General features: G+C 40.4%; 2 protein-coding genes across 2 annotated transcripts; both read left to right on the top strand.

The window, feature by feature from the left end:
* The first annotated feature begins 24,258 nt into the window (after window positions 1-24,258).
* On the top strand, window positions 24,259-33,979 carry LOC137277079 (chitin synthase chs-2-like). The gene is made up of 13 exons (XM_067808741.1): window positions 24,259-24,651; window positions 24,799-24,884; window positions 25,245-25,422; window positions 26,053-26,196; window positions 26,662-27,632; window positions 27,929-28,156; window positions 28,722-28,801; window positions 29,127-29,229; window positions 29,728-29,881; window positions 30,605-30,811; window positions 31,044-31,179; window positions 31,383-31,583; window positions 32,031-33,979. The coding sequence occupies exons 1-13, from the start codon at window positions 24,259-24,261 to the stop codon at window positions 33,977-33,979; spliced, it is 4,830 nt and encodes a 1,609-aa protein (XP_067664842.1).
* A 3,018-nt stretch (window positions 33,980-36,997) lies between these two features.
* LOC137278451 (shiftless antiviral inhibitor of ribosomal frameshifting protein homolog) lies at window positions 36,998-50,402 on the top strand. Its single transcript, XM_067810780.1, has 7 exons — window positions 36,998-37,132; window positions 39,859-39,970; window positions 40,463-40,506; window positions 41,876-42,013; window positions 43,128-43,228; window positions 44,713-44,903; window positions 49,685-50,402. The coding sequence occupies exons 1-7, from the start codon at window positions 37,076-37,078 to the stop codon at window positions 49,933-49,935; spliced, it is 894 nt and encodes a 297-aa protein (XP_067666881.1). The 5' UTR covers window positions 36,998-37,075; the 3' UTR covers window positions 49,936-50,402.
* Window positions 50,403-72,089: the final 21,687 nt, after the last annotated feature.

The raw sequence follows: 72,089 nt of genomic DNA, 5'->3' as shown, positions 1-72,089 counted from the left end.
GCGCTGTTTTTCACAAACGTTGTAATGAGGGATTATTTGGGGAGTTGAGTTGGTAGTGTGTCCTCGTGACTAGAAAAACAACCATCCTCGTGAGTGAGTACTTTCAGGAACGGTCATTTAAAGGAAATTTGTAACGTTTCCATGATCTGTACATTTAAATCGTGTATGTTTACAAGGGGTATGATCAGTGCAGTTCGAATCAGGAGTTATCTCTAATTTGTGAGATCATTGTTGATAAGGCAGTGTTGCTTGCTACACATCCCATTAAGAGGGTTGACTAGTTGGTTTCTTGTTTAACGCCCTCATCAATAATCCATCAGTCTGTAAATAATCGAGTCGGGCCACCCATGAATTAACAGCATGAACATCCATCTGCGCTGTTGGGATACGATGGCGTGTGTCATAAAAAGGAAGTTGTAATATGCTGTTTTTTCTCATAGATATAATTTCTGCAAACAAGGTAAATACGATGCCAATTACCCATGTAGGATAGGGAGGTTACTCTGAACGTATTGTGTCAAAAATATAAATTTATGACATATACGGGACCTTGCCTGACATCACAGGGAATAGGACAGTGTAATAGTTTGTGATCACATAACGGAAATACTATCAACATACATAAACATTTTCTGACAACTAGAATTTATCACGTTGATTTCTTTCGCAAATTCGGCTATTCTTTGTAATGAAACATCCGTTCCTGTCCATAAATCGTAATGTTAATGGCTCATTTTGCTTGATTAAATTACTGAAAGGTATGTTATTCAGAGCCTTCTACGCTCAAGTCGCTGTACTTAAGGAGCGATGGAGAGGACGTGTAGTAGGTATAGGCGTTGTGGCTGTATAAACCGTACAGATCTGGGTGCGAATTAATCTCTGTTAGGAAACTAGATGTAGGGGGAACTTGCAGGTAGAACAGCCATGTAATCAACAAGCGTGTGTTGTGAAGATGGGGTCATCTCAAAAGCCGTTATCTGGTTATCACTTGAGATGTTTAGTGGGATTCAGTGTTTCCACTTTCAGAAGACGCTGTTGTCCGAATCGGTGTCGCTGTCGTTAGAGTCTACCCTGATGACGACTGGCTTGATGGTGGCATGGTCCAGTCCACTTTGTTCCCAAACATGTCTTTCTATTTCATTCTCAACTTTCTCCACGCATGTTTGCCACGTTTCCTGATGGTGTCTATTGACTGTTGAACAATCGTCTGTGCATCCCGAAGTTTGAATATTACATTTTGCCTGCCAACATCCGATTTCATGATACCCCAAGTGGATCCTATAGGTTTTACATTTTGCAATGATAGGGTGGCAATCGCAAAACTGAATGGCCATGTTCTGTAAGGTACTCATCAACCTTAAAGACAGATGTGGTTTTATTTGACTTTATGATGTCATACAGAACAGGTTTGGTTGCTTTTTCTGGATACGATATTGCCTTGTTTTGCAACCATTCTATCATGCCGCCCTTCTTACTGTTTGATGTTGGGGCCTTTGTATTAGGTACTTGAACGCCATGATATTGAGCGTTATCTATGACAATCAGACTTTTGGGGGGCAGTGCTGGTACCAATTGATTTTGTACCCATTCTAAGAAAAGCACCCCGTACCTTTCGGTATGATAGTCTCGGTTGTCTTTAGATTGTGCCATGAAGATTAGGGAGCAGTCATGTAGGAATCCCCGACAAGTGGTAAATTTCTGGCACAGGGCTCTGTAGAGGAGCTAGCGAACCATTGTGTCCTTGTGGTATGGAAGCATTTACCAATGTTTCGTCCAAATATACAAGCTCGTAACCCTCTGTACGTTTCTTTCGAATTGTGCGTAAGTATTGGTTTCTTAGTTGAACTGTATCAGACCTCTCGCACAGTGCACGTCTATTTTCTGAGTCTACTTTTTTTGTAACGGAAACCAAATTTGTGAAGCAACTTCCATAACTGATATTTTGAAATGAGCAAAGAATGATTTGTCTCCATATGCTTTTGCAGAATACGCAGAGAGACAAAGGTATTTTGTTTATATAGAGACTTAATGACGTTTCGAACTATCTGTTGTTGAAATGAATCGACTTTCTCACATCGTGTGGGTTTTGAGACGGTCCCCTCAGTTGTGTCCGTGCAGGTGGAATCGGTACAGTTTTTCAAGACAGTTTTTAACTTCCCTTCCGTCATCCCAACAGCACGTGCAGTTCGTAAACGATACTTAGCCAAAGCCTACTGATGCCTACCCCCTTTACCTTCGTTTTTAAAAAAGTTAAATACCTAGCAAATAATTGACTTAGTGTCGTGTGATAATCTCATTGTTTCAGGTACTGCAATCACGAATGTCTGGTTTGCCGAGCGAATCACACGTGTCAATTTCAGACGTACACCTTTGCCCACCTGGCTGTTCTACCAGCAAGAGGCCCCCTCATACAAAATAGCGAAATGTGACAAGAAAATAATGATCGTTTGTTAAACAACTTTTTTATCCGGGTTTCCCAAATTATAAGACACATCATCAGAGTTGGACTGTCGATTTCATGTGGCTGTGCAAAATTGGTTTTGTTGCAATTATTAGATTTTGTGTTAGTGAGCAATTCATCGGTCTCAAACGGAATCAAACGGACTGTAGTAGGTGTTTTTATTGTTTATGAAATGTGTTTCCTTTGATGTTAACGCAGCCACACAGAAGGTAGGATTAGATAAAACGAATGACTGAAATCATGAACATGGATCCAGCCTAGGTCAATCAGATCTCCAAGCTTAACAGTTTATCCACGTCAGTGGGTTGGGTATATTTTTAAGAGGGTTTCAGCGAGGGGAGCGTGTATAAATCATTCATTGTAAGGCAGGAGCGACAAGACAAAGACGTACAAATCATGTGCCAATATTGAATAGGTTAGTGCAAACACTAGCCATTGACATTGACATTGACATCTTTTAAAACAAATAATATGACTAGAAGAGTCACGATGAAATTTTGTTCTCAAGTTGTAATTCAAAAATCATTTCTTTTATGGAGGAAGTTTTGGATTTCTTAATTGAAGCATTTAACAAAGTGACGGATTTATATGCAGGCAAGTCGTAGCAATTCTCAAGTCATCAGCCATCTTGCTAAAAATAACTTGCAGCAATACTCCAATCATATGACGCAATATTTTAATAGGGAATCTCTGTTTTACAGTATCCCAGTTTTTGACAAGCTGTAGCAATACGTAAGCAACCTGCAGCCATGATTTAACACGCTGTAGCAATACTTGAAACATGTGCAAATAGGTGTATTCTCAGTAAGACATCGTTTTGCATGTCCTCAAACTTTCTTTGCAAATCTCTGCTTTTCTTTCTCTTTAGTGGGAGGCGCTGACCGGTGGAATATTGAAATAAGTTCCACCAGTGAGGGGTTGGCGTCAGTTCATACTTCACCTCGAAGAGATCGTATTTCCTCCTCACATGTGGACTGCAGAGGGCGAAGTGTGTCCTAGTCATAAAACTGTTCTATAACGCAGGCAACCTTCAACAATGGTCTACCAAACTGTAGCAATAATCAAGCCAGTGACAGCAATATGCCAGTGAACACATGCGTTTACTTTTTACTGAAGAAGGGGGTTGATTTTGAAAACCAGAAACACAGAAATAATAACAACCAGAGCCTTGTCGAGACTTAGCCCAAATAAAAAAAATCGTATTTCAGCGCATACACAACACAACAAGCTATTTCTCCTCGCATACCACTTATGTCACCGTTATTTTGAATAACGAGATAAAGTAATACCAAATACCTTCGTATTGTGGCGTTCATGCTGGGCATCCCCTTTTTGCCCAAAGTATCTCGTAATGCCTGGAACGCCCATTGATGACATGTCTCTTACCCATTACACATACACAGGCAGACTATAGTCAAAGGGGCCCCATACAAAAGCAATAATGTAACTTCTGTGATTGTTCCGAAGACGAGTGCCGTGAACTGATTGATAAAATTATTAATATCCTGGGGCAATGATCCCAGTATTACTGGGAATGATAATAATAAGCAACGCGCATAAATCATATGATAACTGGAAAATACACTGACGTTTCCAAGAACCCCGGGAAAAAGCCTCATTGTCCTCTTAGAGAAAAACGCGTTTTTGCAATATAATTAAAATGATATTTTAGTTTCGCTACCGCTGCACATCGGTCTGGGGACATCCAGTTACATGTCACACAAGAACGATATGTCATCATGTCATACCAGACCTATCGTTGAATGTCGTCAGATCTTTGTATTACGGTAGTGAACGAAAATTCTAATTTTAAGTGTTAGAGGCAAACGGGCTTGTATAACATGCATGTGTAGGAATATTAAAAGTGCAGTTTAATAATCAGTACATAACGCAAAATATACTTTTTAGCTTTTTCACAATTGTATAAAACATTTACAAAAACTAATTCCAGTACTAGCTTCACACTGTCTATCAAATTTGTCTTGTCATTATCGTGGGTGATAAATATATAGAAAGTTATTGTACAACAACATTTCATTATGAGGGTTGAGGCCCAAACATGTATTGTCTTCTGAACGTACCCCGACATCTATTATTTGCTCTTTTAAAACACTGTGTTATATGCAGGGAACGGTAAGTGGGAATATATATTGTGCGCATCTGTAATAATTTATAGAAAAAGTGAGATCAGATGTAGAAAATACGGATTGTTACAGTCTTGTATAAATGCTGTTCTGAAGCATATAGCCATTGTGTCAATAAAACAACAACCGATTGGCTAAGAAAATTAATAAAATGATATTTTACTGACGTAAAGTGTATTCATAATGTACTCTTGGTGTCCTTGTTAACACAGTTTTCAACAGTATTTGATGACCAGGTTTATTATGGTTCAGTAACTTGATGTGACAGTTTATAACAACGGTAATGATGGAGGCATCTGATACTGACTACAGTTGGTGTATACAACAAACGGTTTGGTGCTGAAAGAACTAGAAACGACATCAGGTAGAACAATGGATTCGAACGCTCAATTAAAGGCATTTTGACGTTTATAAATAATGTAACACACATACATTCTGGTGCCTTGGCCATGTCCGCCCCACCCCCTATCCAACTGCCCACCCCGTCTATCTCAGACCCACCTCACCCCCATCCCACTGTGATACAACCGTCTCTGTTGTATGGAGGTGAAGTACAGGTTTAGTGTTTCAGTATCACTGTATACTGCGGTATTATCTCCTATATTGACCGACCGGTGCAAGGGGTAACACAAATAAACTTTCTGTTTTCTGTAATACGAGGATGTGTTGTAAGTCTGTTGTGCAAACCAGTTTGTGTTACCATTTGTATATTTTATGCTCTCTATACCCTGTCGCGATCTTTGTACATAACAAGTGGCATGGTCTAGCCATAGAGGAGAGATTACTCAGAGAGAATTTAGATGAACTCACCTCAGCTGCCGGACAAGTACGCACTCACTTTTAATGGCTGCTGAAGGGAAACAAACGTGTAATGCTTTTTCCATGGCCATGCGTTTTAATAAAATATCACTTTTACCATTTGGGGTAGTTTAAATGTTCCTGTGGGTCTATTAAGCCTTTAGATAATTGTTTGATCACATACAATTTTGCCATATTACCCCACCGTGTGTGAAGTGTTTTTGGTCAGCACAACTTGAAGGTATGAACGTCCTTTCTCGACTTACTAAGATTTTTTCCTTTGCTGTAAACAAAACATATTGTTGTAGATCAGGCCGGTGTCAGTTTCTCCTCATGTTTAACTGTGCTTATAGCCGTGAATAATGTTGGTTCATCCTCAAATAGCGTGATAATTGCCATGTTATGTAACTTAGGTCTGTTTTCAATAACTGGATGTCACAAAACATCGCTCTGTTTTGGCGGACCAGCCTTTGCGCTTACAAACACGACATCCTGGTGAAGGTCATGATGAACTTATCGCAGTTAGACAAACTAACCATAAGAACATACGTAAGACGATACATAAGAAAGGTGTCGACGTCAACAGTCAGAGAACAAGCTGACTCACATATCTGCAGGAAACGATTCCAGACAAAACAAACAAAACAACGGGCAAAACTGATAATCAGCAATGACAGCAGTATCCGTATTCATATTTCGGGCGCAAGTAGCGTTATCGTAGCACCCGTTTCTTTTGCGAAAATTAAGTAGCAAGACATGAAATAGACATTAGTGTTTATTGCTTCAGTACAGCTGTACTTTTGCCACACGATGAAAGAAATGAACAGGCAAATAGTCAAGATGTGGCTCAAGAAATTCAAAGAACAAAGATACATATACTCCCTACATAAAGTACTCCCTGAATAAAATACACATCCTAAGCACATTTACAACTTGAACACATGTACACCCTGATCCCTGAACACATATGAACCCTGAACACATGTTCGCCCAGATCACATGCACACCATGATCACATGCACATCCTGAACACATATACATTCTGAACACATATGCACCATGAACGCATGTTCACCCGGAACCCATTAAAACACGATCACATGCGCACCCTAAACACATGTACATCCTGAACACATCAACGCACAGAACACAGTTACACCATGATCACATGCACATTCTGAACACATATGCACCCTGAATACATGCTCACACGGCACACGGTTACACCATGATTACATGTACACCCTGAACACATATACACCATGAACACATAACCTTAATGATCACATATATGTCCTGATCACATGTACAACCTGAACACGCATACACTCTGAACACATATACACCCTGAACACATGTACACGCTGAACACATGTACACCCCGAACACATGTACACCATGAACACATATACACCATGAACACATAACCGTAATGATGACATGTATATCCTGCACACATATACACCTTGAATACGTGTTCACACGGAACACGATTACACTATGATCACATGTGCATGCTGAACATATATACATCCTGAACACATATACACCCTAAACACATATACACCCTGGACACACATATACCCTGCACCCAGAACACACAGACATCTTGAACACATATGCACCCGGAACACATATACACCCTAAACACATGAACACCCTGAACACATATACACCCTGAACACATGTACACCATGAACACATATACACCATGAACACATAACCGTAATGATGACATGTATATCCTGCACACATATACACCTTGAATACGTGTTCACACGGAACACGATTACACTATGATCACATGTGCATGCTGAACATATATACATCCTGAACACATATACACCCTAAACACATGAACACCCTGAACACATATACACCCTGAACACATGAACACCCTGAACACATTTACACCCTAAACACATGAACACCCTGAACACATATACACCCTAAACACATGAACACCCTGAACACATATACACCCTAAACACATGAACACCCTGAACACATTTACACCCTAAACACATGAACAACATGATCCCACTCACACCTATTTATTTCTTGATGAATCACGGAAACGGCCTTCAGAAGTTTCCCTTCTGTTTCGCCCAGCTTGAGTACACTGACGAGAGAATTCCTCAAATCAACGAATTAGAGTATTACAGCATTGATGTAATCGAGATGATACATGTAACTTGTTACTTGTCATCATTGTGTGTGTTTATGACTATATATGTTTAAAATTTTATGTTACGTCATATATCGTATTATCATAATGTACTAACATTTGACAGAATAATGCCTGTTACACAAAACGTAACAGTAGGATTCTTCATACTCACAGTGAGTTTGTCATAATCAAAGGGTAACAAGAGATCTCCACTGTTCCCCGAATAGCAACATCGTAGGGAGTGTAAGGTGTGGAGATGCAAAGTGTGCATGGCGTGTTTGACGCCAACGTTTGATAAATGAAGCACGAAGATAATCCAGAATGCTCAATGGTCGTACTTGTTGGATCCGACGGAAGTCATTTCCGACAAAGGGACTTATTGTAGAACAATACATGTCGGAGATTCTCAAAAACAGACATTTTCCGGAGGTCATTCAAATTTCACGCCATGTCGCACTTCTGGGAGCCGAGAGGGACACGTGCAGGGGGTAGATTGGGGTGGGATCGGGTTGATGTTGGAGTGGGGTCAGGAGATGTTGTCTGATTACAAGGAGAAACCTCGCACCGTCTGAGGTATTCATGGCCCGGCAACTGTAAATGGAGACCAATCCTATATTTGATTCAGATTCCACATTTTGAGTAAATTACCTTGATTGTGACTCAAATTTTTAAAAAACGTTCATAAATACAGGTTTTCAAAAGAACACTGAAAAGGCACAATTACTAGTCTAGGAGTGACATATCTCATGCATGACATGCATCTGGTCGAATCCAGATGAATGCTTAGTCATGAACATAAAGCATGCACCCTAGGTATGTAGATCTTAAATAGTTTTCAAAATTGAAGTATGAAGTTTTGAAATTCAGGTTAGATTTACAACTGCAGGAGTCAGTCGTTATATAGACGACAGTCAAACGCTATTAAAGTCCGTAAACACATTGCACTTGGTCCTAGCATATATTTATTTAGATCCGCTTTTCCAGACATTTCTCGCCTATTTATTTTTTTCTTATTTACAGTCAACCAGCAAACAGCACGAGCAATACGCGGCACAAGCCAGCAAATAAACCATTCGCGTCTTATGAAAACTGTTTTCGAGGCGTGTGCTGCATTAAAGGAAACCGTGGCAGCCATTTTCGCAACTGTTGTCATGACTGTCGAGGATCCATTCATATATTTTTAGACGGGTTTAATGACTGTATTATCTGATCCATAAATCTTATTTTAGACCACGTGATATATGCATCAAGAGGCGCGTTAGACTTTTGGGCCCCATTTTGTGGCCTTCTAGTTGATACCTCTTTAAGTCCGTTTTCTCGGTTCCAAAATCCATTCATACTCATTTTACATATACGTATAAAAACCAACAAGAGCGAATAATCAGCAGTGGGTATATTCCTATCACCTATGATTTGTATAAACCGGATCAATGTACTACGAAAGAAGAGAGAAGAAAAAATAGTGATCAGTTTTGACAAAAGATACTTGCTTTTGCAAACAGAAATACACGACTGACACCGTGTCTGAGCTGGGCCCTTTCCGTTAATGTTCCGGAAAGACGCGATGCGTGACGACTGACGTTTTAGTGTGATATATCACTATTCTCCAAATCTTGAAGGCAAGATAATAGCGGGGATCAAGCATGAATGTCCGCTGGTTCTCATTTTACCCCGACAATGACTATCTCTTTATGCAACACTTCACTCGAATGTAGACGGGGATTTGTATGCTACCTTAACCAAGATGTACCGTGTAACAGAGTGCGACACAACGTCTGTGTATAGTGTTACACATGGAGTGTATACGTAGATTTAAAATAAGAATAAGAACCACATTTAAAATAAGAATTCCAGGCATAGATTTGAATTTTTTAATATTTGGTATTTAAAAAATCGTAGTTGAATTTAAATAACGATGACTTTGTTATCTAAGGGAACTAAGTGGTAAACAGTCAGTGCTTGTACAAAATATGTACGCTTCTGTGAATGCGTATATCATGGCAAAAAATAACAGACAGGCTGTTTTTCAACATACAGTGGAGTAAGAAAGGGCTGTATTTTAAGTCCTCTGCTGTTCATATTCTTCATAAATGAGCTTGCAACTGATGTACAATATAGTTGCTGTCAAGGGTATATTTTTCGTGAGAAATTATGGACATAATGCTACTTGTCTTTGATCTAACGTTTATTATTTTATAAATGGCGTGCAAAGACAGTTAAATTTATTGCCAACCCATTGCAGCAAATGGGGATTAGAAGTAATTCTTAACAAACCCAAAGCTATTTTTTGAAATCGTGGTGTTGTTGCAAAAACATGAAAAATGGTTCTTTGGTGCACCTGTAAGGGTAATCAAACATTGGATTAAGTTACTATGAATGTCGCCAGACAAGTCACATTAGTATTATAAATTGTAAAAGATACATGATGATAAAGACAAGAAAAATCGGGTTTCAGTTGTTAGGAATATTTGTTTGGTACCGGCTTGCCATGAACAACAAAAGAAACCCAACCCTTTGGCGTAGGAGAGATTTACACACATCCCTAGCTAATAATAACACTCTGATAATCCAGGTCTGATCGAGGCCCTTGAGGTATTTTCTTTTTCAAAAAATGTGTTTGCAATTAGAAATATGTAAACAGTCATCAAATTTCAATGTGTACATCACTTGGCAAATGTGCATTTCTTATCTGCATTTGTACCTTGAGCCTGAAGAACTGAAATAAACTGTATGTCATGATAATGAGACAACACCCGGTTAAGCTCGCACATACCTCTTTAAACGCAAATACCGTTCGTGTATATACGTATTATCCCTGTCCATCATGTTGTCCATCACTTGCTTGATAACGGTGATGTCAGACAATTGCATTATTTTAGATTTTCCTTCTTAGTTTACACAGCATAACTAGAACACCTAAAAGTGGTACCATGATACCACTCACCGGGATTCGAACAAGGTCTCACAACCGGGCCATCAATTCACTAACAATACACAGAACAGATACATTTAGGGTACAAAACCACTTGAATCGACATGACGACTGGGCAGTGGGGTATCCAAGTTGGTTAAGGCGTTCGCTCGTCACGCCGAGGACCCAGGTTCTATTCCCCACATGGGCACATTGTGTGAAGCCCATTTCTTGTGTTCCCCGATGTGATATTGCTGGAATATTGCAAAAAGTGGCATAACTCTAAACTCACTCACTCACTCACTACCAGGACGACTAGAAGTTCGGTGGGTACGGCCGTGGGTACTAATAATTGTGTTCTTGTTGTGTTGACAAGCTATCATTTAAGGTGTGTGAATAACTATTGGTTTCTTGGAACCCTCCCGGATGTCGTTCGGCATTTATTCAAACAGTATTGTTATACCCGTCAACACGTTTATGTAGATTTCATGGACTGTCACCGTTTTATTGTTATCGACAATTGGGTACTCACGCATGACAACAATGAGCTTCAGTGTCGCCTCGCTCTCGCTCAACGTCTGCAATGGTAGTTTTCATTGGTGGTTGCGGTCTTGCGCAGATATTTGTTGCTGTACACAAACTATTGCTAAACGTGTAAAGAAATGAAATTCACGGAAACTGTTTTCGTCACTCCAAACTTACACTAATTCTCATGACCAACATTCCTTCTTAAAAAAATAAAGTCAGACAATTTTATCTTCAATTGGTATAACGCTGTCATAAGTCAAACATGAATTATGTTTCTGTGTTTGAACAACATAAGTGTGTTGTTGATTTATGATATGAAGTCTACACTAAAAACTTCAGTTTCCTCATGTGGATGCTTCAACAGCTATGCACTCTTTGGTATTGTTTTTATACGTGACAAAGACGTCACTCAGCAGAAGACAGTCTGAGAAAGGATTAAACGATTTGTTGATAATGATATTGTTTATCTGTCCGACACGTGCGCCATGACTCACGTGTGTTCGAGGGTCATTTTAGGACGATTGGGTAGCTTATAGGGGGCAGCGTTCGCTCATCACGCTGAAGACCCGGGTTCGATCACAGACCCTCGTGTCCTCGCAAGGATTACATTTGAAAAAATGTTATTTTTTAAATGATCCCGAACTCGAAACGCTTCACAGTATAATACATAATGACATGGCCGGACACTTGGTGTACCCCATCCGCGTGCGTTGCTAATCGCTACACTACCATCGCATGCATTCGATTAAATCTTAATGTGAACATAACCATGAATGACTGACCTTTCCATCACCATTCATGATACCGACCAATTCTCTATTGTTATTTCTGCAGGTCGATCGACGCTTGTTATATTAGGGAGACATTTACCTCTTGTGCTTTCTTTGAGAAGCCATTGCTGGAAACACAATTCATACATTTCCATGTCAAGCATTCCATGAAAGTGAAAATTCCCGCAAATGTATAAAAACAATGTGCAGATTTACAAACGTTGACCAATCAGAGCGCTTGTTTCGACCACAGTCCGTTTGGTACTGATATGTCGCCAGCCATTTGTGCCAAGATAGTTAAGTTGAGGGCCCAAATCGTCCTTCAGTCAACGGAAGCCCATTTCTGGTGCCCCCTGCTGAGACGTTCTTAGAATATTGCTAGAAACTGCGTACTCCCTCACTCACTCAAGTGTCATTTCTGACGCATTCATTGAACTCAGAGATAGCACTTCATGTGGAACTAAACCGCTCCCCTCATGACAAATGGTAGCAAACAGTTCTTTGTGTGAAGTAAGGTGTTTATTTGGCACTTCAACAGGTTCATGTGAGCATGATTATTTGAATGTGAGTGAAAGTCAGTTTATGCTCTGCTTTCTTCCAGACATAAGAACCAGGATGTTGTTTGGTGTTCATTGGACCGGCTCCGGGCTATCCTTCTTTGTAAGAAGATGAATGTTTCAATCTGTGTTGACCCCAGAACATTTTATGATAGGTTTGGGTTGGCATAGACAGACATGAACGCATTAACCACAGCAGTAAACATGCAGTGACATTTTGTTAAGTCAACGTCAACAACCCTGATATCCGATATGGACAACGAGGTTAGTAGTCAGGTAGTGACGGCGCATCGTCGTCCCAAATATGTATGCTTTTCCCCTTTTGTACATGACAAAGAATGTCACTGCGAGGTTCGAAAATTTCTTCACCTCAGATTACTGATACATTGATCTTTTGATTGATCATATACCCCAGTATACGGCCATTTCCGACAAGCTCAAATATTTCGAGTCTACGCTCGAGGCTGGGTTTTCATGATTTACATTCATGGATGGTGTAAATGGGCGACTGTAACTCGGCATGAAAGTGATGTAATATGAGGAAGATTTTGACGTCACGTCTAGATGAATATGACGTTATTTCTGAATGTATTGACATCACTTCTAGATGAATATGACGTTATTTCTGAATGTACTGACGTCACTTCTAGATGAATAAGACGTTATTTCTGAATGTATTGACGTCACGTCTAGATGAATATAACGTTATTTCTGAATGTACTGACGTCATTTCTGCATGGATGTAACAATATTTCTGGATGAATTTGAAATTATCTCTGGAACATTGTCATGTATTCTCTGGCTCAAAGAGGCCATATTTCAGTGCCAGTGTGCCGTTACCTTTGGGCTTGGATCAGTGTGACGTTTTATTGGGATTAATATGGGATCGTTGTGGCGTAACGTCTCATGAAACATAACGTTATCACTGGATTAAAGAGGTCAATATTAACTTTCAGATTAATCGTGGTCACAATAAAACTAGATTAGTTTCCAAATGTGTGGCCTAACGATTTAAATCAAATTCGATGAATCTCAGTCAGTTTCATACTGTTTAACATTCTAGGTCTCACTTGTCTATACTATAGTGTTATAGCAGCTGACATTTAATGTCAGTGTGGGGGTGGGAGTTGTTTGACTTGGTCGTAATACCAGCAGTAATACTCAGTGATCTATGCTGTTCTGAAGACGATTACATGGTATATTTGCACAAGAGCCCCTGCATTGATATTGATGACGTTATCTGGGACTGTAACGTAAGGGTGAGTCATTTACAAAGACAGGAAAAAATACTCCGATAAACTGTCACTGACTTTCGAAAATACATAAAGAGTGTTTAATACTTCGGCAAACGCGTGTGTAAAATGTTTTGATGAGATCTTGTAAGATAACAAGCAGGATGTCCGGAGGGACACACTTCTTCCGGAGTGACTGTGGGTATGATAGTTATTTTTACCCAACAGATGGATGTACAGCCTTCCCAACCAGTGTGTAAGGAATACGAATGATAAGACATCTTCATTTCATACTTGATGTATTCCTGCTCTGTAACGCTATTGTGTTAGAGCATCCGAAGGTGAAATATTTCGCTCGAACTACCTTAATCATGAAGGCACTTGACATCTTTGTGACATTACGTGATTAATTATTTTAACACATGTTGACTACAAAATACATGTAACACTAGTGTCGTTGGTGTAATATTGATGATAACCTATCCTACAAATCTTCATCATTAAGGCGCCGCGACTATGCTTGTCATAAGAGGCGATTAACGGGATCGGGTGGTCATGCTCGCTGTCTTGATTGACAACTGTCATTGGTTCCCAATTGCGCAGATCGATGTTCATGTTGTTGAGCACTGGATTGTCTGGTCCAGACTCGATTATTTAGAGACCGCCGTCACATAGCTGGAATATTGCTAAGTGCGGAGTAAAATTAAACTTACTCACTCACTCATTAAGGCGTGTGTGACACTCCAACTCTCTGCAGGCATACCAAAGTTACAGGCACGACCTCACCCAGACAGATATCCGGGAGAACGTGACTAACGAAACATGACATCTATAATCTATAATTACAGACCAGTAACAGCAGTTTCATAGCTAGATATCCACCTCGTGTTGTAACAGGTATGTACTTCCTGACATGCCAACCACCTGCATGATAAGTGCACGTAAGTGTAAGTCCATGCACTGATAGTTGAGAGGCCAGTTGTTTCAGTTATTGCCCTTCGTACTTCGCAATGTGGTGCGAAACACAAGTTGTTGAAGTAGGGTACGCTGATATCGTGGCTGAAAATCTAGTCATCAAAATAAATAACGGTTTACATGCACAAGCACAAGCACTGTATTCGATACGACTCCACGCACGTCAGTCCGATACAACCCCAACCTGCACTGTTCGACAAGGCACTGCGCCTCTCATTTCGATACACGACCGATATGGCCCCACACTACACGACGCTATGGCACTGCACCAGTCAGTTTGCTACCGCTCATGATTTTCGGTTCGATTTGGCACCACGTCACCCTGTTCGATACAACCTCACGTTATTCAGTCCGATACAGGTCCAGTTTACTGGGTGTGACTTTGTCCAGTGGCATGCTTTTCAGGTCAAAACAGCCCTCACTACTCAGTTCGATATGGCTTCATAGCACTCAATTCGGTATGACCCCATGCTAGCCAGCACGATACTCTACTCATGATGATACAACTCCACGCTCCTGATTTCGATACAGCTCCACGATACTCAGTTCAATACGACCGCATGCTTCTTGGTTCGACTCAGTCCACGCTTTTCAGTTCGATACACCCACACGCACCTCAGTTCGACACAGCCGCACATTTTACTCAGTGAACGAACGAATATTGTGAAAAAGTCAGGAATTATCAGAACTGGGGGCAATTCTGATTTGAGCGAGTTTCCTTTAAGGCACTTTTACACACTCTTACAGTGACATCGCAACGATGGATGAATACCCAATGCGGGAGAAAAGCTCTCTGATTGACCTTATTGACTTTAACGCGGACGAAAGCTGCTGACAACCCAAGAATCAAATCTGAGATTAGAACTATCGATCATAGGATTCTTGCGCGTCTAAGGGACGCAACTCCGCATGGCTAACACCGGCTTGGAAGACGAGATGCCTGCCCTTAAATGACCTGGAACGTGTGTGTAAGAGATGCGAGCCAAGTAGTTAGCATTAGGTATTGAGGTGCGAGCCTTTGTTTAAAGACTATAGTCTATATCTACAATGCTTCATGATTTAAGACGTGTGTAAGTATGTGTGTGTTTGTTTGCAATATTCAAATTTGGTTTAAGCATATTTATTTCTGATATATTGCTAAGAAACCTGATCGACAAACAAACAAAAAGCTGATAATAATGTCTCTCTAGACAAAATAACATTTATGTGACTTGCACTTCATAACATGATTACAAACGTCCATGATATCATAAATTACATTAAGCATGCAATATTCAGGAATGTGAACATCCATACAACAAAAGTACTTTTAGTTCTGCGAAGAGGCAGATGAAAACCTTGAACTGATTAAATCTTCTTGAAGTAGTAATACAGTTATCTACTGATTTAATAATATAATGATTTATAGATCTGGATACTTCGAGGTTACCATTTATGTTAACTTATATCCATGTTTGAAATAAGAAAAGAAACAATCTTTCCTATAGCACTATATTTGGGACATTTAAACGAAGTACTGAAGGGTGTCCTCGGAGGCAGCACTCCAAGTACATGATGGGTTATCATGGGTTATCATGGGTTATCTTACTCTGAAAGGAGACACTACAAACAACTATGGTTACCCTGAATTAAAATTCCTTGGTATTTCCAAATAAATTAATATCTAAAGAGTTCCAGGTTTCCGCTTGTCAGTGCATGCTGTACGACGCGTTTGCAAGGTTTGGAAGGAGCGTGGTGTTGCAAAAAAGTGATTAGATGTATCAGTTAATTCTGACTAACATTTTCATATCCAGCTGAATGAGTTGGTCTCGTTTGGTGGATCGGTTGTTGTACTAAATAGCGCAATATGATGGAAGCCAGTCAGGAGGAAACGATACTGTTGAGCACTCATTTTTCTGGTGAGTAATCAATGGTTTAATGTTTTTAGCATTAGCAATGTATCGAAACTTGACCATTTGTAATTCAGATGTGATATTTATGTCAAAACGATAACCTGTAATTAAATCTCAAGAGATTATTAGTTTTCATTTCAAATTATTTCCTACATCAAAATACCTATTAAAACAGTTCACAGTTTATAAGTGGACTGCTTTCCCCAGTTGACCATAGTTCCATTAATCGGAACAGACCATGGTAACACATCCACAGTCCAGGCCCGTCCTTATCGTTTATAAAAACATTCAGATGTGGGGAAAGTGAGGTTAAATCGCTGAAGCAAAACTATGTCTCACCGGGACTAAATGTTATGAAAACACAGACCCCAGTCCGCCAAATCCAATTTATTATGTGGGAGACCAGTTTTGACAGAATCTGGCCATGTGAGAGGACACCTTATGCAGTATAGTGTGGCAATGTAGCATATATGGAGAAAGGATAGGTTACCTGATGCTAATATATATACTCCTTTCAATGAGATTAGATTTGCTGGTCATGTGTTATCAGTTTATTGAATTATATAACTTTCTGGGGTCATTATCGAAACATAATGTGTTATAAATGAGGTTATAACTATTCTATACAGAGACGTTTGTTAAAACAACTGGAGTGGCTATAGACAAAATAACTGTCAATTTATAAAGTTTCTGTTTCTGAGAATAATTAATTTTCTTTTCAGGTGTCCAGTGTTTAAAGCATCTGAAGACAGAACTCACAGACTTTGCACGGATTTGTAATCTTTTTGAATAAAGAAATAAGCAAATTAATCAAAATATTATATTGGACTACGGTTCTCACGAAGAATGTTATAAATGTTTATAAATAGCATGCAAAGAATAGTGTTGTCTGTTGTCTGTATCATTTCTGCAACATAGATATACTTATACGACCCCCCACTAATCCCATTGTTTACTTGTTTAACATGCCTGACAGTGGGAAGACCCCGGCCCCCATCAGGTTTACCCCGCTGATACGTATACAAATCCTACATGAATAACTTTGTCACAGTTCAGAAGAATGTACTGAGTGAATTTAGTTTTACACCGGTTTTAGCAACAGCCCAGCAATGCCATGGCGGGGGCATCAGAAATGATCTGCACACTGAGTACCGATGTGGGGAATGGAACCCGGGTCTTCGGTGTGACGAGCAAACGCGTTGACCACCAGCCTAGGCCTATAATTGGAGGTATCACGCAGCATGCCAGTCTGTTCCGCTTCAATATAATTCTTAAAAACAAATTGAGAAGGTGGAGAATATTGTCGTGTTGGATCTATGTCCCCTTCTTTTTCCACTGTAGCGAGTTTGTGAGTTTAGTTTAGTATCACGCTGGTGTGTGTGTGTGTGTGTGTGTGTGTGTGTGTGTGTGTGTGTGTGTGTGTGTGTGTGTGTGTGTGTGTGTGTGTGTGTGTGTGTGTGTGTGTGTGTGTGTGTGTGTGTGGCACAAGAAATAAACTTAAAACATTTCGGCGTGACGCGTACGAACGATCGCTTCAACCACTAGGCTACCATCTGGTGATAAAAACAAGGAGCAGTCTGCTCGGGGGCGTCGTGGATACTCATAAAAAAATGTTGTCTGTTGTCATTTTTATAGGAATATCGACATCAGTGCTAGAGGAAATAGTTACATTTCTGTTAATTTCTGTATAATACAGTACAAATAGGTGGACACCAGTGTTTTCTGCCGTCGTGTCTACAAAATGGAGAATCTGTGGATGATACCGTTTCATTTAGCGTCAAGTATAATGAACAGCAAGGAAGTGCAACTCTGTCTTTTTTAAATGTTTTAATTAGCAGACATAAACACATAAAGCTTTTCTTTATGAGATTTAATTTTACCGAAAATTGTTTCTTTTGTTGTTCAGTATAGATCGAAAACCGCTTCTCATCCAACCTAGCTGGTGCCTCGCTTATTTGATCTGCCAGCAAACTGAGGTATCTGCAAAATGAAGATATTTTATAGTAGCTGAAATGTGAACACAACTTTGGTGAATATGCTCTACTGCTTGACAAGCATTAGATGAGCCAACAATGAAAGCGTCTCTGACAACCAGGTGGGGCAAGTAATCTGGACGAATACACTTGGTTGCTACAGGTAGATTGGCAATTAAGCACGTGCAATACATGCTGACCGTGGCAGGAAATCAATACCGCTACCGTTTAAAACGTGTCTCGTAGAGCGGTTTTGATCAGCATGACACCATCACGACACGATGCGCACTTTTCAACGACAATCTGTTTCCCTTTTATTTCAAATGGAATGTTCTGGAGGGCGTTCCCATATATGCAAATTGGGGTCATTTGTCAGGTCGTGGTTCAATACTTGTCAAGCAGTAGACACATTACCTTGAAAGAAAGCTAAAGTACACAGTTTTTCGTGTTGGTTTATATTAGGTGACTGAAATTTAAAAGAACAATTGTTCTGCTGCTTTTTTCTTTCCAGTCATCATGTATTCCCACAAAAGAGTCTATACAGTTATTTTGACCAGTAAACACATTCGGAAATGGGAGAACAACCCCGGACAGACCCCGATAGAACAAGAATGGAAACCCATACATCATTATACTCTTACACATGCAAGTAACAAACTAGAAGGATTGTAGTACAGCATCACTCACGTAAGACTACCCATGGACGATATAATACATAAAATGAAACATGTGAACAATAATAAATATGACTTATGTAAAACTGACATTGAATCAATAGCACATCTTTTGTCAGTTACATTTAATGTTCCTGTGTAATGTATGTCATTGCACAGTCTAACTACAGTGGACTGTGTGTGTAGAGTGCTATGAATAGTGTGTTGTGGAGACAGAACCGAAATGACATTGTGGAGCATATACGGAAGCATGAATATATGTATGTGTATGAACTTGTGTATGAAATGTGTGTCATTTCCCAGTGGAAACTCTTTTTGCATGTATATATACATCTCAGTTTGCTTGCCTGTCAAAGCATCAGTGGTCGCCTTCGGTTTTGTGTCTAGGTGTGCATGTGGATGACTACATGCATGGTTGTGTAGGTAGATGTGTGTGTGTGTGTCACGGTGTGTGTATTGGCGGGGAAAGTAGAAGATTGGATTGGATTGAACGGAAAACAAGAATAAAACTTGATTTTACCATACAACAGGAGATACTGGTCAGTGTGTCATTGTCCAATGAACAATGCATCTCTGAAATGACCATGACTCTGAGCTACTGAACTGTATCACACAGTTTGACTAGATGCTGTGTCTATTGAACTGTGAACTTCCAACTTATTGTAAAACATGTACTGATGACAAGTACTAAAGTTTAAAAAGGGCAAATAAATGAATTTGCAATCACACGACAAGAAAAACCTGAACTGTTATTAAAATTAAAATTATTGACTATCAGAATGATATGTCAGGGGTATAGGGGACGTAGCGTAAAGTATTGCCGTCTTGATTTGTTTCACGGTTTATAATAAAGTGGCCAAGCCCATACTTTCTTGTACAAAACCTTCGAATTATTCAGAGTTTTAGAAGGGTTGGTTGAGTGTAATCGTTTTGAAAGAACTTACTTCATGTTAGTTTTCTAATGGGCGATCTTATGTTTTCAGGCAAACTGGCATTTTAAAGTTCCTGGTGACTTTGTGCATGAACAATTTCATGAAAACAAGTCTTTCTGTTACCTTGGTAACATTTACACATTTCTGAGTAATGTCCTGATACATAACTTTGATTAAGTTGTGAGAAATGGTCCAATCTCGAAGTTCAAAATAAAATTAAGTCGGAGCAAGTTTTTGTCAAAAACTGAAATGTCCTGAGGAAAACACTTTCAAAGTCAACTTTTTTAACTCTTTATAAATTCTCGGCGTGAAATGAAACAGAACTCATTGAATGCTTAGTCTTTTCAAACATACATGCATTTATCTTGCCTCACAGTTAAATGTTGTTTTCAGACTAGGCGAGTCAGTCAATGTACCCTTATGTTTACAAGCGAGCAACATTTTCTACCCGCTTGAAATGCCGAACTGTGAGAATTCGTTTGGTACGTCGTGTTAGTAGTGTTTGGGTTCTTGCCCAACTCCGGTACTCCTACTGTGATCTAATACCGGTGCTACAAGCAGTTTATCACTGAGGTGTTGGGTAAGATAAATACCTTTTTCACTGGTCCCTCGGGGCCATGGGTTGATGTCCCCTTCGTGACTAGTGAATAACTTATTGTATTCGTAAGACGTTTCATACCCCGAAACCAAACAACTGGTCCGCACAAACCAACTGTCTGCTTTAGTTGTTAACTTCAAATGCTCCCAGATCAATACAGGCTCAAAATCTAGCATTGACCATATTAAAGACATCAGATATTGAAAAATCCCTTGATCAAACTTTTGCTCTTGTACCTGTTTACCCAAAATCAAAACAAACAAAAATAATAAAATATATATTAAACGAGAAAGGACACTATTAGTTATCTATCAGGAAATCATTAACTCCTGAAACACTTATAAGAAACATTTATACTGGGTTTTTAAAAATCTTTGAAGAAATTTTAACGTTGAGTATATTCTTTCTTTTGGCGAGTTGCTGTAATTGGTCAAAACCTTAACGAGATTTTACCGATCCATCAGATTATCGGCCAATTTCACTTACGATCTGCGTTTAAAATACCAAGGAAGGCTTGATCAATAATCGAGTGTGGTGGACATAACATATATGAATGAATGAATGAATGAATGAATGAATGAAAGAATGAATGATCTGTAACATATAAATCGAAATGATCAACTGGCCCAAGACAATCTGCCGCAAAGATGCGGTTGCATGCAGCCACTTTTCCACGTTTGCTGATGAAAGGGAGGCAACCCGCACTGCCATATATTTTGTAAATAACATACAGTTACCTCCCTTTCAAGCCACGTACTTTTCTTTTTTAAATTTTCCTTTTCTCTGCAAATCGTTCACATTATGGAGATTGTTACTTATTAGTTAGGCAAAGTGGAAAATAATTTTCAAACTTCTCGACATGGCCATGAAGCGTTATATAGGGATTTCCTCAAGAAATATGACTTTCACGTGATGCTGTTGATCACTGGATCGTCTGGTTCAGTCTCAGAATATTTACAGACCGTAGTCATACAGCTGGAATATTGCTGAGTGCGGTGTAAAACTAACCTCACTAACTAACTCACGCATATATGAAATAACATTGATGTATGGAGCATACTCCAATATTTTGAACTAACACGTGCTAACCCAAAATATGCACACTGATCAAATCGCAGAATTTATTTTGTTTATTCTTTCATCTCTAATGGAACAAATGTACCAAAGTCATGCTTGGCTACACTTCAATCAAATCTGACATAAAACCACTGACAAGTCTCAGCCGGGCGAGAACTGACAATCTACAAAGCATTTTGTTGAAGTGTCTTCCAACAACACCTGTTAACATATACTGAACAGCAAAAGAAACGCAAATTTCTAAGAAAGTGAAATGTTTAGTAAGCTTTCATGCTTATGTCTTCTATTTAAAAAACTGACAAAAACAGATGTCCTTATGTTGGATACACTTTTAAAACCCAGCAAGCTAAGGCTAGGTTATGATTGAAAGTGAAATTTTTATCAGCAAGCTATCACCCCTCAGGGTACACCCAGGGAGCAAACAGGTGCCGGAGCACATACAGTACATACCCTTCTAATTCCAGGGGTATTTTTTTGTTTCCCAATGGCCGGGGGCTTTAGACCCGTTGTCGGTGCTTGGACGTTGTGCAAGTCTTCAGGCTAAGATACTTAATGTATTCTGTACATTGAAATGCAAAGCGTGAACATATCACACGTATTTGAATATATTTGTATGCTTGGTCACTTAATGTCTTGACCAAGAGTCATTGAGAGTGTGATCCTCGGCACTCGAAGAGCGCCTACAACTTAACGAAGCTTGCTGTTTGACTTCAGCTATATATACCGCGAAAACAATTCCCCTGGGGGCAAGGAAAAAGAAATGACAAAAATTGAAAAGTAGTGGTTTCCCAGAAATATGTATTTGTTATACACATCGTGGTCAGCTTTATTACCTGATAAAAAATCCAAGAAAAAGTCACCAGACAGTAGTGAATACGAGCGACAGTATTTTGAACACATTCATAATTTATTATGTTGATTTTACCGACCGAAATATACCATTGGAAGTGATATGGAAACATGGAAGACTGCGTTGCACGTTTCATAAACTGCTATAGGCATCAACAGGTACTCTGTTAAATTATGATGTTTAAAAAAATAGGTTCGAACGCTTTTACCTTTAGACTATCCACCGCCCTTAATGGAGTCTGATCTGAGTGATTGATATTGTGAGCATACGACGCCAGTGGGATACGATCACCATGTGATGCTATATTTGCATCGTAAAACAACGTCGCATGTTGCTAAGAAACAAAGTAAATAACATATGAGCTTCCCGCGAAAGAAGGCACCGTTCATCAACTACAGCCATGTCAGTGCTTGTCGTCGTACAATGTTAGATGGTAGCTTTATGTCCCCAGATAAACTGCACAGTTCATTGTACAGGTAGGGCGGTGTTCCGTATTTTTTGCAGTGAGTGAGTGTAAAGAAATAGAAGTACGTTTCAAGATACAGAAATAGAAAGTTACTGAATTCGGTTATTTCTGTCTACTGTTGGCGATGAACATTAACATAATGTTGTGAAATTATCACAAGAGATTGCCCCGTTGCTTAACATAAAGAATTTTATATACTTTACAACATCAAATGTACACATTTGTAAAGATTTTATATTTCCTTTTTATATCCTAAATCTCCCATACCTGAATATCAGCGTTAGGTATAATTACTGCATACATCTTTTATATTTGGTTATTTTTACTCTTTAAACTGGAGGTGGATGCCCGATTAGGTAGCTGCTAGACATATGCCTGGGAACCCCCACCGCAAACCCCACCCCCACCCCAAACAAAAAAAACCTCACACATCACCTTATTTCTGTGGCATTTCTGATTTCCAGTTATACATTCGTATGATCGTAACAAACAAACTTAAACACCAAAAATTGTTTCGCTAGGTAATGGAGACAGTAATTTTCTTGCGCTGCCTAACTTTAGGTCTGCATCACCGCCTTACTTCACCCTGCGAAGGTCATACACTCTCGTCTGACCCATATTGTCGTCTTATGTCCAAGGTATGTAGCGTTTTACAGCCTATCCGAGACCTACCCGGGGGTGGGAATGTTGTAATCCCCTACGGTCACAACTGGTCAGCTGGCCCGTATCTGTGGAGGAATTAGATCACACAGTATCACATAATTGACAGCAAGAATGCCCGGGTGGAGATTTGGAGATAACGCCATACTGACCACAAACCAGAGAGCACCTGCATCGCATTCATTTATACCACCCGTCAGGAGCCGGACTGCTCATCTTCATCATGATGGCTGAAGGAGCATGAAATCTTCATCGTTTTGGAATGCATAATTTCTAATATCCCGCAACAGGTAGGTTAAATTGCGTTATGAAATCAAGGGAAATAATTAATTTAAATTTTACTCATAAAATTGCTTTTCGCTTTACCCGTCCCTTTGTTTTGAAGAGTATGTATGTATGTATGTATGTATGTATGTATGTATGTATGTATGTATGTATGTATGTATGTATGTATGTATGTATGTATGTATGTATGTATGTATGTATGCATGTTTGTATGAATGTATGCGTGCTTGTATGTGAGTTCGTTTGTTTTAGGAACCGTCGTGTGAAATCATTTATTCTTATATTACCCAGGGCATGAACCAAACATGAATACACAATACCCAGTGTCAAACAAAAGGTACAGCCAACACCTATCCACCGGCGAGCATAATCCCAGTTTTATACCATCACGGAGTCCTCAGGCAAGGGGAGGTCACTCCAATCCTCACTTGGACGTCAGAGTCAGTGACGACAGACATCGCATGATGCCCTATCCCCGGGAAACGCTGACAGAGCTAAAACAGAGAGTGACGTCATCACCCAACCCCAGCGATCGCCCAGGACAAAACTCACACCAGAAAGTCCAACACTGGATCGAAAACAGCGAACCGACGGTACCTGTTGTCGTTGTTGATGCAGCGTCATCTGACGGCAATGAAGTCAGCAACGACATGCGATCCAACTTCACGTCATCGGATGGACTACACTCAACAAATGCGGTAACTATAATGAGCTATACCTTTCTCCATCAATGGTACTGCAACTCCTGCGACTATGTGATCCAGACGCACTTCATTCCAGTTCCTTGGGTAAGCTTCATTCGGAAACACATTTTGAAAACAACGTTTTTGTTGCTGTTTTGTCAGGATCAAGACAGGCAATCCGAATGTGGCACGATTAAAGACAGCACGTTTTCAGACAGCGACTCCAATCCATCAGGAGCAATGGACCAGTAAGTATGATTACAAGTTCCAGTGAGACAACGTCTTCAAGTATATATTTGCAGTGTTATAATTCGGATGTATTCTCAAAAATGTGAAAACATGGGTGTTCTTCGACTTTTTCTTTTCGGACACAAAATATTTCTCCTTAAAAGTGTTAATGATTACGTGTAAGGAAACCCTTAGATACATGACATCGAAATGACGATTCGATTCTATGCCTTTGCACGAAGTATCCCTATGTATCAATCTTAGACATCCTCGAGCGCTGTCTTTGCCAAATGTACGACAGGGTATAGTGCTGTTACATATAAGGGTAAGGTCACCGACTAAGCAGTCTTTCATCTCAACTAAGTGTGTATTAATTCCAGGTTGTTATGGGACCAGTTCCAGATGATACCGAGGGACAATGTCTCCACTGACTCCTCGTTCTGGTCACTCTTACAGGGGATCAAAGTCATAGCCTATGGTCTACTCTTCTGCATGGTGCTGGGGTGTTCAGTGGTCAACAAACTGTCCCTGCTGACCATGACATCAGGAATAGTGAAGGTCAATAGATGTTACATTTTACTGAACATGAACGGTGCATTAACAGCTTCGGCAGTGGGATCAGTAGAGTTGTCAGAGGGGTAAACAAAGTACGTGATCTGGACTACCAGCTAATGTTTGTAGAGGCCGTGGTGACTGAGTGGGTTAGATCTCTGACTGTGTCCTGGCGACTATGTGCCTTACATTGATAGTCTGGGTTCGTGTCCCGACTACCGTCACAGCCCCTAACAGTGCTATATTGTACTTTACTAAGAAAATCTAATCCCAAATCTAAGCTGCATTTGACCCCGTTCTAAAAGGCATTGACAATTCATTTTCTGTGTTTGTTTTTGAATGAATAAAAACAATCCTATTGTGTTTTCAAAATGTTCTAACATTACCTTTTTCTAAATTGTCAGATCAAGATATGTTTACAAGTATAAAACTGAAGATGCAATGCAATATCTTTAATATCAAATAATACTCCCCTATAGCTGGGACTCTCTGATACTGGGCAATGTTATGGGATAGTCTGCCCTGTTAAACATAATATGTTTCAAAAGATGACATCACTTTATAAAAAAGCTAAAACTCCTTGTTAACGAGTGTTACCACTTCCCTTTTATAGTGATCTATTTGTTTATTATCCAGAGCCTGCAGCAGGGAGGACCCACCCCTACCAACACCATGCTACTGATCGGTCTTTGCTTCCCGTATGTCAGCTGGCTACTTGCTTACTCAGCACGGTCAGTGTTTGGAAACGTCGGCTGGCCAACTTTCAAAATGACGATCTCGGTAAGATATCTGTTTATGTAGAAAAAAAACCAACAATACAGCAATTTAAGGGTAAAATGCCTTCGAATGCTAAAAGTGACCAACATTACTTGGTCGTGTGAGGCCGCATCCGTGGTATAGTGGTTAAAGCATTATATCTAGAGAGCGGAAAGTCGGTAGGTGTATTCCCAGGTCACACACCACACATTAAAATATATACGACAGATTTCACTTGTATCCGTACATGGTGTTCATTACTCCTGTTAGGTGCAACGCTTTGGGACACAGATAAATTGGAAAACATTCTTCAGCACTCAACAAATGTTAATGCAGATACATGTATAAGTACACAGTCAAATCCCAAATATATCAAAAGTTACAGATGCGTGTAAATTACAGTGACATTTAGCTGCTTTCATTGAATTGTTACGGCTCTTGATTCAGCAGTTCAACAAATTGACGCTACTCCGATTCTCTTTCTTGCAGGTGTTGGTCCTCGAATCGTTACACAGCCTTGGGATGTGTCTTCTACTTTTCAAAATATTACCGGAAGTTGACATGATTCGTGCCCTGGTCCTGGTTTCGTCCATCTTGGTAGTTCCTTCAATGTGTAGGGCTATCTCCTCCACTATGGAACAAACGACGTCACGGGCAAAACGTTGCTTCGTCTCCTTGGCAAACCTCCTGGCCTTCTTCATCCAGCTGGGCAGCGTGGTGATGTGTACCGTGTCCGGCTTCACCTACAGCAGCTCGGAAAAGCAGTCAATTACGGACTTGGCGCAGGGGAATGACCTGGACACAGTGGAGAGGGAAAGTATTATCTTGTGGGACAGAATCTCCTGGGAAATCCCCGTAGCTCTTGTTCTTATTTCAATAATGACATGGGAGAACTACATCAATGAAGACATCTCTTTCTTCGGACGCAGACTCCCTATCACCATCTGGAAGAAAAACCTCCTGCTTCTCCGTCAGCGGCTGTACATATTCGTCAGCATCTGGAAGGTTGGGATGTCAATACTTCTCGCCCTGATCCTCAGAGACGATTTCAACTTCACTCTTGTCTTTCCCCGAGAAACTACATCTTACGCAAACGCCACAACGGACGGGCAGTCCAATGATCTTCACTTCCAGGAATATGGACCCTTCTATGCCCACTTGGCCACGTCGGTATTGTGCTCCTATCTGGGGGGACTGGCGTGCAAAATGTGTATGCAGAAGTTCAGCTTCTCCCTGCCGTTAAATCTGGTCATTCCAACGTGTACAGGCGTGGTCATGCTACAATGCCAGGGGAACTTTATTCCGTTCCCCGGGGACACCTTCACATGGGTGTGTCCAAGTCAGAGTGACCCCTGGTTGAAATACCACCTCATTCTCCTCGGATTTCTCTGGTTGTCACAGGTCATCGTCACTGCGCACGTTTGGTTCCCGGATTCAAGCAGAATGGCAAAGATAGAAAGGTATGTAAAGGGAATATTTTCTCCATTTAATCGTCATACGTCCATCTACTGTTTGAATATAGAGTAGTTTGTTTATTGAAGTATGCAAAATGTAGTTTGGGATTAAACTATGCTTTCAACTTCTGATACGCACTTGCACAAAGAGATCTGAAAAATTACATCTTGTTTGTTTTAAACTGCCGTTTTAGTTCATAAGTGTTCTGGAGCATACACTACAAATAAAAAGAAATCCACAAGATTCAAGATTTGTACTAAGTTTAAACTATGGTATTACATACAATCTGTGTGTCCGGCAGGCTGTTCGTCACCCCAGTCAGGTGCAGCGCTCTCACAGACCAGTTCCTATTGCTACGTCGACGGAGGGACGACAGGGACCGGATGCTGCTTAGCAGCTGGGACTCCGATTCTCTTTTGGATGAAGATCCTTTCAAGTCTGACTCAGCAGTGCCACTCATTTACGCATGCGCGACCATGTGGCACGAAACTGTTGAAGAAATGACATTACTGTTAAAGTCCATCTTCAGGTTAGTCGGATCTTTCAGACACCTAGGAGCGAGAGTAGTTGTGACTTGATTGGGTTTGGCGCTGCTTCAAACAGTAATCCAGTTATATAACAGCATGGTGGCTTGATGCCGCCTCAAAGCCACATGCAGCACAGGTCAATGTTTCCAACCTTTGTGAATTCCACGTACATATGTATTTGTCCTAACATACCAAGAATCATTATCTGGGCGAATTGTGCATTCGAACCGAGAGTAGACTGGTATGTCTCAGTGACGCAGTGTTGGTTGGTTAGACGCTTGTTTAAAGCCACATTCAGCAATAGTCCAGCTATATAGCGGCGATTTATGAACAGTCGAGTCTGGAACAGACAACGTCTGATCAACAGCATGAGTATCCATCTACACAGTTGGGATAAGATGACATGTGTCAACCAAGTCCGCGACTCTGACCACATACTGAGAGTCGGATCTCACGCCAAGCGTGTGTTACTGAAGACCAATTCTAACCTGGATCTTCCTGGGTCCATGGATGTATGTCATGACAGGTTATCTCTCCCTGTTTCACTTGTGTTGTGTTTATGACTAGAATCGACATAGATCACAGTGCGCGTTTCCTGGCCCAAAAGTACTACGGAATCAAGGACCCTGACTACTATGAATTTGAAGGTAAGCTGCTCGTCGTTTAGGTCACCGATCCAAAATGTACATTTTGAAAGGTGAAATTACATGACTTTTTAAATTATACGCTCTCATAAAAAGAAACAATCCAGAACAAAACCATCAAAAAGAAATCTAGATACTTCTTTCTAAAAGAAGAACAATATTTCATGGATAGTCAGCTTCTTTACTATTGCGATAAAGAATGTGTTCCTCATCATCATACCAGCTTCTAAACGCCATTCAAAGAAGGTATACCGGTGTCGAGCATGGACGGGGAACAAACCTTTCCCAGGAATACATTGGTTCCACTTATTTCTTGATGTACTTTCAGCACACATATTTTTCGATGACGCTATGGAGTTGACAGATGACGACAGAATGGTACCTAATAGCTTCGTTGTTGATCTGATGAGCTGCGTTGATGACGCCATAAGGTAAATTAAGTTCTAATCCAATATTGAATAAGCACGTATGGATTTTGTTACGTGCTAAATACACGTTGAGAATGTTGACACACGTAATACATCAAAACGGTGAATCGTTCTTAATATGAAGCAAAACAAGCACATACAGACTGTAGCGGTCAGATTTTACTATATCGTCACATACGTTATATACAAAGTTTTGCAGGACTATTGTAAGTGAGTGTGCTTATTGGTTTTACGCTGTTTTCAGAAAGATTCAGGCAATGTTACAATAGGAGATAGCAGAAATGGGCTTCACACACTGTACCCATGTATGTGCGAATCACACACACACACACACACACACACACACACACACACACACACACACACAGAGAGAGATGTGTGTGTGTGTGTAGAGTTATGGCTAGAATACGGAGAGAGATCTGCAGGGTAAGGGGTAGATGAAGATGTCGAGTTGACACATCCGTTGATATTCTTCATTAGCTGTTGTTGTTTATATTGCAGCTCTGTACACGAGAGGCAGATAACCCTTGGTCCTCCGATCCGTACCCCCACTCCATACGGTGGTCGTCTGACGTGGAACCTGCCCGGGGGGACACAACTCACCGTACACATGAAGGACAAGGCTAAAATACGTCATAAGAAGCGGTGGTCACAGGTCAGTAAGATCGCATGATGCGTGTAATTCCTTAACAGTTATGTTGTAAGGTCAGGATAACCATCTGTAGACGCTAATAAACGTGACGTCATTATTACGTCCATGTGTTTAGCGGCCATGACCTTCACATCCCTTGTGTCGCTGTGTGGACAAGGCTGGCAGAAACGCAAGGTGGCTTTCACCGGGGAATGGTTAAACGGGGATTTTGAAGAATAACTTTTAATCTCCGAAGACATATATTTTTTTTAATAAATTGAAAAGTCGTTATATTGGGATGTGAGATTCGGAACCTTGAGCAATCTAGACTTGCTTCATTTAAGAACTGTAACATTGTAGAAAGGACATGGAGGGAAAATAATGTGGCTCAGAGACTGTGAGGGGGGAAAGGGTTGGTTGGGTCAAGTGGGTTAGTGTTGCGCACTGGTCAACTTAATGAAGCTGTTCAAGTTTATATTGGGGTGGGTTCGGTTGAGCAGTTGATGTAGTTGCGACGGCGTGGACGGAGCACTGGCGTTCCTTGGAGCAGGTAGATAGGATTCATGAGTGTGGAAACTTTAGAGTGGGATTCGATTTGATGGATATGTAAATTCGTTTTATGTAAAACATTGGGACTGAACATTTCTTCAACTCCTCAATCTCTGACACACAGTCCACCGTTACACTTGCAATCCTTCTTGTCGATACTTTTAAGAGAGTCTAAAATTAGAACGTTATCTCCACCAGGTGATGTACATGTATTACCTGCTTGGCTTCCGAATCCTTGCCCAAAATGACAACAGCAGTCCAGAAGATATCCTTCGTGATAAAAAGACGGACCAGTCCGGGGAAAAGGCCAGACTGACAGCAACTCAGCTGCGGAGACGAAGAAGATGTGCGCACTTCACTAGAAGTGTCATCTTTAACAACGTTAGCGAAGATGTTCAGACGAAGGTGGGACGTCAAATTGTGTAGAATGAAACAAATCTATTGCTCAATATTTCGATTACCTGAACTGAAAATCCTAATTCAGTGAGTGAACAAGTTTAAGAAGTCTGAATTATCCAAGATATAGCTTGGTCACCAGTAAAGGACGAATCACTTCAGGCTTCAGCACTGTCAATCTAAGAATCATGAACCCTGTGCGATTGTTACATGCTAACTTCCTCATGTTCATGTCCTGTAGGCGGAGAACACATTTATCCTGGCCCTGGACGGAGATGTGGACTTCCGGCCAGACGCTGTCCGACTGTTGGTGGACAGAATGACCAAGAACAAGAAGGTCGGGGCGGCGTGTGGTCGAATCCATCCGACTGGGTCCGGTAAGCGTCCTTTGTCACCATAAACTGCAGGAATAAATGTGGATTTAATCCATAGATGAGATGACGATTGTAGATTGTATGTTATGAGTTCTCAATGTATTTTAGATTCATATATAGGTACTTCCATATCTGACTCGAAGAGTTTCTTTGAATATGTTTAAACAATGAGTTATTCCTAATTGAAACCTTGTTCTTGTTGTCAGGCCCTATGATCTGGTACCAGATGTTTGAGTACGCAATCGGTCACTGGCTGCAGAAGTCTACAGAGCACGTGTTTGGGTGTGTCCTGTGTGCCCCTGGGTGCTTCACGCTGTTCAGGGGGTCGTCCCTCATGGATGACAACATGGCCCGGACATACGCCAAGAGGGCTACCCAGGCAGGTCACTACGTGCAATACGACCAGGGTAAGGGATCTAATACAGCAATAAGTATTGTCACCTGTCACACGCGACCTGTGTTTCAGATCTGTCAAGGCCTGTCACGTTTTACTCTTCAGAAGTCGTATATATTTGGGGAGTCGAACATGAATCTGTAGCTTGAAAAACAGTCCCTGCGACATGTTGGCTATTTTGCTGGTGGTCAGTAAAACAGATGATAGGGGTTTAATAGAGTTGATCTGTTACAATATATAAATATGAACATGAACATTATTATTGAAGTAAACGTATTTGGGCTTTACAATATGTTACCACTTTTGTTTCGAAAGCAACATCCCATTATTCAGAGGATTGACAAGGATTATTATTATTTAACAATCGCTCGAGTTGTAATAGTGTCATATCACTGAGTGTATCTGTGTTTGTAAGCGTATGAGTAAATCACACGATTCTACACATAATTCGTATTTTCAGGCGAAGATCGCTGGCTTAGCACTCTCCTCATTCAGCAAGGTCACAGAATCGATTACTGCGCAGCTGCGGATGCTTTCACACACGCACCTGAAACCTTTTCCGAATTCTTCAACCAACGACGTCGATGGGGTCCTTCAACTTTGGCCAACATCATCGATCTCTTGTCCACGTGGAAGAGTGCTGTCAAGATCAACGACAATCTGAGTTCACCGTACGTGTTCTACCAGGTCGCTTTGCTGATATCAACAATCCTTGGCCCCGCCACAGTGCTGCTGATGATGGCGGGTGCATACTCGGTGGTGTTCAAGACGTCCATCCTGCAGTCCCACTTCATATCCCTTGTCCCCGCTGTGCTCTACATCCTGGTCTGCCTGTACACCAAGTCTCAAACACAACTTCTGGTGGGAGCATTCCTCAGTGCTGTGTATTCCGTTGTCATGACAATCGTAGTCGTAGGCACTGTGAGAACAGCCATAGATGGAACTATTACCAGTCCTAACGTCGTCTTCCTGATAATGCTGTCGTTTATATTTCTCATATCAGCTGTTCTCCATCCTGAAGAATTCGGCTGCGTGTTGCCAGGGCTCCTGTACTTCATCTGCATCCCCGCCAGTTATTTGGTCCTCAACATCTATTTCTTGTGTAACCTGAATGTGGTGTCCTGGGGCACCAGAGAAGCACCACAGAAGAAGACGAAAGAAGATGTTAAAAGGGAGCAAATTGAACAAGAGGAGAAAAAGAATAAAAAGAAGAAAAGTGGAATCCTGGGATGGTTAGGTTTGAAAAACATCATTGGAGAGCTTGGCGAACTGTTCCGACAGATGAGATCAGTCATACATGAATCTTTCAAAATGAATGATGACTCACAAAAGAAGAAGACAGATCAGCTGTTGGAGGAGTTGATCCTTGAGATAAGGAAGGATAGACTGGGTTCGGGAAGTTCCCAGCAGAGCATAACCCCAGCTTCTTCATCGACGGGTAGTCTTCATGATTCTGAAGGCTCGGAAGAACACGTAGCAGCGATGCCAATAATTCAAACTTCTGACGAAGCCATCCCTGAATCTGCAGATGGAATCCCGTTGTGGTTGAAGAAAGAAGATCCTGACAATCCCGGCTGGCTTTCTAGCCCAGACATTGGTAATGGTCCACTGGTTTATCTTGATGAAACAGAAAATATATTCTGGAAGCAGCTAATCAGGAAATATCTCCGACCAATCATCGATGATAAGGAACACAAAGACAAAATGTCAGCTGATCTCAAATCTTTGAGGGATAATGTTGTGTTTGCGTTCTTCATGGTCACAGCATTATGGGTCGCCTTCTTTCTGCAACTGGAAATTCTTCAAGATGAGCTAAAAGACTATCTGTTTATCAAAATACCCAGGTTAAATTCGGATCGGGAGCCATTAACTTTTCAACCATTTGGACTTGCTTTTTTTGCCTTTTTCGCAATTTTGATCATATTCCAGTTTGTCGGTATGCTTCTCCATCGATGGGGAACAGCGCTGCATCTGTTATCCATTACTAATATTACATTCGGACAAACCTTTACAGAACAAGACAAAGTAAAGGACATAATAATGAAAGTAGCAGAGCTCCAGAAGATGCGGGATATAGAACACGAACCAGATCCCGACTACGATGAGCCCATGCCAGACTATGAGGGCGAGAATGACATGAACCGGTCCTACACCGAGTCAGTTCCCGACCGACCCCCTCCGTCCTACCACACCCAGGATATTACTGTGCCCATCTCTCAGCGGGCTAATGGAACAATGAGGCAGATTTTCAACCAACAGGGTCAGCCCACGGGCCGGACACTACAGAGCGTGTTTGAGAAGAGATACCGCAATGAGGTGGTCAGGGGAAGAGGCCTGACCTCCCCGTACGGTCCTCACTCTGTGCTGGAGGTGCCTGAGTATCCAGAACCGGACTACACCAATTACTGATTGGTGTCCAGGACCGGACTTCACCAATTACTCATCCAAACGTCTTGAGGAAGAAACCATAAAGTGTCAAACAGTGTTGTCCGGATATGCTACATTTGGCTGGGTATTATGTAACGTGACGGAGGTGACACGGTAGAATCCGTTTGGTAAAGGCTGAAATTATTGGATTTGTACTGTAATTAGTTCGGGATGGGGAGGATTTGACTTCGAAATCGTTCAGCAGTCACCCAGCTAAGGGGGACATTAAAGTTAGAGTATTGTTTAGTGAAGAGTGAAGAGTTGTGGAGTTGAGTGAGTTGAGTGAGTGTGACAGAACCGAACTCTATTACGTCTCTATTCCGTAGACAGCGGCATCACCGTGATTATATACGTAACAGAGTCAGTCATTTGGTTTCTTGGAAATCAAGCGAGAGGGCAAGTGGATGGGCAAACGAGTGAGTGGCAGAGTTACCGACTGATGGCGTGAAAGAGTGAGGGAGTTCTTCACAGCGATAACGACCAAACAGCTGACTTCTCGCATTGTATCGAAGACTGTCCGAGAAGTTAGAAATCGGTATAGATGTGTTAAAGGATGTTCTGAAATTTTGAACTAGCATTCCAGTCAACCAGAGAACAAAGGATACGCTTATGAAACAATTAACACATTTAGCATCAATAGCAATAACTACTACAGCATATGTGTAAACAAGTTTCACTCTCATCCAAATCTGTTTCTTTGTATCGTCTTGTCATGCATACACTTGTCAAAATCATGGACAAAAGCATGAAATCCATTTATTGCCATGTCTGATACATTTTTGAATTACTTGAATTGAAATGTGCATTACTGAAACATATATATTTTCATGGCATCTGGTCATGTGCACCATATGTCACAGAAGGCTTTGGAGGAGAGAATTAGAGCAGATTATCTTTACATAACTGTGAACAAATATTTGTTTGCTTTGGCAAAGGTTCATGTGCTTAAAGATGACATACTTAAGCATACAGATGTACAAAATGTAAAGGAACTGAGAGCTACCAAATTCCCCTGTGGTTTTCAGTCGTTGTCATGTGTTTTTGATGATGTTTTGTATGAAGGACCATGTAAATAAGAGATGTACTGTAATTCATTTAGCTAATTTATTTATTATTCATTTTGCGAGTATTATTTTTTCATGCATTGAACAATATTATTTTTGTTTGATGATCTCTGACTGAGGGAGCAGTGATTAGTATTTAATCTTGTTTCAGAATAGTTTCGTTTGTAGTGAGCGAATAACATTTTACGCCGCTTTTAACAATATTCCCGCAATGTCACGGCGGTAACACAAGAACTGGGATCACACATTTTGTCCATGTGAGCAAACGATTTCGGCGTGACGAGGCGTGGCGCTTTAACCACCCGACTACCACCCTGCATAGTTTTAATACATTCCATAGATGATTCAATGTCATCTATTAGAGAATGTCGCTTTTATCTTCGTTTGTCATTACATCCCTCGAGACATGGCATTGTCTGATTGACAGCCCGGGGTCATCTATTGCATCATTCATTTCACATGTCATCGCCTCTGCTGACGTCATTATCACCCAAAGTGTGATATCAACTATCAACATCTCGCAGGCTTCAAGTGTATATTGCTCGAGGTGATGTGTCTTATCTACATCTGTGGGTCTCGTCATCTTGGCGGCAGTGTACCTGTACTTAATTATCATGTTATAAAATATTTCGAATACTAAAATAAAGGTTAATATACGATTCCACAATGGGTGTTTGTCATTATGCAGAAAGTGCTGTTTATGAACAAAAAAAGTATACACGTAGTTTATTTTGTAATCTCCTAAGGGTTTCATTGAATATCCACATCAACTCCATTGTTCGGACGAACAGGAAGAAACCATTTGGAATAAGAATATTTCATGTCATTTGTCAATAAAATATACGCATATTTTAAAAGAACAATAATAGTTTAAGACATCAGATCGCTTTACGACTGTCGTACAAACAGAAATGTTTGTGGAACAGCCCAAAGTCCCTGTAGAGTTAGTGAGTTTAGATTTACGCCGCACTCAGCAATATTCCAGCTACATGGCGGCGGTCTGGAATTAATCGAGTCTAGACCAAACAATCCAGTGAACAGCAGCATGAGCATCGACATGTGCAATTGGGAACCGATGACCGATGCTTCATCGCACGAGATGCATAGGCAGTTACAGAGTGGTAAGCGAGCGTCTGTTTGTGTTTCTGTGTGTGTGTCTGCGGTGTGTGCCTGTGTCTCTGTGTGTCTGTGCGAGGGCTGAGGGAGTTGGGATGGAGGGTGGGGGGTGGGGAGGGGGTGAAGGAAAGTGTGTGTGTTTATGTGGGGTGGAAATGTTGTTAAATGTCCATTGAAACTCCCCTTTTCTCAATAGTGTGCTTCTGAGATGGTATGTTCAGTAGTTGGCCATAAGTGGGACATCATTGGTGAAATTCCCATAGACCTTTCTGGAAATTAACCTTTACAATGATAGTTTTCATAAATTTAGCTCCGGTCGCATCGTTTTTTCATTGCTTACCTACAAGCTGAGAAATCATCTCAGCGGCCTACACATAATTCCCATTCAATGTTCCTATTATTATGAAGAAAACTATCGTAGAGCGATAGTTATGATGTTTGTCACTGGATTGTTTGGTCCAGACTCGAATTTGTACAGACTGCCGTCGTAGAGCATTGCTGAGGGTTGCGTTAATCAACAAACAATTCCGGTCGATCACCGCAGGAGACATCGATCTGAAATGCAAAGAAACAGACAGACGCACACACAGACACAGACACAGACATACACACACAGACACACACACACACAAGCAACTGTATTTCGTATATGTGAAAGTTTTGTCATTAATAATATATTTTCATTAGGAAGGTAGTGTTTATAGGTCTGTCACATCATATTAGATTGAAATTTATCACTTGTCAACATGTTAATTTCCCGCCAAGTCGACGTCAGCACGTTTCGGGGAAACCCGGAAGTGACCCCAATGCCATTCAACGAGTTGTGTAAACCGAAAGCAGATAGCTGTAGCGAGGGAAACAGGAACAACTACCATCAGCCTTCAACACTAACGACAGCATGGCAGCGGCAGCCGTTCCTGTCAACGCGTCTATCAGGCTTGAAAACGACAAAAAGGTATTGTGTCTGCCCCTCCTCTCACCTTCCCTCATCCTTCAGTTTGCCTGCACCCGGTAGAACACACCCGATATAAGGCGGATACAGATCGCTAAGATATGCCATGTATTTATAGCCGAGCATTGTATTAACCCACCAGACAGCGCCGGGTCTGATGTTTTTGTTTTCACCAGAAATAGACTTGAAGATTTGCTGACAGCGCCCACGAAATACCGCGCCCCACGCTTGACCTCTGTCACGTGGTTAGAGTGTTTGACTTCGCCTGCATGTGTTTCATTCATGACGTATCCATCACTTTAATGCCTGTCACCGCCACACCCCATGTTACAACAATGTTATGACAACCACTTTTCCCCGTCATGCAGCTACCCGGCAGTATAGCTTCCTACAAGTGTCAAATACTACAAAAATAGGTTGACGAGTCGCGATATGTGAATCATGTTTCAGTTCAAGATATGCATAATCCGTCGGCATTTGTAAATTTTGTTACTGATGTAGGTCCTGTGTACAATTAGGTCGCTAGAAATCAATGTTTCAACCGCACAACACGGTGACATGACATCGACAGCAGTTACGTCACGATGTCTGTCACTCAGGTCGGTTGTCGATAACAAATGTGGTGACATTCTATGCTTCAAACACACCCCGTCGTGTTGTACATAAACATAACCATGTGGAGAACAACGTTATTAAATCTTGATAATAAACGAATGGTCTGTAATGTAGGCAGTCCTTTTCAGAAGAAACTCATGTGTATTGATAATGTTTATATTAATCCACTGAACAATATTTAGAAAGTAGATTTACGTCAGTCTTTGTTTATTTTTACTTCTACACCTTTCTCAAGTTTGCAGTACATAAGGTCCATCCTCAAGCGTGTGTTCATGACTGAAATTTCATTTATCGATATTTACGATCCTACCTAAGTCGTTTCTATCAAGAAAAGTATGCCAGGTCATATGTCCACACACGCACGCACGCACGCACGCACGCACACACAGGCACGCACGTACACACACACGCACACACACTGTGTGTGAAGCCGTATAAATATTGTGTGGAGTAGTCTGTAAACTGAAGCTACCCAGTTCATAAAAATGAACTGAACATTGAGTTTAAGAACTATAAATAATTCAATGTTGAACGAAAAAAATCCTGTGTAGGGCCGTGGCCGAGAATTATTTCATCAGTGTTTTGTCAGGAGACACATGTTTTTCTGATTTCTGTTTAGTCACGAAAGGCACGATCACAGTGAGCTAAACCTCTCAGCTGATTTCATATGTTTGACTTCAAGTAAATATCCAGTCTAAGTAAACTTAGTCTCAGTGTATTTCGTCACACTCCACCACTACCCTAGTAGAAGGTCGCGTCAGGTAACCTTTGAGCTACTTAAAACTGTCCAATCAAACACGAGACGGTTAAATAGATTTAACCAATCAAACAACGGGTACTATTTAGGGATCGGGGGGACTTTCAAAATATTCAGGTTACCGACACAGATCTCGCCACACACAAAAATCTGTATATAGCACAGTTATTTGACCAGCTGTATATACGCTTTAGGGGTTCTGTTGACATGGTTACCATTAGCCAATATTTCCGCAAGATGACATCCTTGAATATTGCCAAAAACACTATTGTCAGTGACTGTTTACTCACCGTTGTCATGGTTGTAGCGTGCACCGTGTACATCACCCGGAAGTGATCGTACTCTAAATAACATTCGGAATCGTTCGGGTCCGAACCTTTTCGAGATAAAAAGCTCAAAAGGTATGTATGAATGTCCACTTTCGCGATTTGGTAAGTCTCAAAGGTTACCTGACGCGACCTCTCTGTAAGGTTTCGACTTCTTAAGGTTTCTTCGACTTGCGATTTCTTATTTTTCAGTTTGTAGAAACCAATAACGTCAAACTTTTTTTAATTCTGTGAGCGGTGCCATGACAGGGCATGTTTTTCCGTCCTGCGACACTGATTTTCACAGCCGTTTTATTTTTCACCCCAAACAGAAGCTGCTGATACCCAAGTCTGGTTATTCTCCTGTGCAGATGCGCTGTGGCAGTTTCTGTTTGTTGTTAAACGCCGTACCCAGCAATATGCCAGCTAAATGGCGGAGGTCTGTAAATAATCGAGGCTGGACCAAACAGTCCAGTGGTCGACATCATGAGTCAACACAGTCAGCAAGTTTACAACTAGAGTTTAAAATTTAGAGCTATCAGCTAACTACATGGTCTGTTGTACAGACCATGAAACAAATATATCCAAGAAAACCCCTGCAAGTCTAGGATATGTGGCAGGTCTAAATTTCTGCAGTTTCTGAAAATGATTAAAGTCTCAGTAAAGTTTCGGTAAAATATGTTCATTTTAGAGACTAGATGTTAGTCTACCTGCTGCATAGCATATGTCCAGGAAATGTTAATCTTTGTGGCCACACTTTATTTATTTATTTATTTATTTATTTATTTATTTATTTATTTATATTTTTAGCAGTGAAACTACCAATAAACCTAGGTTCCTGGAAGGTTGTTGTGAGAAACGTCTGCGAATGTCTTTAATTACCCGGACGGTTGTTCGGGAATGGTCCTTTTCAACTGCTTTCGTTGTTACGATAATCTGTCCAAAATTCAGTCATTTTCACATAGTAAACCTTTAGTTTCTTTTACCACGGCTTAGGAAGAGTTCTGAGGTAAAACGCATGTTGTTCAGAGCTTGTGTTTTATGTTTTCGAGGCACGGAGATTGCAGGAGCTGTTCCGAGGTCGGTTCAGTGAAAGAGAGGCCCTCGCAATCATTGTCGACAAGGATGGGGATATCATAGCAGCAGTCGACTTTATTATGAGAGGTGAGATATGTCGACCTGTCATTGTGACGTTACGTGATCCCATTATGGTGGAGACAAGGTACCTAGACAGCAAAGAGTGTTGTCACAAGTGCAGTCATCCCAAATATTAATGAGATTTTAAAGACGCTTCTTTCAATAATTGACAGGGCTGGATCTGATGCATGTGGCAGTTGACATGTTTTCTTTAACAAAAAGATTTTAGGGGGTTACCATTATAAAGTTTATTAAGTAATTAGCTGTATATTGTCGTGTAAAGAATAAAACAGAAGATGGAATTCCCAAAACGTGTCATGAAAATTATGTTACAATTATATTGGATAGACAATTGTCATTTAAGGAAGAAAATATGTTATACTTGAACTGTTATGAAGCCGCTTTATGATTTTGAACAATGTGTTGCCGATGTGTGCATGCGTGCGTGTGTGAGTGACTGATTGAGTGAGCACTAATGAGCTGCCACAACGTCATCAGTTGTTTTTTTTAACCTTTTAGGCTCACCTGAACAGATCCGAAAGTTTTTGCATAACCAAGACCAGGTGAGTTGGTATCGAACTCCACTGGTGCTAGTATTACATATGATTAACCTGAGTGGACGGGCGGTGGTGTAGCCAAGCTTACATTCAGAGGTGCAGATAAGCTGCGTATCTGGGTAAATTATGCAAAAATATGTAAAAAGTCAATTCCTATTAAATCTGTTGCGTAAAGTAAGTCTGAATTTCTGCAAATGCCCAAATTATATCTTACAATGTGCACACAATGAAATGTCAAATCTTACTTTGGGGCTTACCCAGGATGGAAAAAGTAACTGATGTATATTGACAGGTTCTGTTTCAGCACATGAACTTGACAACTTGTTGTCTCTCTTACTGTTTCTCATATTACTGATCAAATATAAATAACAAACACATAAAACAATGTTTAAAGTTTAATATATTTTTACAATTAATAGGAAATACCACACATAGTTTGAGTGAGATGGCTACAATATGTTTGGGTACTGAAAAGAAAATTGTGATACCCAACTGGGATGAAAAGCGGGTACATAGCTCAATGATCTAAAACGTAGCTCTGTCCCATATGGGCACAACGTGTGAAGCCCATTTCTAGTGTCCCCTGGGTGATATTGCTGGAATATATCTTAAAGCGTCGTAAAACTTAAGTCACTTACTCATTCCGGACAAGGCGTGGCAGGTAAGGGAGATATGAAGGGAGAATAGTATGTTTCAGGATGACATCAGGACAAGGCCTGGTAGGTAAGGGAGATATGAAGGGAGAATAGTATGTTTCAGGAGCCATAGGATTGTGTATCATTTTGGGCATGAAATTAAACTTAGAAAGAAGAATTCTCCGAGTGTGGTAAACGTCGGAATGAGACTAAATATAGTATACGTGCGCCTTCTGTTTTGTGGACTATGTTAGAATGTACAGGACTAAAATGGTCTCCAGAAGAAGAGGCATCGACATGGGAAAAGCAGTGACTCAAACTTTGCAGGCAAAGAAGCAAAATGTACAAAACACAGACACCAACTTGACAACATGTTCAAGTCTAAATGAGTGAGTATGGTTTTACGCCGCTTTCCCCAATATTCCAGCAACATCACTGCGGCAGACGTAGATTAAATGATGGGTGTTGTCGTCAGCATTACAATACCATCGCCTATTCAGGGTACTTGTTGGTCCCTGCCTGCGGTTAATGTCAGTTGGTACAACAAAGACTGGTCGGCTCGGAGTCAGTCCTTGTGAAGTATTCATGCTTAACTAATGGCAAGGTATCTCAGTGAAGTGGCACAGTAATACCAGCATGAATCAGCTATTGCAAACACATCGTCATATGAACAAAATATTCTAATTAGGTACGACGTTAAACCTGGTTTCACCTTACCACACTGATCTATGTTACCCCAGAACGTACTTCAAGAACTACGAAGGGACACAACCATAATCTATAAGAATCTACAGAGTGGTCCCTCCTGCACAGTTCGCCTGTTTGGGTGTGGTCCCTGTGACAATTTCTGGTGGCAGAAAGTCCCCGCTAGGAAGGAGGTAAGTGGTTTTCGCATTGAACAGCTATGGGTGCCACACACTACTTCGACATTTATATCATCTTGTCAATTGGGGTAACATTTTGGTCACAGTGTGAATACTTTGTAAACAGTTACCTCTCTTAGCTGATTTGGGGTAGGATTCAGGCTATGTAGCATTCTCTTCCCACAGTGGTTACTTGTCACATCTTCCCACGTAACCTGTGTTCTAATACGACCCTTTCGTGGTGCGAGTGTTCAAGACTCGTGATTGGAGGCAATCAGATTTGGTAGTGCAATCAGCGACCTTGTTTCAAAGGTGATCGTTCGAAAGATCTCGGTAATTTCCGGATGCATCGTGAAACCTAGAACCGCTTCCCGAGCGCGACACTCTAATGTTTCTTCTTGACAGAACTCAGTCATGTCATTTTTGTTTCTCCACATTGCTTGCATTTGTCAAGTTGAAACTAAGTCGATGTAACACGTGTTCTGATTGGACAGAAAAAAGGGAGGTAAATCTACTGCCATTTTTTGCCGCTAGGGGATTTTATGAGAACTGCGAAACATGTCCGTATTAGAACAGAGGTTCGTAGGAAGATATGACAAGTAACCTCTGTGGGAAGAGAATGACTAATAAGAAGCTCAGTATCTCCCTAAAAGTGCTGAACCAATTGCCGAATTTTGGAAGGCCATTACGTCTCTACCAAAACGGACTGAGTGATGAGTGGACATTTCCATGGGTGTCAGGTTTCTTTCGTTCTTACAACGATGGGGTACTGTAGTGGTTACAAGCGTCCGATAGTCACGCTGAAGACCGGGGTTCGATTCTCCTCATGGCCATTGTGTGAAGCCCGTTTCTGGTGTCCCCTGCTGAGATATCACTGGACTAATACTAAAACGACTTAAAACCCACCATATCCATTCAATGCTCACACTCTGCTGTTTATTGGAGGCCTGTTCCTTTACATGTCATATGACTGAGAGGTCAAAGGTCACTCAAAACTGACGTGAGCTCAGTTTCATCAGTAGTCAGGGCGTAAGACAAATAGACATGTATGGATACAGGATTGTAGTTAGAGTGAAGGCAAATCGAAATGTTCTGCTTTGTAATTCTTTTCTATTTCTGTATCTTGCAGGTGAGCTCATGCAAGAAGTGTAAAATCAAATATGATCCCGTTCCGAGGGGTCACGAGTGGGGTTGGGCGGAGTTCAAATGTCCCTGCGGCAATGAATTCAAGTAAGTGATTCCTACATGTTAGATTATTTACTGTAAATGACAGTTTCTTGAGTAAATAGCTCCACTGTATTGACTGGGCTATTTGTGCTCTGATGAGGCATTGATCAAGATTTCGAGGTGACTGGTGACTGGACATGCAGTTATGTGAGCTGATGACTCATCATGTTACCCCGATCGGTTCTCATGCTGTCCACCACAGGATTCCATGAAAAGACTCGGTTATTCACAACCCGTAGTTTAACTGCTGGAATATTTCCGATAACATTCACTCACTCACTGAACAATGGGCTGCGATATTTAAGATGTATCAAGCTGAAATATGAGGTTCTTTTGAAGGTTGTATGCCCGATGTACCCATATACGGAGATTCAAACTTTTTGTATTCTGTATTAAAGCCACAGGCCCAAGTACAACACTCAAAATAATAACGCTAGGGACAAAATGGTTAGATACACCTTCTAAACACCTTCTTAACCTTAAAACTTCTTTTACAAATTCTGCTGAGTTAATTAGGACATTCACTTTATCAGAACTTACTAACGTATTAAATTTATGAGTGAGTGAGTGAGTTTAGCTTTACGCCGCACTCAGCAATATTACAGCTATATGGCGACGGTCTGTAAATAATCGAGTCTGGACCAGACAATCCAGTGATCAACAACACGAACATCGATCTGCGCAATTGGGAACCGATGACATGCGTCAACCAAGTTAGCGAGCCTGACCACCCGATCCCGTTAGTCGCCTCTTACGACAAGCTGAGTCGCCTTTTATGGCAAGCATGGGTTGCTGAAGGCCTATTCTACCCCGGGACCTTCACGGGTCTATTAAATTTATGAATAGAGGGATGTTTCCAGAAATATTCAGGAATATACATATGTCTTAAAATGGCATAAACTTTACATATTAACAAGAAATGATATCCACCTTCTATGCAAGCATTCATACTTAAATTACAAAATCGTTCATAACGAAGAATACTACAACGTCTACCACCGTTTACCATTAAAGGCAATTCTCCAGATCTTTGCAGAAACAAAAGCCTTCTAGTCTTTGAAGGGCATTTTGGACCCGTGAAGGTCCCGGGGTAGAATAGGCCTTCAGCAACCCATGCTTGCCATAAAAGGCGACTCAGCTTGTCGTAAGAGGCGACTAACGGGATCGGGTGGTCAGGCTCGCTGACTTGGTTGACGCGTGTCATCGGTTCCCAATTGCGCAGATCGATGCTCATGTTGTTGATCACTGGATTGTCTCGTCCAGACTCGATTATTTACAGACCGCCGCCATATAGCTGTAATATTGCTGAGTGCGGCGTAAAACTAAACTCACTCACACTTGAAGGGCATTTAGAAGTGAAATACATAGGAATGAAAATCTTCATTCCCAAAAGCCTCCTATATATACTGAGATCTTCTGTTACTGTTGTCATTTATGTTGCTATGGCTTTTCCATTTTATGTTGCCATAGTTACCATTCTATTTCAGTGGGTTTGGTCAAATAGGTCAGACTGGTAGCCCCTGCTTCAAGTGTCGCGCAGTCAGCTATCCATTGAAGATTCTGCCCTCTCGTAGGAATAACAGACAGCGTCGTTCTACTGACCACGCGTGCAACGGGGTCAACTGTTACAACGCTGGAATGTATGGGAGGGGAAGGGGTTGGGCAGGCAGGGGCAGAGGTGAGGTGTTAACATCAAGGACCTTGCCATTCTCCTCAGACAATGCCTAAAAATTATTTTCATATTAATAATTTTCAGTTAAGTAGAAATAGTTAAAGTTGTCAACCAGTCAAAATCGGTAGGATATGATTTAAGACACGAAACATAAATGTTGGGTTATCACTTCGTCAGTGTGAAGATCTTTTACTTCGATTTGATACCGATGGGGGCGATGGGGTATCTTGGTAATTATAGCGTTCGCCCTAAACCCGGGTTTGATTCCCGACGTGGGTACAATGTGTGAAGCCCATTTCTGGTGTCCCCCGCCATGATACCCGTGAAGGTCCCGGGGTAGAATAGGCCTTCAGCAACCCATGCTTGCCATAAAAGGCGACATGCTTGTCGTAAGAGGCGACTAACGGGATCGGGTGGTCAGGCTTGCTGACTTGGTTGACACATGTCATCGGTTCCCAATTGCGCAGATCGATGCTCATGTTGTTGATCACTGGATTGTCTGCTCCAGACCCGATTACTTACAGACCGCCGCCATATAGCTGTAATATTGCTGAGTGCGGCGTAAAAATAAACTCACTCACTCACCCCGCCATGATATTACTGGACTGTTGCTAACAGCAACGGAAACCACTCACTCACTGATACCATTCTGTTTGAAGATCTGAGGACGCGGAAGGGGAACTTTAAAATCAGATCTAGGCTTTGGAATTTATGGTACGCAATCACGAAACATTCTTGCATGCACGACGTCAGTGTAATCAGAAACGAAGTAATCGAGGAACTCGGAATGCGAACACATAATACCTCATTACTGGACTTATGAGTTCTGTGAAGGCTCCATGCTTTATTGTCGAGAGTAAAGTAGTATTCAATGGTGGCTGATTTGGGCTGATATCGCTTTCTCGCCTTAAAATTTGGAGGCGAGAAAGCGATAGCACAAGAAGAGAATTAAAGCGAGAACACAAGACGAGAAAGCTATAGCACAAGACGAGAAGGCGATAACACGAGGCGAGAAAGCGATAGCACAAGACGAGAAAGCGATAGCGCGAGACGAGAAAGCGATAACACGAGACGAGAAAGCGATAACACGAGACGAGAAAGCGATAGCACTAGACGATAGAGCGATAGCGCAAGACGAGAAAGCGATAACACGAGACGAGAAAGCGATAACACGAGACGAGAAAGCGATAGCACTAGACGATAGAGCGATAAAGTGAGAAAGCTATAAAACAAGTCCAGAAAGCGATACAGCCAGTCGAGAAAGCATAGAGCAATAAAGCGATAAAGAGAGAAAGCTATAGAGCGAGAAAGATATTTACCATCATGTTGCCCTGTCTGAGCGTGTCGTCTTGCCTACGTATGACTGAATCACCATTTGTTTTTCTCACATAGAATAAAATGCACATGCTTTCAAATTCTATGGCATTTTTGTAATTAATGTTTTAACTTGTCCAGCCAATAATCCAACAATAATTCCAGAAACCGAGAGTGTTTTTGTTGAAATCAATGAGTGTTTTGGAAGCTTGTGAAAAGTTTAACAAGGCCTAGATTAATTCCTGGCTTACATTTCTCTATCGTCATTTCCCTTGTTAAATGCCACCGCATCACTCATGCCTGGATGAACAATCTCTGGCTTCCATTTGCCCATCCATCCTACCAGTTTAGCGCTAATTAACTATCGGCTTCCCTTGCTATTTTATCACGGTTGTTTCAAATGTTCGTATATTGCTTTCCGTTTCATAGTTTCTTCATACATGAATCATACATGAAAGAAGTAAAAATATACTCCGTAACATCGTGTTCCACAAATACGGAAGTATTTCTCTTTAGTTTGTTTACTAGGACCTTTTATTCCCTGGGCTAAAGCTACAATTGCTGCCGTGACGCCACAAAGAAAAGTATCAGGAAATGAGATAAGCCTTAACAACCAGTACGTTTCCTACTCCCCATTTTACCGGGGAACAAGATCGGGGTTACATTAGTCTTCAGCAGCTTATGCTTGTTGTGAGAGGTGACAAACGAGATCAGGTAGTCAGGCTCTCTGACACATGTCATCGTAACCCAATCACGTAGATTGATGCTCATGATGTTGATCACTGGATTGTCTCATCCAGGCTCGATTATTTACAGACCGCCGTCAACCCAGTGAATGTCATCTGTTGCTCGATAGATTCGAATAGTTTTGACATAAATTGGCCAAATTATAAATAGGATAATACAGGTAGATCATTACATATATAACGAGTTTCTTCAAGTCCTCGTCTGGCAACGAAAATGTTACAGACCGAATAAATGTTAATTGGATACACGCGTCACCAATTAGCTTATCAAATGCTACGCGACCCTGAGCAGCTGAACTCTTTGATATATACATATAGTGCATGTATACAGAGATAGGTGAAACAGTGTATTTATAAGTTACAAAGCTGTCAGATATGGCAAACGGAATGTTTTATACATATAAATGTCATTTAAACTGTCTCAATAATATATTCATAAGGTACTCAAGTTATGATATGTATAATATCAGATAAACGTGATACAGAGCAAAAAGTTGTTATTTACATGGACACTTGGCTTCATCGTGCATCATTGTTAATGAGTAAACATCAATCAACTTTGTTGACAAACTTAACTGATGGATATATAAGTGTTTCCTGCAGTATTGTACATCACATGATTGATAACAGTGTCTACACCAAAACGTTGCTTATATAATAAATGAAGAAACAGCACATCCATAGAACTGCTCCCATTGTTCAGCGCACCGACTGCTAAATACCTCTCGAAGTTCACTATGGTTATAATTAGTTAGACCAGCGTTTAACTGCGTACTGTATACTGTATATTTTCAGCTTTGACTGGACGAACGTTGGAATGCATCCTTTTGCCTACGTTAGACCACTGACTGTGGAATGGTTCTGTTTCTACGTTTAGGTACCAATTTAAGGTGCTTTCGTGTCGTCTCGCGTTATCGCTTTCTCGTTTCCAACATTTAAAGCGAGAAAGCGATGGCCCAAATTAGCAACCATAGTATTCTAGTAGTCTTCCGTCTCCGTCTCCGTCTCCAAGCGGTAAAACTGTAACATCTTTGATAGGCATTCTAGAAGTTGAGTAGATGAAGAATGAGGACTATGATTTATGGATATACAACTTCTTTTATTCAGTGAGTGCGGCGTTTCGACATAGATACTAATGTCGTTGTCAAGCAAATGGTGAGCATTAGTATCTATGTCGAAACGTCGCACTCACTGAGTAAAAGAAGTTGTATATCCATAAATCATAGTCCTCATTCTTCATTAAAACTGTAGTTTTCAAAGGCGTCACTAGCTGAAATCGTTGTTCATGTTGTTTGGTAGGGGAAAGTTCAGTGGAGGTCCATTAGATGCGTCTTTCTGTTAGATCAGATTATCCACACAAACCAGGGATAATCTACAACAGGGATAGGTCACTTGCTCTCTTTACCATTTGTACTAATTAACGTGTGCCTCGTCATGATCCAGCGCACACAGTGACTTTGTTCGTTCCCAGCGCAACTTCAGATGTTTTTAACAGAACTTCAGACAGTTTATTGTGTCAGTCGGAATTTTACAATGAATGAATCATAGCAAGAATTAAGAGCAAGAGTTATATGTAAATAAATGAAAGACACAAAGTAGAAAAATAAAAGTAAGAAGTACATATGTGAATGAATGAAAGAATAAATGATACACCACGGCCATCCCTCCCAAAACATGTTGAAGAACGCAAAGGTTTTGCTAGAACGCATGTGTTAACATCAGCTGTCCTATTTGAATATCCACCTTTAGACATTGTTGTTTACATTAATAATTAATTCAGATATCTTATTGCATGTGGAGAATTGCATACTATTATTAGTCATTAACAAACTTATAACTTACACTGTCACACCCCTCAAAAACATAAATTTTAAAATTATCTCAAAATAAGATAAACAAGAAGAAAAGAAAGAAAGAAGAAAGAAGTTATGGAACTATAACCCCCAAGCATCACAAGCATCAATGGCGGATCAGATGAGATCGGCGATATGTCGTATTTTTCACACACATAACATACACCCTAACAGTTTTTTTTCTAAAATCATTAAAAATATCACTATTACTTGCAAACACCTTTCACCTGATGGTATATATCCCTCATAAAAATGAAAGGTGTATGTGGAAGAAGTTTTAGAATAATAACTAGAAACACTCAAACAAAGCATTGTAGCATTTCAATGGCGGATCAGATCAGATGAGCGATATATCACATATTTCACACACCTCAAGTACACCCTAATATTTTTTTTAGATCATGAAACTTTTCGAGGTGCTTCCTCTCCCTCTGCATATAGTCTCTCTGCATAAACAGGTATCTCGTGGGCGCTAGATCTGGTTTAGTGATACGGGGCACATGGCAGCTGAAGTCTTCACACAGTCAACAATATGGAAGGACCCTTTTGCAAGTGCAAAGGGAAAATGTTTTTATGAAGAAAACTAAAATAGACTCGTACACACGAAACTAAACAGAATGATCTGAATTATTTGGTGTTGTGGTTTCAACGAAACTAAATGTGTACGGGACAAAACCTAATATGTTTTCATTCATCTAACATGTTAGTAGAAAACTAGATAGGTAGGGCGAACTGGCAATTCTATCATGGATGATTCAAGATCTAGATCTCAATTTTGTTGTCCTACCCCAAAATGTATAAAGTATTTAAGTTAGGTTCTCCGTGTTTTAATAAAATCGCTCAAGTTATATCTATGTTTTATTGTGTTTACCAGGTAACCGACAGCCCCACTGTTGTCATCCCCGTTCAATTCGAGCATCAGGGGGTAAAATGGTCCTGTACGCTAGTCAGGCTCACAAGAGTACTGGTTCCACAGTTGCCACGTTCTTAACACAGGACGATCTTGTCTCGTACGCCGGATCATTCATCCCAAGTCTCGTTGACGTGCGAGAAGATGACGAGGAAGCTTTGGCCGGGAGTGATCACGAAGACAGCGATGGCGGCCCAGCCGACGATGGCCAGTGACCTGCATTACGAAGGATAGACTGGTATAGGTCTGTCTGGGTTAATTCTAAATAACACGACAGACCTGTACCCCATACCTTACATATCACTGTAACGTGTCTTAATTTCAGAACAGGTGGTATCAACTTCATTACCACACACAATGCCATAATCTTGACGTCAAATCGCTTCATATTTCGGTTATTACAATTACAGTATTACAATGTGGAGCGCTAGTATTGGTTTACAGTGCTGTTTAAATATTTACACGAGCCATAGGTTTACGATAGAGGGCCGGGTATACAACATTTTTACAGATAATGGTGTCCTAGTCGCAACCAAGACTTCGTTTCACAAAGCTCTCGTATGCCTAAGATTTCGTAACGTTAGTCGTAGAATTCGTACCCCCTATATTGTAACGTAGGAAGTACGACTGCTACGAGTAAAGTTACGAGATCTTAAGCTTACGAGAGCTTTGTGACGTACATAAGTCGCTCTCTGTCCGTGGTCGAGCAGAGTTTTAAGATTGCATACAGTGTCATAAGTGCTTGTGAATATACGTCTTTGGTTACACGATATTATAGACATCCAGTGACGTCCCTCTGTTGTTGTCGCCTGTCAGTATTTCATGTCATATCCGTCGGTGATGGGGCATTACTTTAACATAGTCCCTCTGTCCCCGAACTTTGAAATGTGACGTGCTTAGAAGATTGATATGACTTTGTCTTGCCATCTCTGAATACGACTGTAAATAATTATGACATTATTTACATTTACCAATATGTATAGTGCCGACACCCGGTTTCGAACCCTCATGCCCTCTTTTTCTAGCTTGGCGGTGTTGTTCACCAGGCTACGAAAAATCGCAGTGATGAATGAGATCGAGGAACACTCTATGTAAACCGTGTGTTCCTCGCAAGTCGGGTCGTGCGAACTGCACACGTGCACGGCACGTATAGCGCCTGCGGAGCTCGTGCATTCCGCGTGCAACGTGAGGCGTCGGCTGCCAGTTTCATCCCAGCTGATTATCATCAGTGAGTACCAAGTATTGAAATTATATCTGAAGTAGATCTTCGGTCGGTTTATGAGTTGGATAAAGCATGACCCGTGGGCATTACGAAAAAGTAACGATGTTTTCCCGAGGGGAATGCCAGAGCATTTCTCGGTAAAGCATCCTTACTCTTCCGTAATGCTCACCGGTCATGCTTTTTGTCTAGGGACTGTGTATTACACATAATTCCCTAGTTGTCAAATTTATTTTATTAGTTGTTAATACATATGTTGATTAACAACAGACAATTAAAAAAACCCACACGCGGTCCATTTTTGGAGTCTGTATTCAAGGACGTGTTAAAATATACCGTCACCCATTTTCATGCCGTTTTTGCGTAGGTTGATAAATCGGGTTGGAATTGATGAATATACAGACCTCCGTCATAGAGCTGGCACATTTGTTGAGGCCTACGTTAAACAGCAAACAAACAGATTAAATAGAATTATGAGGAAACGGGAACTACATATCTACGTGTGGAGCAAATGCTGAACTCATTGGTCAGTTGAAGCGCTATATCGTCATGATGTTGCATTGTTCATTACAACAGACCTAGATGCAACAGTAGCTTGAGACACATACCCTTGCAGTTCAAACGTAATATTTCTTCGTACTGTAATTTAACCGACAGACATATCTGTCAAACTAACGAAACTTGGAATGACTGAAGTGTACCGACTGATTGTGAAGAATTCCGCGGCTTCTTTACCATTCTCAATTCTTTACCCAGGATCCCATATCAATATGTCTTCTCAGCCCTTTGAAGATCCGTGTTACGATTTGCCCTCAGCAGCCCTCGCTTATCGTCAAAGGCGACTAACGGGATCGGATGGCCAGGTTCGCTGATTTGGTTGACCCAACTTGTCCCATCTGCACGTGTCAATGCTCATTCTGTTGTTCTATGGATTGTATGGTCCATATTCGATTCTTTGCATACCGCCGCCATACAGCCTCTAAACCGCTGAGTGTGGCGGTAAACGAAGAATTGAAAGACACCTAGCTGACAGTAGAGGCACTATCATGCCACTCATATTTAATAGACCCGTGAAGGTTCCGGGATAAAATAGGCCTTCAGCAACCCATGCTTGCCATAAACGGCGACTATGCTTGTCGTAAGAGGCGACTAACGGGATCGGGTGGTCAGGCTCGCTGACTTGGTTGACACGTTATCGGTTCCCGATTGTGCAGATCAATGCTCATGTTTTTGGTCACAGGATTGTCAGGTCCAGAGTCGTTTATTTACAGACCACCGCCATATAGCTGGAATATTGCTGAGTGCGGCGTAAAACTAAACTCTGCACTCACTCATATTTAATATAAGTTGAGGGACGTCTTATCAAAATGGGACCCTGATCTTCTATTGCGTAACTGTTGTTCTTGGCCCTTATTCTGGAAACGTTCGTAGCCCTAAGAATTCTTATCTTTGATCGTAGCCAATGTGTTAGGATTGGGCTTAAGAAGTTCATAGAGCTACAAACGTTTCGAGAATAGCTAGCCTGGGCTGAACATTTTTGTAGCATGCACGTATGTATCTGAAGACTCATACGTGATGACAATGACGACATAGTTGTATTGAATAAAATGAACGTAATGTGATTATATTACATGAAGTAGTCATTAGAGGTGAAGTACGCTTAGCCTATGTTTTGTGTGAAATGACAATGTGTTCATTTGATATAATTCAGCTGTGATAAACCAGTGTTGTCTAGCCATTTAACTGATAGGGATATGTCCTACAGGTGTCACTCTAAGTCTTATTGTCGTAACCGGGATTTGGGTGTTAATAAACCCTCTTACCAGTTACGATGGCCGTTCTGCATTATTGGGGGCGCTCTAAGTTCTGGTGGCATACTCGCTTGGTCCGTCCGGGTCGCTACATCTAGGAATGAGTGGTCTGACGACCGGGATTCCAAACTAACACATGTCGTACCTTGTGATTGGAAATCTCCCTTAATTCTAATCAGTGACTCAACTTTACTTGCTGCTTGACGAATCTATTCTGGTCTGTTGCTTGACGGTTATTCCCTTTTCCGTACCTTAATCTATTACCCAGTAGTAGTACCATTACTGCTGTGCCGATCTAACCGCAAATCTCAATAATGGATGTGTAATTCGTTTCTTGTATACGACATTATAACATTATTTTACCAAGCATATATCATTGTGTTTAACCTGTGAATAGCATGTGTGACTGATTAACTTGAGTAAGTAATATCGCAGAATCGGGTCTTCTTAACTTTTGTTGAATAGCATGTGTGATATTGCAAGTAATGTCACAGGATTTCGACGGCTTAACTTTTGTTGAGTAGTATGTATGCTATTGCATCTATATCCTCATGATAAATTTTTCAGTGTAATTATTTGAGATGTTTGCTCAGCTTAAACTTGTTTGTATTGTATTTTTTGCTTTACGTTTCGCTTGTTTTTATTTTTGAACGTTGGGGTGTAATGTTAAATCTGCCAGTGTTTACATTTGATGTGTATCTATATACGTTCATTTTTTCAACTTGCTTGATAGTGTCACATTTGTGTGCTTCGTGACTTCGTGTCGACATGACATTTTGTACATTTTGTGTGATTTATACGTTAATACTTAAATGCCATAATACGATTTACTGTGCCAATCCTCAAGTAGTTGACATTGTTTTTAATGATGAAGAATTCATCGTCCATCGTTAAGATGTAGTCGATGAGAGAGTGTATGGTGTATGGAGAGAGTACGAGAATTCTTCGATAACTGCACCACTCGATGCCTTATACGGCTGATGCTTAATATACATTACGTATGTAAATCTGAAGTGTGCTTCTCACTATATGTTAGGTCATCTCTTGTTTTCCCAGAATAACCGCATATGAGGTTTTTGTTTTGGAGGGACAGGTTTTACTTTTCCTGACTTTATATGAACATCAGAATTCAAATGATACATGTTTTTTTAAACCAATTGAAAAATATCGTTCAAGGTTACGTTCAAAGTAGAAAGGTTTTCCCATGCACGATTGGAACCGCAAGTAATGGATTCGTAGGCAGACGCTTTACCCGCACGTCCACCGGGCCACCGAAGGGGATGGGATTAAATTATCTACTTACATTTACTATCATTAAATTGATTTTACGCGCGTTTCAGTTATTGTTATATGGCTTCATTAAATGATCATCTACATTGTAATTACCCATCATTGACGGTACATATGTTATGTTGTATCGGGATCGTTAAATCTCTGGGGGCTCCGCCCCTCGTGATTTCCCTCCCCCTCCGGTTTTACGTTGTCTACCAAAACCTCGGAGGCGTGTTTTCTCCTATACATATAAGGTTACATATAAGGTTATCGGATTTACCTGTTACGGATCACACAGATCGAACCTGCATAAAACCTGGGAAACAATGGAGATTCATTAACCGTTAGATTTCCTCTATGGCAGATGATAGATTTGTAGGGGTGGGTCATGTTGGGTGTATATATTTGAGTTTTACCTTGGCTCGGAGGGGGTCTTTCTATAGTTTCCGTGGAAGTTTAGGGACAGTGGGTGATTGGGTTATGACTAGAAGAAATTACGTTAGGTCTTTTGACATTCGCGTACATATAGCATATCTATGAGGTTTGAACAGTGTGATTCTCTCGCTCCCATTCCGATACCCAACCCACCGTAATCACCGAGTGTGTTGTCACAAGGTAGCTCCTTTATTCTCAGACATCCTATATTGTACAGCGTTTGAGCCGTATCCATCCATGTTTTTGTACATGTAAATAACGTGGAGAACTATTTTTGTATTTGGTTATTGTGTCGACGCTGTCACACGCATGATGCGACCAGCCTTTGTAGCAGCAAAGGAGTGTGCATTCCAGTTCAGTCTTAAATCAAATAAGTGAGTTTAGTTTTACGCCGCTTTTAGCAATATTCCAGCAATATCACGGCGGGGGACACCGGAAGTGGGTTTCGCACATTGTACCCATATGGGAAACCCGGGTCTTTGGTGTGACTAGCGAACGCTTTAACCGCTAGGCTACTCAACCGCTCACCTTCAATCAAGAATGATACATGTTGCCGCTGTAACGTTTTGCTGTCAATAACAGTTCACCATACACACTATACTGGTTTTGACATGCACTACTATGGTATTGTTTTTATTTCTCAGTTGATTGGAAAATACTTTGAATATCTGTGTACGAGATAGTTTTGTGATATGAATTAGATTTTGAATGATATTAAATCATGAAACTTGTAATTATGAATTATCAAACGCCTTTGTCTGAAATGTTTGGTTGCCTTGTTTATTACATTACCGTATTCCTCCCAAGCTCTATATGAACACTAATTACGATGAGTACAATACTGTATTGATATGTTTAAGGAAATTTCATCTGTGTCCTACATGTGCACACACTACCATGGTGAATTTCACTGCTTCATATACATATATATATCTTATGTCATGCTTTTGTTTTGTAATTTCAAATTGCTATTAAAAAAAGATCACTACAAATTTCATTTTGTGTTTTAAATCATGAGGACTGAAGGGAAATTGGTCGTTGTCCCTCCACATGAGAACTTTGACATGTTCTCCGACTGAACGGTCGAGAGGATGCGCCATGATTGTCTAGCACCAGAGCAGCCCATGTGGCTTTACAATTATTTTTTAAGATTTTAAGTGTCCCGAGGTTCGGTGTTAGAGTCTTCTTTGTTTGGACAAAGCGTTTGTATCACATTGTCATTCGTAATTTTATGATGAGCAATATAGTCACGCTGCGAAAGCTGTGTGGATCTGGAACCAATTTTATAAAATGGCATGCTTTAGGATTCTGAACAGGAAGCACTATAGTGATAACTAGACTTGTTCTTCATAAAACAATGATAACAATGTCTTCTAAAGAAAAGTAAACTTTTGGATCTCTAAGATCTGTTTATGTACAACTGTAATGTGGTTAAAATGTTTGTCATTGCAAGACAATGACAAAACATGGATGCATAATGTTTCTGTTGGGCTGATTAATTTCATCAACAAATGTCTCCGAGAATTTAAAGTTTTGTAGCTGTATAAGATTATTCTATTTTATTAATGGTCACACCATATACATGCTATATCCTGTGGTCAATAGCATGAGCAAACATGACATCCTGAATCCATGCCACTAGCAACAATCAACGTTAGCATGCAATGAAAAAACACAAACCATGACGTCTCATATTTATGCGCGGGGATAATGTCATGAAGGATTAATGTTTTGAAACGTTTATTAAACAACTTAATTAAACGAGAAACTATGAACGTATGCTGTAGGAATATAAGAATTGAAATGAACAATGACAGGGCTACGGTTGATGCAGTAAGGGAGGCAACTCCATGAACCTTATTAAGTCACCCCACACTGTATCGACCACCACTGATACTACTGCTACTGCTGCTACAATTATGTTACTGCTACTAGTATTACAATGTTAATTGGTTGGTATTTCTGAAGTCACATGTATGAATGCAATGTACGTTATTTTCACCACTCCACTGCAAAATGTTTCATTTTAAGCAATATTAATATTTGACTCTGAAAGGTCAAGGAGTTCAATACGATAGCTCTGTGCTGGTAGCTGGGAGTGTGGATATCTATGGAGTTTAGGTAACAAGAAATACAATCGTGTTGTGAGAGCATGCTTGTGATAAAAAGATTCAACAAAAGTAATGAACTAAAGGTTCCTCTGCGTCCTGCTTTCGTCAGATTTGATAGTTCGGTTATACGTATTTGTTTTCAATTTATTACTTTTAGTCTAGTGGAAGTGTATGTGCAGTTCACGTTTATAAATTTAAAGGTGGTATTGTAAGAGATTCAGCTCCTGTAGTGGAATTGTTCCCGTGTGCAGTATTCCGCGAGAAGAATTATTCCCGTGGAATATTATTTACCTAGAATTCTTTTTCAATTAAACATTTACGTTGACAATATTTGTTCCGACCGGAATTTATTCCACATGAAAATCGTTTGGCTTAATGGTGGTTCGAACGCCTAACTAAGACATTTTACCCGATACGTAATTGCTTGATGATGGCGTTGAAGATGGAGTAGTCTCCCTTCGATCATTGGCGCTTCTCTGAATCTAGTGCAAACAGCCTTTTTCACCTCAGTAGGACGTGTGTCCGTTAACTAACCCTGATGAACTTATAATCTATAGACTGGACCACACAGGATCAGGGGAGGGTATATCAAAGTTATTTCAGACCCAGGTCATTCTGTCTTTTAATGGATGATCAATTTACTAGGATATTGGGAGGCTCATCGAGATATATCACAAACACAAAGGGAAGGGAGTATTTTCAATGATTTTACTGCACCTGAGCAGTTTCATTTAATTTGAATGTAACATTTTACTCGTGCGTCATTCTATAACAATATTGCCTTATAGTACATGCTGCTATCCTTCCCAATTCTCCAGTACAAAGTGCATATTGCAAGCGAATTTCTTACACTTTCTCAGTTGGAAATGTATGTACTACCAGTTTCACATTCATCTCACAGAACACGTTACACGTCCATGCGTCCTTTCACACCCTTCTCAGTAGTAAATACCACACATGCATGTATCCATTTCTTTAAATCAAAAGGAAACATTTCAGATTGCAACCTTCCATGCCCCTATTACAATATATATTACTCGTGCATTCTTTCACGTGTATACCAGTACGACATGTTTTTAGCGCAACCTTCCATGTTCCTCTTACAATATATATTACACGTGCACCCTGTCACATTTATTCCAGTAGGATGATTTTACTGGAACTATCCATGTTCCTCTAACAATATAGATTACACGTGTATCCTTTCACATTTATCCCAGTAGGACAGGTTTCTCTTGGAACCGTCCTTATTCCTCTTACAATGCATACTGTACGTACATCGTTTCACATTAATCCCACTGGGATATGTTTTTACTGCAACCTTCCATTTTCCTTTTATAAGACATATTACATGTGCATCCATTCACATTTATCCCAGTAGGACATGTTTTCACCCGAAAATTCTGTGTTCCTTTTACAATGCATGCTACACGTGCATCCTTTCACATTTATCCCAGTTTGATAGATTTTGTACTGCAACCTGTTACAAGTCACATTGTACTTGCATCCTTTCATACCATGATATTCATTTCTCAGTACCTATTTCACGTGCTTCTTTTCATATTGAGTGTGACATGCAGATACTGAGACCTTCCTATTGATCTCAGTAATACATACTGCACATGCGCCCCATCGCGTTCACCCGAGGAGTACATGCTGAACGCACCCAAGGGTATTCGTCAAATCATATTTTACACTTTCTTCCAATTATATACATGTACCATGGACAAGTTCATGTTACGTGTGCTTCTTTCCCTTTTCATCTCAAAGTTCCTTACAGTTACATATCTTTATCTAATTTGAATCGAGTTCTTGGCTTACAACACGCAAGTGCAGCTACTGTATGGACCAAAAGGAACCAATGTTTGTCCTCTACTTGTGAGAACCGCTTCTCCTGATAGTGTATTGATGCCACTATGAAACAGATGACTCTGAAATCCTAGGCTTGATGATTCGCCTATAGGCTGACAACGTCGGCAATGGATTTAAATTTCACGTCCCGAAGAATTTACTCTCGCAAACCAAATTGTTCTCACTTTCACCGGGTCTGCCAATATTCTCTGGCTTAATAGAAAGTCAATCACCGGTATTTTCCGACGTTTAAATAACGTTCGGACAGCGAAATGTACTCAAAATATTCGCTTCATTAAATTTGTGGGAGATTATTGCTGTCGCAATAAGGCGGTTAGTGAGGTTACGTGGCGACTGTCCCCTCACGCCAGTGCACGGGGTACGAGGTGAGGGAGCGTGAGTAAATGTGGCTTACTTCCGTGACACGCGGAACAACGGGAGGGAAAGTAATTTCGTTGCAGCCTTGCCAGAAATTGAACACAGTCCTAGTCTAGCGACCGTTTTTGTTGCGTATTAAATATTGGTGTTCGAATGTCACACGTGTACCCAACATTCCCTATCATAACCGGCAACACACCAGCCAACATTTCCTGTCATACATTTAGCCAACATTCCCTGTCATACATTTAGCCAACATTTCTTGTCATACATTTAGCCAACATTCCCTGTCATACATTTAGCCAACATATCCTGTCATACATTTAGTCAACATATCCTGTCATACATTTATCCAAGATATAATGTTATACATTTGGCCAACATTCCCTGTCACACATTTAGCCAACATATACTGTCATGCATTTAGCCCAGATATCATGTCATACATTTAGCCAACATTCCCTGTCATACATTTAGCCAACATATACTGTCATACATTTAGCCCAGATATCATGTCATACTTTTAGCCAACATTCCCTGTCATACATTTAGCCAACATTCCTTGTCATATATTTAGCCACCATTCCATGTCATAGATTCAGCCAACATATCCTGTCATACAATTAGCCAACATATCCTGTTATACACTTGGCCAACATTCCCTGTCATACATTTAGCCAAGATATCTTGTCATATATTTAGCCAAGATATACTGTCATACATTTAGCCAAGATATCATGTCATGCATTTAACCAACATTCCCTGTCATACATTTAGCCAAGATATACTGTCATGCATTTAGCCAAAATATCGTGGCATACATTTAGCACATATTCCATGTCATACGTTTGCAAACATAACCTGTCATACATTTAGCCAACATGCACTGTCATACATTTAGCCACCATATCCTGTCATATATTTAGCTAACCTTCCCTGTCATACTTTTAGCCAACATTCACTGTCATACATTTAGCGAACATATCTTCTGATACATTTAGCGATTACATCCTGTCATACATATAACCAACATATCATGCCATACATTTAGCTGACATATCCTGTCATGCATGTAGCCAACATGCACTGTCATACATTTAGCTGACATATCCTGTCATGCATTTAGCTGACATATCCTGTCATACATTTAGCCAGCATACCCCTGTCCTACATAAGATTCATGTTTCTGATGTTGTTTTCTTTTTATCTTTATCTTTATCATTCGGACGGATTCCTATTATCTCCATCCGACATTTACAAGGAACATTTCGCTGCAGAATTATGCCCCTTACATAATTTGTACCACGTGGGCTTCTTATTCCAAACTGCTCTAATAGCCGTTTAAGCTTTACACCCCTACCCAAGGTGTCCCCGATCTGGTTCATCTCTAAAACCTGCATGAGTTCGGACTCCCATCCAACATTCAACACTTGGGTATAAGTGAACTTTTGAAATCGACATTAAATTCATCTTACTCACTCGCACCTTCTTTCAAATGCACATTATTCTGTGCTTATTTAAAACCCTGTGCCATTATCCTGGTACCAGCGAGATTATCCCGATGGTTTCTATTGGGCATGTCACCCCACAAAGTCTCATCGCTTTCAACCATCACTAGACAAAAAATCGAAATTGCGTCGCTTTAAACTTTAATTTGTCTGGCTTCTGTGATAAAGATTCCATTTAATTGAACATTTCAACGCCTTTGGGAAAATAAGAATTCCACATGGGAGCTTGTTTGTCTACCTCGGTAAATTAGAAAAATAAAAAAGACACACATCTTTATTCGCTTAACTAGACGTATTAAAATCACCGCTAATTGTCCTAGTTAGACATAAAATGAACCCTTAATTAGATTTCGGTCATCGAGAATAAGGACAGTCAACTTAAAAAGGCCCATAAGCTTCTGCAAACGCAGTGTGTTTTATAGCATCTCACGCTCTACATCTCTTCATCGGAAGGCACCCTCACATAAGCGTGTCGTCTTTTTTTCGATCTCAGAAGCTTTTTGGGACATTCAGTCTCGAGAGGAATGTTTAGTTTTGCATTGGCAATTCCAGTCTCCCGGAGAATGTATAATCGGCAAAGAAATGTCTTGCATTCCATTACTTTATGATAGTTCGTCTTTTACCAATGACAAAATTCATTCCCTCTCTCTCTCTCTCTCTCTCTCTCTCTCTCTCTCTCTCTCACTCTGTCTGCCCAACGGTCCTCCCAAACACATACATAAACGCACGCACATGCGCAACCACCAACACCACACCGTTGTGCTTAGTCTTACCGTTTGGTCAGTATAGGTAGCAACGGCTTTTTGATTAGCAGCTGTCTCTGATGCGCTTGATGGCGATTTTCCAACCCAAGACATGAAATCCGTGCCTTTCAAACTTACAACGTCATACTATCATCGCACCCCCAGGTTCCCAGTAAGCCTCACCCCTACCTTAAAGTAAATTAAAGTTTATATATATTTACATAGCTGCAGATATTCAACTTATTCACTTCCATGAATTGCCTAACGGTAGACAAAACAACATGTCCTCCATCGACCACATCCCCCAAAGTAAGATCGTGTTTAACTTTTTCGACAAACTCATTTTCCTGTTCTGCAAAATAACATACACTTGCCCGGAAGAACGGAACCTTTATGAAATCATTGAATAGTGCCCATTTATCTTGGTGCTGATTTTCAATTAAACAATATTATGAGTTACGCAGATTGTGAATGTAACGTGTGCGGACTCAGGAGGCGAGACTATATATATCTCATTATGAACAAAGAGCTAATGAACAGTGTTCGATCATCCCAAAGCTTAAGAGGATCAGTGAAGATAATTCTATTTCATTGTCTTTTAAGTCCGAATCGAAACTCCTGTTAAATAATTCATTCTAATGACACTGACTGTATCCCTTCATCGCGGAGGACATACATCCATAAGAGCTGTAGCTTCATCCCATTCCAACTGACGTCAGTCTCACTCCCATACGTGGCAAATGATGTTAACACTTCGACCCCACTCATTTCTTCAATAGGTTTCATCGCCGGAGTCCGATGGCAAAAGTCAGTCAAATTAATTAAGCGCGGATTTAATCTCCCCCTGTGCCCAATCGATGGCGAATCGAACTGGGAGTTTGGCACGGTGTAGCCAAGCCAAATGTAAAAATTGCGACGGGAATATATATAACCAATAGACAGCAACTCCGTAAACAAATCTCCGCTTGTAAAATTGAAGAGCTCTTGGGTTTGATGGTTTTGCTTTCGACCCGGCGGTGACGGGAATGGTATTAGCAGGAGAATTACAGAAATCTGTGTAAATATAGAATTTTTATGTAGCCAATTTAGCCAGGTTTTTAATTACGGAACCGTCGCTATGCCATCCAGAGAGACGGGGCAGAAAAAGGCCTTAAACTGGCGAGTTTCTCGTAAACGTGATGGAAAGACGGGAATTTTGGATAGGAAACGCGTAAATTGAAAAGATGCGTTTTTATTTCGGGTCTTCAAACTTTGTGATTCCCAGTTGTTGAAATCTGTGACTTGATTGATGGAGATTACGGACCATTAAATTTAACCCTTTTAACCTTGCTACAAATACATGAGTTTTATCGTCTTCGTGACATTTATGCATTGATCGAGCCATGGACCTCGTTTCGTTTCAGGCGAAACTTCTGTATTTAACTACACGCAGGTTTTTAACGAAAGGAAAATATTCCAAGTATGATTTAAAAATGAAATTTGTTCTTTAGTTCCTGGAAAGCATCGATGTTCTGATGATCACTAAAATAACCATTTGAGATGAAATGTTTCGTTTTTGTGCGCGGTTCAATTGAAACATCAAATCTTTTATTGAGTTTGCTAATGCTTAACTATATGACTGGGCTGCTCACAGTAAACACTTTCAATCTATCGGCAGGATAACCCTGGCTGTTTATAAAGGTACTTGTGTTCCATGAGCCCCTTCAGTACCATATTAGGCTACCACATTTGGTCATCACAAACATATATTATTCTACACGTATGATAATGATGATATGTTATTCCTAGGTCTATAATCAGACGGTTGTCTTTCTATTCTAGTGTGTGGAATCTTACTCACTATCCTAAGAAAGTGGGTTGCTTTGAAGGGAACTTTGAGTAGGGTTTCTATTACGATTAAGAATTGCCGAGACAAATGGTGCGAGAAATCCCCACAGAGCCGGCAAAATATATAACACTGAGAAGTTTGATATTTTCAATATATTTGTATTCAGCAAAACCAAGGGCAAGATATAAAGCAAACTGCAGAGAGTCACAAGAGAGGTTTCATGTACAACACTACTGAGTCAATTCTAAAGTAATGGGTCACAATATAATGTCAACTCGCCGAAGTGCGAGAGTGAGAAACAGTTATGCAGAATGTAACACAGCGAGCTGTCAGACAGCGATTATGAAGATCAAGCCTTGACGGAGAGGCACATATGTACTCCAGTAGTCCGTGTGTATTTCGGCAACCAGCTAAAGGTAACATTTCCTGAAGGTTCGAGCACATACGACCATCGCTGTCAACGTAGAATGCGCTAGAACAGTATTAGTCTCCCGGAAGTAAACAATCAAGGGAGGCAACTCTAGGGCACTTCCTTAAACCATGCTGCCAAAATACGAAAAGAAGTGAAAATTCATGATACAAAATGTGACCCATAATAACTGTCATTCAAAACACTAAACGTTGTGACTCAGTAATAATTATAACTTAATTAATGATACACTTTTACAGAAAATTCACTCTCGTAACAGTTTCCATTAAACCATTTCTTGTAAGTCTGATGTGGATGAAAGCCTGAAGGGAGTGGGTGAGGTTGGGTTTTCGTCGTTTTCAACAATATTCCAGCAATATCAAGACGAGGAACACCAGAAATGGGCTCCACGCATTGTACCCGTGAGGGGAATCGAACCCGGATATGTTTATAGCTTTGGGGTCATTCACCAAGGGACCTGACGGAATAAGAATTATTATCAGGGATTCGAAGTGTTGATTATAGGATCCTGCCGCAACCAAGGGGCAAATCGTAAATCGTTGTGATCAAGAAATATGATATTTACTAATTAAGAACCGATAGTGTAAATATCGATGTCCATGTAAATACTATGGTTAGAATTACCGTATGTGATTTGGTGGTCATGTCATCGTGACCCTATTGCGTAGATCGCTGCTCATGATGTCAGTCACTAGATGGTCTGATCCGTTTTCGATCAGACGTGTATACAGCTAAGTGTGTCAAACAAGCAAACAAACAAACATACATACATATATAACGAGTATGAAGCACGTCTGTATGGCATGAACACTTGCCTGCGGTGGCCTGGAAGCAAGAGTTTCTAGAATAAAGCAGTCCGCTACATAGGGTTTCACTGGATGCTCAGCCTAGACACGCAAAGGTACCAGGCGTAGCGAGATAGGACTACGGCTTTAAATGAAAGTGAGGGAAATGGGAGGACGCGAGAGAGGGGACTGTAGACGTATGCATGAATTTGCACATTCTGACACTAAAACCTGGTTGCACTTCAGAATAAAAGATTCCGTTTTAATGCAGGAGACTGCTGAGAGTTATATCCTTGTCAAACCTTAATAAATTTTCTATGTTGACCATTTGTGTTAGCTAAAAGGCTAATCTACTAAGTACAGTAATTCATCTTCAGGGAGTTTCTGGAACATGCTTTCTCCGTGGAGATGATTGTTGTACAAGGTCCACTTGTGTACTGGGAATTAATCCAACATGTCTTTCCTCACCCACACACTAATGGCTTGCAAGGAATGTGTTTTTCGCAATGATATATTCAGAACTCAAGAGGGTCTGCAACTATGACGTTTTCTAAGTCAGGTCCTATTTACAATGAAATCATGTTATACAGTATCTGGAGCTCACATATCGTAATTATAGTATTACCATATTCGTAAACCCGTGATACACAATGTAGTTACGATAGTTCGTAACGCTAGGAAACACCTAGTCTCTTGGGCCGATTCCCTGGGACGAATACCACTACGAATCTGCACCTTTTCCAAGGACCTACTTCACGGGATGGTATCGATGTCCTGTTTTAAAAATACTTATGAGTGAGTGAAAATGGTTTTGTGCCGTTTTAGAAGCATTCTACCAATATCACGACAGGGGACAAACGAAATATCATCCACACGATTTGCCCATTTTGGGAATTGAACTTCATGACTTCGGTCTGACAAGCTAACGCTGTAACCAGTAGCCAGTCAGATCAGTTTTAATTTGGATGATGTCATAAGTAATAGTTCTGACTGAATTTATGCTGTATTTCATTCAATAATAAGCTTTCCCAAACAGGAAAAGAACGGTTTAAGTTTTTAAATTACTTGAATTTTCATCATGAAATTATCCTTATAAATATTTAATTAAAAACCCCAATCGAAAGGATTTTCAATTTTTACTGTTCCTACGTTTGCAATATGGATTCTGTTTGATGATATTGAAAACTGCGAAGTCAGCATTTTTCTTTGCGTCTTGAGTCTTTGGTGTTCAGATCCAACAGACTACAATTTAAGCACATAGAATGTACTAAAACATTTAAACCCTGCGTGATTCACGCCCACAATCTTACCACCACACGCCATGGCAAGACACAGTCAAGAAACAATCGTCCCTCGAGCCGTCGCCGCAGCACACACAAACATAATTTAACCGAATGCTGTTTTATAGGTGACTCCAGAGTTGAAATTTTAATCTAAACCCGAATCTCAGACGTTATCAGCGGGACTGGGTTCGATCCGATACTTTTGTTTGTCTAGGCTGGCGATTGTATCATGAAAAAACGATTAATGTTTGGTGAAATTTGTCTGGGAAGGTCTCCGGATATTGCAGTAGACTATTAGTGATACTCTAATACGCCCCTTGTCTTTGGGGACGTCTCGCACAAGTCTCAAGGAAACACGTCTGGGCCGAAGGTTTTGCTGAACCTGTAACGCGTTTGTACTTTGAGATGTATTAGTTAAGTCAAGGAACTTAAAACTGGAGAAATTGTTAAAAGAAAATTTAAAGTGTTAAAGAAGGCTTGTAAAAAGGATGAGCTCAGTGAAATAAGACGAAGATTGAAGAATGTTAGCCACCTGACCCGATTACACTGGCCACCCAAGAGAATTCAATACGTAGGAAAACATTCAGGATGAGCTTTTGGCTAGCGATTTGAAGTCTCTGAATTGTGACACGGTATTGAGTTATGTGCAGAGTTATTGGGAATTGTATGGCTGGAATGTGGGTATCGGGTGGGTTTGTTGTGAAAGAAAGATAGATCTGGAGGTTGGTGAACAGGAAACTACCGACATCTCCACCTACCACGTAATATGAAAGCTGATGAAACAAGAATGACTCATTTCAAACGTTTGACTTTTGCAACAGAATACATCCAACTAGGGAATTTGTAAACATTGTCAGTTCTGACTAAACAGTAAGTACAGTAAGTAGTATAGGATGTTTGAGGTACAGGAAACGAGCAATCTCCTTCAGCCATGAGTTAGTATAGCCTAAACAAGAACATAAAACATGTAAAAGATGAACATGAAACACATCAAACAACAATATTAAATGAGACTAAGAATGTGCAACAGAATGCCTTTTTCCCGACACTTAGGGCAGCTCATCACATTCAATTATAGTGTTGTCGAAACTACATTTAGTTCAGGCTGGCTACCTGAACAGACGAGGAATTTAAGATTAAATCGACGTCCAGAAAGAAGGGAGATAACTGCGAAGCTTGGTCAGACAGTCTTCAGTGGCAATATCCCACTCCAACACCGCGTGATCCGCTGCCCTATTGCATCCAGCACACCCAGCGAATATATCGTCCTACTTAGGCCTAAGTCACAATAATAGCAAAGAAGAACCCGTCGGTTAGGCCCGATTTGTTGCCATTATATAGTTCGCCACTATCTATCAGCCTAGATGTACCCCTCTGCTGGCCTCAAATCAGCGTAATGCGGTCATTCGTTGAATGATCAAAACTAAGTCGGTTGTTATTTCTTCCGATTGTGGGACAATTCCCCGTCTAATTGTAGGGAAATTGGCCATTAGATAAATGGATCAGCCATCGCTGCCACTTTAACTTTCCCTACAGAAAATGGGTACGTTTGCAGCCAAGTGGGTCCGATTAGCTGCAATTGAAGGGAACGATGTGGACGGCCGGGAACGGCGACTACAGGGGAGGATGTTATTTGTGAAAGTGAGTGATGTGTTAAGATGATGACTGGTAGTACTAGACGGTCGCTTGTCGTGTGAGTTACGTTCCTATCTGGCTTTGAAGGCTAGGGAAGGCTTCCTCGCTCTCTGTCTACCACCTTAGTGCGTCGAGTGTTTTGTGTGGTTATTGATTCGCTAATACCAAAACAGACATTTGTGGTATTATTACAACTGAACCAGATTGTGAAATACATTTAACTATAATTCTTGGCTCCACGAATACTGGAACTGTGTGAATGTTTAGTGTTCAAATTTAACCTTAATTCATAGCGCCATGATTGTCAGAGCTGATGTTTCGCGCTGTGTTCTAACGGTATAATTGACGTTTTGATTTGTATGTGTAACTGTAGATTATAACGCGGTGAATGTCAGAGGTGGTGTTTCGAATGTTTTCACAATTCAACACAGTCACAAATGTTAATATGTGAAAATATTTAAACAACAGATATTTGAAACGGAGTATTTGATATCGTTAACGATGAGAAACATTGCAGCTGAAACCATGACATGTACATGAACAAACCTCAGTCGAACCTCCCATGGGTCCTGCTTATATTTCTAGATTTGTAAACACCAAGCGTTACTCATAAGAATTTACGTCATCGATATGCATAACAGCAGGCTATCTTACGACATCAAGGTCATGCGCCATGACATAACTGAAGTTGGTTGGCTGACTGGTTGGTTGGCTGGCAGCCTGTTTGAGTGGTTAGCTGGCTGGCTGCCTGGTTGGTTGGCTGGTTGGCTGGTTGGCTATCTGGCTCGCTTCAAGGACTGATTAGGTTTTTAGATTGTATCAAAGATAAAGCAACCAGCAAGATAAACCTTTGCATTCGTGGACCGGGCAATGCCTTATTGTAACATGTAAGTAAATTTAAGGGTAGTGAAAATTGTGGCAAATGGCTGAACTTCTTGAAAAATCACTTCTCGTGCTGTCGCGGTCTGATTTCAACATCAGTCAACTGCAGAGAATGGATTTTCACAAAGGATTTAGAATTAGTACAAGACTCATCTGCCCCTCTTACTTGCATAACTGTGGCACGGTTGATGGCTCTTGTTTCTGGACAAGTACGTTTCTAAAAGGTTGGCTGAGCCATAAAAAGACTCAGGGAGTAAAAGTTTTGGGACAATCCGTTAAGTGTCTATATGTCCCCCAAACTCATCAAACAGTGATATTTATGTTCAGTTATATTATGTCATTCTTCGCCTCTGTACGAAGAAATCTAGCAATTATGTTAATTATCGTTAGTTATTTTGTCCACTGTAAAAATGTCTTTGCTTTTGTAAAGCACATATTCTTTAAGAGCCTGGCGTGGTTTTTTGTTTCTGAGCTCGACACTCAGTGAGATATTGCTTAACTGCTTAACGTACGTTACATCATTCACATAGAGGAGAAACGGCTTTATCGAAAACACTTCTATACGCTTTCAATCCACAATGTCCTAGCCTGGGGCGAGTTAAAACAACACTGCGACAACGCCGACTTTTAAGATATTTGTTAACTACTGGACAAGTAGAGTACATATGCGTCTACCAGTAGTTTCAGTCTTCCTTTTTTGACAAGATGTATTTAGCGAAAAAGAAATGACAAATTAGTAATCTCTTGAAATTGGCTTAATAGTTTCGATATCAGGCTGTTGATTGTTGTAATAAAACCATGTTAGCACGATTGTCAACTTCTTCATTTAGTTAAAAAACATCATGTGTTGGCCAATTTCCGGGTGTTATTGAGTATTTGAAGCACGGGAATGCATTTGGAACCGACTTCAAATACTCAATAACACCCGGAAATTGGCCAACACATAATGTTTATCGACATTGTAAACAAAAAAGTAAACCAAAGGGTTTTACTGTCTGCACTCGTTTACATCGAATACGGATACAGCAGTGAAGTGTCATCAGCTGGCCGTTTCAGCTGGTTCCCATGGTAGCATCTGGAGTTGCTCATTTGTGACGTCATTCTAACTTTACGTCACAATATGATTTGAATGACGTCACCACTGTTGATGACACATCAAAACAATTGTTTACGTGTCAATACGCGGTGAATAGTCTTTCAGTTTCCGGGAATCTAATACCATTTAATCATGTTTTTCAACCAATCAGATTACAGAACACAGTAATTTTTGGTTTACAATTTCCAGCAACACCAACATGTGCCGGAATCCAAACAATATTACTGCTGATGTACATGAAGTTTAAAACAGTATCAAGATGACAGATGTCACATAATTTGTCACTGCGCTTGTAACCTGCAGCTGTTTGAATTGTTTGTGTTATTGTTTGCATTGTTTGTGTTATTTTATATACGTAAACCGGTTATGTTTGGAAAAAAAGCTTCCACAACTATTTCGATTTCAAATAGGCATATCTCAGCAGTGATAGCATTTCAAAAATCGTGACAAAGCTGCAATCAGTGACAAAGAGTAGTTATTACCTATTGCTGTGTATTTGACCCACTGCATTGACCTTATTGTTGTAATCCTAAAATAGTGTGTCTGAATTTACTTTGTTGATCCTACACTGATTTTGTGTCGTCATTTTATGATTTTACGGTTAAGCAATGTACGTCCTTAGTGTTGAATATTTTAACTTAGAAATCAATTCCATACTTTAGAAATCAGCTATATTCTTTACAGTTGTTTTTATTTACTTTTTGCCAGAATGAAATGTTCACATCTAACATTATATATAAACAATCAGCCCGCAGTATCATCTGTGATACAGAAATTTTACCGATGAATAACAACGCCGGACATTTCCTAGCCACGCTGCAATATGTATCGTGTTAAATTTAAACTATTCTGTTTTCAAAGTATAAGTGGATGTTCTTACAATATAAAATCGCAGCATGTGTAAAAAATGAATTGATGAATCAGGTTGTTAGCAACAAATGCGAAAACTGACACTTGGCATGCTATACATTACCAGGAGACATATAAATTACGCCCCGAATTTGTCATCGTCAGTTTAGTGTAATGACTTCTTTGAAATTTTCTCCTCAGTTATTAAAAACACTTTCAAATCTTGTAACCCTCCGGACCCCTGTCAGTGGGAATAAAACCAGTTCGGATGATGTAGTTGAAGCAGTAATGATTCAGATCCAAGTTCAGCGCATTTCAACATCATTTGATTTTTTGTATTCGCTGGTCCGTGCAATCGCGAGACCGGAAGTCATGGGGGTTATGATGACGTCATTCCTCGCTGGATCGCTTCAAAACTTAAGGAGACAATGATAAACGTTATCAATCCTACGTCAATATTTCTAATTTTATATCTCGAATTTGACACTTTAATATGCATTTATCTCATCGTTTGTTTATTACAGTAATTCTACAAGATATTACTCCCTGATACGCCATGTTGAAGAATTGCATGAAAGATAAGCTGCAGATTAACTGACTGATTTCTCGTAACGTTTCCTCGCGTAGTTGCCTTCAGGATCATCAGTTGAGTTTGATTTGCATTCATCAGTTTTAGTCGGTTTATCTATGCCGCTGTGGGGTTTATAACCTTCATTAGTTTTATATCTGCCAAGAGACATATAAAGTTAGCACGAGAAAGTCAAGATATCGACATTTTTACGATCGCCAGTTGGAACACAGCCATTAATGTTTGACCCCAGAGTTATCGTGGTGTCTTACTCCCCGGGTTGGCAGTCGTCATTTCATCGGAATGTGAGTTCTTATCAGGACATAGGGAAATATAGGTCCAGAATCTCTCTCTCTCTCTCTCTCTCTCTCTCTCTCTCTCTCTCTCTCTCTCTTTCTTTCTCTCTCTTTCTCCACAAGGTAATAACAGCCCCGAAGACAGACATCGCATGAATACAAGGTAATGGCATAACTGATGGAATAACACGAATACAGGCTGATTACAGACCCGAAGATATGTCATGATTGCAGGACAATAACTGTCTAGAAGGTATATCACGAATACAGGGTTACAACAGTCCAGAAGACATGTCATGACTGCAGAGCCTAGATTTTCGAAGCTCTCTTAGCGCTACGATAGTCGTAAGTGCCACACATTAACATTAACTTATCTTATCTATCTTATCGCTTCGAAAATCTAGGCCCAGGGCAATAACTGTCCAAAAGGTACATCACGAATATATGGTAGTAACTGTCCAGGTGGTATGTCAAGAATACAATGTAATAACAGTCCCGAAGATATATCGTGCTTGCAGAGCAATAACTGCCGAGAAGGTATATCATGAATGCAGAGAAAGGACAGTACTGACTGAATATCATGCAAACGGGGTAATAACAATCAAGATGGTTTAACGGGGATACAGGGTAGTAATAGTCCGTATGGTATGCCATCAGTATATAGGGTAATAACTGTACTGATGTTATATCATATGAATAAAGGGTAATAAAAGTCAAGAAGGAATATCATGAATACTCAGGTATAATAGTACAGATGGTATAACATCAACACGGGAAAATATATGTCACAGATATTCACACGAATACAGATAAATATGAATGCATGTGGTATAATTTGAATGCAGGCAAATAATACAGCTTTACATTTGACCACATTGTAAATGGCATTGTGCATTCATGTGTAAATAATAGTATAGACGACATGACATGAATAGCTTCTTGACGTTTGTACACCACTCTTTGAGTAAAGGCAACTCCCCACTGATCATGTAAAACACAGACTTCACGGGGTTTAATAGGAACTGATGATTAATCCTGTGCTTCAATCAGTGAAATGTAACCTTTTCCATTAAAATAACTAGTGTAATTCAAATGTCAAAGAAAATTATTTTAGTTTTATTGGAGCTGAACTGTACTTGGGCTTAGTCAGCATCTTTTGAGTTTAACTTGATTAAAAACTTTGAACATTGAAAAACATAAGTGTAAAGCATACGGTTGATGGATAACCTAGACACCTAACCTCTGAGAATCAATAAAAATACCTTTTTACGCACACACTTATTACAGTTCACACAAGGTAATGTTCATGTGCTCGCATTTCTTATATCTGTTTAATTGCAACAATATATTTTACCGAACAAAATACCCATCTACAGTGTACTTTTTACA

Source organism: Haliotis asinina, chromosome 3 (assembly GCF_037392515.1).
Source record: "Haliotis asinina isolate JCU_RB_2024 chromosome 3, JCU_Hal_asi_v2, whole genome shotgun sequence".
NCBI classification, from domain to species: Eukaryota; Metazoa; Mollusca; class Gastropoda; order Lepetellida; family Haliotidae; genus Haliotis; species Haliotis asinina.
This window is presented reverse-complemented; position numbering and strand designations above follow the sequence as displayed.

Bases quoted from the DNA above. Each gene is read 5' to 3' on its own strand.
- LOC137277079 (XM_067808741.1), top strand. From the start codon at position 24,259: ATGAATACACAATACCCAGTGTCAAACAAAAGGTACAGCCAACACCTA. The intron at 25,423-26,052 runs GTCAATAGATGT...TTTATTATCCAG, and splicing joins TGACATCAGGAATAGTGAAG to AGCCTGCAGCAGGGAGGACC. The intron at 28,802-29,126 runs GTAAGCTGCTCG...ATGTACTTTCAG, and splicing joins TGACTACTATGAATTTGAAG to CACACATATTTTTCGATGAC.
- LOC137278451 (XM_067810780.1), top strand. From the start codon at position 37,076: ATGGCAGCGGCAGCCGTTCCTGTCAACGCGTCTATCAGGCTTGAAAAC. The intron at 40,507-41,875 runs GTGAGTTGGTAT...ATGTTACCCCAG, and splicing joins TTTTGCATAACCAAGACCAG to AACGTACTTCAAGAACTACG. The intron at 42,014-43,127 runs GTAAGTGGTTTT...TGTATCTTGCAG, and splicing joins AAGTCCCCGCTAGGAAGGAG to GTGAGCTCATGCAAGAAGTG.